This window comes from Centroberyx affinis, unplaced genomic scaffold (genome assembly GCF_046629955.1).
Source record: "Centroberyx affinis isolate AG114_WGS23_722 - 3 ecotype Tasmania unplaced genomic scaffold, CSIRO-AGI_Caff_v1 ptg001724l_1, whole genome shotgun sequence".
Classification (NCBI taxonomy): Eukaryota; Metazoa; Chordata; class Actinopteri; order Beryciformes; family Berycidae; genus Centroberyx; species Centroberyx affinis.
Window position 1 is genome coordinate 305,685 of NW_027280131.1, and position 56,858 is coordinate 362,542.

A 56,858-nucleotide genomic window follows, 5' to 3' on the forward strand; every position below is an offset into this window, starting at 1 on the left:
AACGCCATACTGTAAATATAACACAACATAACAATAAGAGCAATATCTAACCAATTTAGCATCATTTCTGGATACTTTTGCCCTTGGGAACTGTAGCTATAGCACACTTTAAAGGGGTTGGAGGTGTGTGTGTGTGTGTGTGTGTGTGTGTCCCACCTAGACAAAGTGGCACCAGCTGCCACTGCCATGTATCCTACGCAAAACAGACACATAACTCAATTTTCAGTTCCAAACACCCGTGTGGATGTGGAAGTGCGTCAAAGCGCTGACGTGAGTTCGGTCCATTTGGTGGCGTGTCTTATTCGAACGCACCTCTCTGAAATCGCAGTAATAAGGGTCCAGGCTCCGTGCCCCGCTCCGAGAGCCGGGGGCCACAACCTGCCACCGCAGAAATTTGGTCTGATTGGTCACCGGCCAGGAAGCGTTTCAGACCCACGAGTGTGTGTGTTGGCGATTATGCAGCGGGAGAGACGCAGAGCATTGCGTGGCCTGCAGCCGACGGCCTCGGGGCTGGAGGCCGCTCACTCTCACTGGTGCTGAGACTGATCCTCTTACTCTGGATACACATGGAGAGGCAAGACCAAGCTAAAATATATATGTATATATACAGTAGATATATATATATACTGTATAGCTGGGTACAAACTCCTTGCTCACTCAGATTTCCATCCAAGCTACATATTTTTAGATTGTAGTCCACATATTAAAGTCTATTTTCTGTCTATTGACCGTAATGCTAACAATTAATAACTATGTAATGTTTTGTAATGACTTTGTCAGGCATAAGAGCAACTGGTAGCATCTGTAGCTCATCAGCTGATACCACAAAAGGAACCTAATGTTTCTGTTTAGCACCTCGATTGAGCCAATAGATGTTCATAATATTTGTATTCATGCCTCTCACACTTTGATATGATTTTTGATTTGACTCTGCAGAGATGTAAAGGGGGATTCATGCTGATTTCCCTATCCTTTGTTTTCATTCCAACCAACATGACAGTAGTCGTGTTTTTAAGGAGCACGTTTTTGATCAAAGAGTCATGGATCAATTGACGTATTGATCAGTCTGAAGCCGGTGGCACTTGGGTGCGTGAAGGGAGGATTTAGGCAGGCTCAGTCACGGTTCACTTGACTGACCTGGTTATTGAAGCTTGAGCTATTTTTGGCATGGCCCTCAGTGTGGAACTTAAGATTGCGCAGGACCTATCAGTCATTGATGGAGCCAGTCGAGTGTGATTCAGATGTCATCGTCTGTCACACATCTTGGAAGGGTTTAGGTCATGGATCCCTTTCAGATGGTGAAGGCGGTTTCAGATGTACCTTCTTATTTGTGGAATAAACTTATAAACTTAAATAAACTTAGACATAAATCCTAAAATTCTAATAAAAAACAGCACAAAGCTTTTCTGAATAGATTTTTCTTTACATTTGTGGTTGTTTGCCTTATTATAATCACCAACTGGAAGACATAGTTTACACAGTTGAGACATGATCCAGTCAATGATGGCACACTGGGGGGAAATGAAGACTACAATAGAGGCAAGGGGAGCTCACACTCACAAATAAAAGCAAAAAAAATACATATATTAGAGGAAAGAGTCATAGTTTCTCTTACTTTAAATCCTAGAATAAAAGCATAAGCATTCTGTTATTTGCGAAAACCATGATAAACCTTATGACGCAGACCCCGTGTGTATGTGTATGTGTATGTGTGTGTGTGTTTGAGGGGAAAAATCACCAGTAAATAAGGAATAACATGAAACACTAACATGAGATAAGGCGTCCATGTCAGCGGCTGTCTCCATCTCCCGTTGATGTACAGGACATCAGGGAACCACCAGCTGGAAACCAATGACACTGAAGGTCGTCACATTTGGCCCCTATTAGGCTTTCCCTCGACATCTTGGCCCCATCAAATCATCATCATCATCATGTGAAAATGAAGGTAGTCATGGCCAAGAATAGAAAATACACTGAATGTACAAAATATGAGGTAGATCTTCCTGATATTGAGCTGCAGCTCCACATCTCAATTGTCTCAAAGCTGAAAAATCCTCCTCTTCTTCTCTTTATCTACATTTCCTTTGTGATTGGTTTAGATTTAATAAGGGAAATCAATAAGGAATAAAGGCTTTTACCTGGATTCACCTCATCATTGTACTTCATGAAAAGAGTGTCACTAATATTTTGTACATTCAGTGTATAATGGAAATTTGCTTTGTACGCTTCAGCTTTAACACGCATCACATTCACCCCACACAAGAAAAGTAAACAGACAATATCCAGTCTTGCTGCTAAAATGTAACAGTCAACATAAACATACCATAGTTTAACAAGATTGGAAACTTATATATGAGGTTTATTTACTCTTGAAAAATCGTCTTCTAGGATTTCAGTTATTTGGGAATACTAAGGTCACAGAGAGGACATGTGAGTTTTCAGAGCCAGAGGAACAGCTGGATTTTGTAGCAAGTTTGTGTTGAGCATCACTCATAAATGGAGAAGTGCCCTTCCGGCTGGGAAAGTCTGAGCAGGGAAAGTGGATGAGTAACTTCTTCCCCTCCCTCAACAACAACCTCCATGCTGCCCTTGAGCAAGGCACTTAACCCCCAACTGCTGTGCTGCAGCTGCTCAACACCACCAGTAGAAGACTGCAGTAGAATTTGTGTATTTGTATGAAATGTGAAGCAGTGCAGTGTTAGAAAAAAGCAGAATTATGATCACTAATAAATGGTGAATAAATCATTATTTAATGCCTTATAATTATGATTGAATGTTAAGTAACAGCTAATTGATTGCTAGTTAATTTCCTATATTTAGTCAGTTAATTAATAGTCAATAATAGTCAATTAATAGCAAACAGTACAATGTACATTACTTAATCATTAATTACAGTCATGTTAATAAGTCAATTAATTATTTATATGCAGTATTATAACTGTTAAGAAACTTAAATGATTCTTGATGGCCTTGCTTAACAATTTGTTATTATCCAGATTAAACTGTGAAATACTAAGTAATGATTAACAAATTATTTGTAAAATATAAATAAGCATTATGCTGGCTGCTGTTAAAAAGTTGCAGCTGATGTTTACAATGATAACTAAAGAGCGTCCATGTTTGGCGAAACCCTATATAACACCTATATGGAGTCAGATTTTGTTAGGGGACCCTTGGGTGTGAGGTGGTGAGGATGTGTCACTCCCTTCTCCATCGCTTTTCTATTCAATTTGCAAGCCTCAAGCTACATCCCAATATCTACTCATCTTTAGTGCCACGAAGGCCTCAAACTATCATATTAAACTAGATTTAATGTGATTTCAGTGAGATTAAATCTGGCTGCAGACCTTTAGGTAATGCTCATGTAAATGGAGCTGAGAAGGAAAACACTGTCTTTTTCTTCTTTTTTCCCCTGTTGATATCACATGAGGTACAGCATGACAGCCCTTACAGTAATAAGATTCAAGAAACTTTTACACATGCAACCAATTAAAGCGCAGAGCTAAGTGTGCACAGCACTCTGCACAGAGGGTCAGACTGGCTACTGGACATTTTCTCTGAGATGCCTTCAAACCTCATCAGTGTGTACGCTGCTATCTGTCAGGCAGGGAAACACATACTTAAGGCGTGCAAAATGGCTACTATTGCACCCTAGAGACAGAGTGTGTATGTATGTGCGTGTGACAGAGAAAGAGAGAGAGCAAGAGGGGGACAATTAGTGAGAGAGAGAGAGAGAGAGTGAGAGAGAGAGTGAGAGAGAGAGAGAGAGAGAGGGAGATGCTTTGTACAATGAAGGGGTCTGGGTGCTGAATACACAGCAACCCAGACCCTTGATTAACTCACTTACACACGCACACACACACACACACACACAGGCACAGTCATACAAGTGGAACAGATGTTGATTGTTATGTGCAATTTTATTTTATTCATTTGCATTTAGGTGCTCTGGAAATAATACTTATCTAACATCCATGCCTATAAAACACATTGAATTGAGTTGAGATTGAATTGAGAGAGAGGGTGAGAGAGAGAGAGAGAGAGAGAGAGAGAGAGAGAGGGGAGGAGGAGGGGGATCCCTGCTGTTGGAGGGAGGGATGGATGGAGGGAGGGTGGGAGGGGTGGTGCTGAATGAACAGCTCCTCGGCTCATAAAGTAATCAGAGAGCTTCCCCGGGTCGGTAGAGCAGCACAGCCATGAGCCAGCCGAGCTCCCCGTCCTCCAGAACCGCGCAGAAACTTCGGGAGTCCCGCAGCTCGTCGCCCTGACAACCCCACGATGAAGAGGCAAAACGTGCGGACCCTCGCCCTCATCATCTGCACCTTCACGTACCTGATCGTCGGCGCGGCTATTTTCGACGTGCTGGAATCCCAGACGGAGACGACCCAGCGGAAAGAGCTGGACGACAGGCGGCGGGAGCTGCTGAAGACCTACAACTTGTCCACGGACAACTTCGACGAACTGGTAACCGTGGTGCTGCAGCTGAAGCCGCACAAAGCCGGAGTGCAGTGGAAATTCGCCGGGTCGTTTTACTTCGCCATCACTGTGATCACGACCATAGGTAAGAGAGCGGCATGCCTGCGAGGCTCTGAAATATGTTCTTTCTGCGAAAAAAAAAAAAAAAAAAAAAGTTAATATAATGGGTAATGCTATGTCGGTTTGTGTTAAATCTGAGCCTTATGAAAGCATGTAGGCCCATAGTAATTCTATAATACATTTTAGATACCATCCAAATATCATATCAAGACCCTATAGGAATATTATAGGAATATGATAGCGATACCATAGGCTTAGGAGATAAAGAGGATGCCATAAAGTACGATAAAGTCTCCATAAACTCACTACTGAATACCCTAGACCTACTATACATAGACCTACTACAATAATTATAGGAATATTATAGAGATACCATAGAAGGTTAAAAACAAATACCATTAAATGCAATAAGGTCACTATAAGCTCACTACTGAGTGCAACAGGCACACTTTAAGTCTGTAGGATTATTATAAGTATATGATCGTAACACCATAGGCATAGCAGAGAAAGAATTATGCTTTAAAGTGTGGTAATGTCTCCATAAACTCATCATAAAGTACTATAGACCTACTATAAGTCCTTATAGGAATGTTATAGGACTATTATAGTGATACCATAGACGGTAAAAAAAGAAAATTCCATAGAATGCAATAAGGTCACTGTAAGCTCACTATTGAGCACCAAAGACACACTATAACTCCCTATAAGAATATTATAGTGATTTTTCATTAGAGCATGCGTGATTTGTCAAATAGGCCTAGAAATAATCAGCAATCAGTCCAGGAATGGGACTGGAGAAATTACTGTCTTGCCCCAAAACTCATTAATGCTAATCATCCTTATCTTGGCTTTTTGGAGGGCAGTCAGCAGTCATCTAAAAGTTATATTTGTGTGGAATAAGCCTTTACAGTGTGTTATTCCTCTTGGTTTGAGAGAGCAGGATGAGGTGCTGATGGCAGCTTGAAACCTCATTACAGCAACATAAACTCTGTGTGTATAGCTTTCCACAGACTGGGCAGAGGAGAGCGTCTTTTAAATTCAACACAGTGAATGTGGTTTCACAAACAGGTTGTCATTGTAATCCTCTTCACTGGAGCCTTTCTTAAAGTGCAGCATTGAAAAAAGGGCCATCTCAGAGTCAAACCTCACACTTAGCCTGACGAGCCTCTCCACATCTGTGACTCTCCTGCATATACCCAAAGAATGGCATTAGAGGGGAATGCTTCAGGGAGCTACAGCTACAAGCATTTGTCATCTGTTTTGCTCTCTCACGTGTTTCTACACCACGAGGCTCCCAGCCCCTTCACTTTATTACACAGCCTTAAAACTCTGCCTACTTGCTCTAGTAATTGGATTGCAACTGTGCTTTGCATATAACTCTGCTTGCAACTGCAATTACTCCCATCATATGTTTAATTTAGTCTTGCATTTCAAATATTAGAAAAAGAAACCAAAAAGAAAAGGACGAGAGGAAGGCTTTATTTGATATTGTCTTATAATTGATATGAGGCTGTTTTTAATCTTCTGCCTGCTGAATTTAATCAAGCATACTTCTAGGAGTTCGAACAAATGAAACAAGTTTAGATCTTAAACTTAGGTTCCTAAGCCTTCAACACCTTCCTTTCAGCCATTTACACCTCTATCCTTATCACCACCTCCCACCTGAGCCTCCCTCCTGTATTTAGTGACTGGGGCAGTTGTCAGTAGTGACCTGACTTGTAACACTATCACACGCGGACGACTAATTGGACGCTAACCCGAACCCGGGTGTCTGTAACCGCATTCTGTAATTGTGCGCCCAGAGCCTGCTAGCAACACAGTGATTGGCGTTTCACTCTGCCATTAAGTATTAATGACAACACCAGACCCTTGCTGTTCCATTGGCCTCCTGGCACACACTGTTAACACTCTGTATACTGTACTGTACACACTATATCACACAGCCATGACCCACTGTGCACTCTGCATACTGAGACGCAAGACACAGGGCCTGACATTTATTTAGTTTTGTTGTTGTCCATCAGTGGCTTATTTGTCTTCTCCAGCTTTCTGTGATGTATCAGAAGCTAAAACCAGTTTCTACCATCAACTGAAGTATGAATATAGACATAAACTTCATATTTCTTGTCATGTTCTTTGAAATTAGGATGAAATCAAGGGTAAAGTCATTTTAGAAAATAAATATGAAAACACAGTGTTCTCAGTATCATTTTTATTAAAGGTATCAAGACTTTGTAGCAAAAGAATGGGAATGCGTCAATCTGAAGATGACTATTTTGAAATTCGTATTGGTATATATAGAATACACTTTCAGTCCAAGTCTATGATAAAACATAATATCTTGGAAGGTTATGAATTAATACAGGCTTCAGTTCAGTGAATCACACATTCTGATCTATTACTAAAGTGCATAATCTGCACTGCTCATCCAGTGGAAACAGCCTGGACATGACAAGATCTGGCCCCAGCAATGCTCTAATAATTTAACTGGAGTGAAGAAGGGAGGAGAAGCTGCAATCAGTAATCAGTCATCACTTTCCACATACTAAAAGGGAGGGAGGGAGAGAGAGAGATGGGGTGGGGGTGGGAGGGGGGGGGGGGTGGTGGTGATGGGGTCCATTTACTCACCAACTCCAGGGAAAGATCGCAGCGATGCAGGGAGGAACACCACGAGGGGAAAATAAATGAGCTTTGAGCGTGAAGAGTGGCTGGAGATCGGGAGGCTCTTTGCACGGAAACAGTTTTGATAAACTCCAGGGGGAGCTTGAACATTGTACCAATCACAGTCACCCCTGCGTCACCCCCTCCAACACACACACACACACACACACACACACACCTCCTCTAGGGGTGACCGGCTTGTCATTGCCACATCAGTTGTACTCTGCCTGTATTGTGGGTTGAGGGTCATCCAGACTGCGTTAGGGGGACAAACACAGAACACAGATGATACCAAAACACTGCCTTCAAAATAAGACATGGCTCATACCCTCCGTCTGTTACACGCTGCGGTGTGTGACAGCCTGACGAGGCAGAAACGGGGTGATTCCGGGACATGTGAACCATTTTTAGTTGAGTTGTTCTTTGTGGGGCAGCTGGCTTTGTTTATCCATGTAACACAGTGTCTGTGTAACACTCCATATTACAGCCTTGTTTACGCCAGTTCATTTGACTTCTGACGGAGTGTTAACAGCCTTTCTCCCTTTTCAGCAGGTCTGTTTCTTCAGGGAACGGAGAGAATGAATCTTGTGAAAATGAAAAGGAAATACAATTTGACTTCTGACCTTTTGTCTCATATCTAATCTCTGAAGTCATTAACTTACAGAACAAAGCAATTTGTAATACTAAAACACTAAAATCCTCTACAGTTCTTTGCCACACAAACGCCTTCTTCATAATGAGCCATTTAGACTCATAAACCAAACCTTTTCTGAGTATGACTCTATAAATTCAACATATGGTTGAGGTTAGAAAAACATTCATTCAAAATAACACGGTTTGCTGGGAATATTATTATTGTAAATCATCACCTGTTAAATTGTTTTCGTAAATCATCACCTGTTAAATTGTTTTCGTTCAAAGATCATTTGGCTGTTTGCCTGTTGCTGATTCAGTAAAAGGCAAACCAATATGCCGATGGAAGAGCTTATGATGCTACTGTTGATACTTATTCATCATCCATAGTATATGAATCTGTCATCTGTTGAGGAGAAGGGAACTGGATGCAAATGGATTCACAAGATGAAATCAGTAGCCCAAAGGAAAAAGTCCAGTCCTGGTCAAAGTCTGGTCATACATGCTCAGCAAATCCCCTCTGGGAAACTAAACATAACATTTCCATACTGTAAGTCGACTGACAATGCGTACAACAATTGATCATATTCTATTTTCACCGCTGAAGTAAACAGCATGCATGAATCCATTTGCACCAGCCGCATAAGAGGAGGGTTGAATTATTAATGGTAATTACTTGCATTAGTATCATCATTATTATTCAGTTCAGCTTAAGAGGTTAGTGCAGTAAGTGGTTGAGTGGAAGAACGTAACTCTCACCGGCTGGAGTATTCCACATGGGCAACAACACCTCATGTACAAGAGACTTTACCGCCAGACAGAGGGATGGAGCCTTTGTCAATTCTCACTGGGGTGTTTTCAGAATCGAGTAGATAAAAAAAGATGGCAAAACAGAAAAAATATAAAGCAGAAATAAAAAAAAATGTGTAACTGTGGGCAGCTTGCAATATTGACATATCAGTAGTGTTTCAAAGATTAAAGGATAGAGAGTGCTTCTATTGGGTTTTGGTGCTCTTTGGTTTGGGGCTTGTTGCTGAGTGAAAACAAGAAGGAGTTCCAAGGCACTCTTCAGGCAAAACTTTATAGAGCCTTTATTTCATGGCTAGTTCAAAGGAACCTATTAAACACAACTCCAATACGTTTCGATCACGCTGTGGCCTTCACCGGGGAGAAGCACACCAAACTACATGAAGCACCTAACACGTCTAAGAAAGTTCTTCATGCAGTTTGGCGTGCCTCTCCCTGATGAAGGCCACAGCATGACCGAAATCCGTAGGAGTTGTTTTTACTCTGTTCTTTTGAACTAGCCATGAAATAAAGGTTTGAAACTTTTTTGCCTGAAGAGCGCCTTGGAACTCCCTCCCTTTTATATCAGTGGTGTGCGCTCAGCAGGAATCCGTCTCACGGTGCCTTTCCCCCGAATTTGATCACACACAGACATGGCAAAACTCTAGAAGTAAAATGCTGCCATTGACTGAAGAGCAACCGAAAGAAACGGAAAAACCTATTTCATTAAAAAAATGTTTCATACAGCCTATCCTGAATGAATCAATTGAGTGCGAACGCTGTATCATTAACCGTGGAAGAGCAGTTTCACTTTACAGTTTAATTGAATTGGAGGTGAATTGATCCCGGCCCTGCTCAGGAGTTGGTGCTGCGATATGAGTGAATGTGGGGGATAATGTAACTGTAGCCTTGCCTGGCTCTTCTTACATAAAAGGACCCAAAAACACAGCAAATTGCCTTGCATAACCCAGTGTTGTGCTCTGTGCGGTGAGGCGTCCTCCTCGCTCATCATGGAGACACACTCGGATGAAATGTGACATTGCGTGTTTGCAAAAAAAGTCCAATTTTCAGGAAAGTATAAAAGAATGCTTCTATTCTGATTGATGCCAATGTATTTTTGAAATCACGCAATGGGCTTTTCACCGGTTCCAAGGTCCCAAAGGTCATGAAATATAATCTCCAAGTATGAAAACTTCAATTAAGAAAGTGTTTTTTTGTGACAAGAGCATTGTAATCAGCATCTGTGAGTCAGTGCTGCCATGGGGCGATCCGCTGAAAGAGCTGAAAGGATCAGAAAGCTCTCTTTATGCTGTTATAGTAATTTCATTTGTGTAGTGCTATGTCGCTAAGGTTACAAGAAGGTTAAAAGCAGCAAAAACAAAGACATAGCCATAAGTGTGGGGGTGAAACAAACCCTGGCTAGGCTAAGGGGCAGGGGAGGGGGGTAAGATTATACCAACAAACCAACATAGTGGAACAATAGTGGAAAGAGAGACATCATTACATAAAAGCATGTCTGTAAAAAAACAAGAAGTTCAGAAGTTATTTAAAGCTGCACTAGGCAACTTTGCAGGTTGGCGGCTCTAAATGGCAGCAAGAGGTAACTGGATGAAAACTGTTTGAATTTCAGTTCCCAGAAATCCTGTATCATGAAGCCAGTAAACTGCACACAGCATGTTTACCCATCCGGCCAGTCTGTGATGCTTTACACCAAAGGATACCAAAGGGACAAGAGAGGCAAACGATCTAACTTTGGTCCAGCTTTCTTTGGACTGAGCGCTGCTCAGTGTGGTTTAGGAGACAGTTTGGATTTCACTCCTAAAGGACTACTCTGACTTTTTGGGAGTTTGGCAACATTGGTTACCTTACCCAGCATGCGATGAAAAGATTGGGACCATCTCCATCTCTGGTAGACAGCTCTGTCCGGTGTGCATGCTAACACACTTAGCATTCATTCTAATCCTGCCAGGCTTGTTTAGAACATTGGTAAAATAGGCATACATTTCAACAATGGTAGCAGATCTTTCTTCTCGCGAGACTTCAAGCTTAACTTGTTTTGTTTACACACAAAGTGAGCAAAGTTTGGCAGATAGCTAAAGTTTTTGCACTGTTGATTCATACCGGACTTCACTAATGATGAAGATTGAGATTTTGTTTGTTTTCTGAAGTTATGACTCTACAGGCCATAGAATAAAAACCAATACCAACTTTGGATTACTAAACGGTTTATCTTCATACTTTGGATAGTGCTAGTCGCCTACAATTACTTAACATACTGTATGCTAAAGTGTTAGCATGCAGACTGGACCGAACCACATAGCTACTGGAAACACAGAGATGATTTTGGTGCCAATCCTCTCATCACATATTGAGTGAGGTGACCAATGGGTCAAACTCCCAAAAAGTTGGTCTAGTCCTTTAAGTCTTGATTCGTCAGAAAGTGTCTATACCCGACACCAGAATATCATTTGGACAAAGCGAATCTACAGGGTCTCAATTACGGGGGATGGGACGCTCTTTTCCACTTTGTGATTTGAGCCGATACGACAGGTGTATTTTTACATATGAATCTTACCTCATGCAGCTTTGAAAGACAACACTGCTTCGTCTAGCCTGAGCTCCTTGGGAAGGTCATTCAGACGATGGCCGTTTTGTTGATTTGCATGCTGGAAGTCCAGTATGGTTTCTGAATTTGCTGAGTGGGCCTTTAATAAGCTATGGGCCTTAATGGAGCTTAATGGAGTTGAATGTGTTTCTTTTGTTTCTTTTATATGGCGGGACTTAATTACTTTGGAAAGAAATGCGCAACACAGATATAGTTATTATTAATCTTACTTAAAGAGCCATAAGGGGAAGAAATACACACTGGTACCTCAACACCTTCCCCAAGCAAAAGAATCCTTGACTCCTACATGTGGATTTTTGTATGTCACCTTTTCAGCAATAACACCTTACAGTGATGCATACATTTTTAACATCACTGGCGCCAATGGGAGTCAAACCCCTAACTCTGGCAGTGTTGGGTCCATGCTCTAGTCTACCCATTGAACTATACAAGGCTACAGAGAGAAACGATGAAACAACCGTAGCTATTATTGGCTGAGAGAGCTTGTTGATGTACAGGATCTGAGGGAGTAATGTCTGAGAATGTTGATAGAAGTGACGCTCATTCCTGGTCCTGCTCAGTTCACATGACCAGGGAATGTTTACCTATTGTACGTCTGCTTTATGCTCTGCTGCCTCAATGGAAAGTTGAGTGCTTGCCTGACTCACTAAACAAAACACGGCTTTGTATTTATTAGACTTCATAATCCAGGGGGAGCTGATTGGAGCTAAACCAAATAAAATAGTACACAGTAGTGGGCTCTCTGAATCTCTTTCACTTGGTGATGCATGTTGAGTCTATTCCAGGGTATAAATAGACACGGCATGATCTGTACAGTATAAGCTATATAGTCTGGCAGACCAAATCCTAGTTTTCCACTCTGTTAGTTTTATTTGATCAGAAATGAGAACTCTGTCGTCTTTTTTTTTCTCTGAATGAAAGAAAGTCTATAATCTCATGGCCTGGAATATTGAATTATGTGTCTCTCCACAACCCAGAGCTTTAGTGAGGGCCGGACAGGTAGAGCCGTTTGATTAATGTCCTAATCCTTCCAGTGGAAATTTGAGATTAACCAAGTCGTGTCCCAGCTCTCCAGAAATAAGATATGTCTACAACTGCAGCAACAAAACATGTATTGCCTTGGTTTATATGGGACACAATACAGGTTATTATCCCGATATGATTTAGAGAATTCATTTAGCTACCTCATGTTTTATAACCTGTGGACCATAATCATAAAAAAAAGACATCAGTGCCCAGTGATTGAGGCACAGAGGAAAATTAGATATGTAGTGTGAACCTTCCCTGGGGCCAGTTGCATAAAGATAGATCTAGTCTTAGACTTAAATGTGACCTTAAGTCAAACTTGCTATAGACACTTATATTTACCTGTTCATACTACTTCTTGATTGTTGTAGATCTCTAATGTTTCTGTCTCTAAAGACTCTCTCTCTTCTTCAGGCTCTTTCCAAAAAACAGAGATTTGCCATCTTTTATGAAATAGTATTTAAACTTCCCACTCTGACATTTAGGCCGACTTGTTGCCATAGCAACAAAGTTCTTAACTCAAGATTAGCCAGGGGGAAGGTGGCTAACTTTCCTACCTCAAAATAAGTCAGTCTTAATATTTAAGTAACAGACCATCTTAATTAGCCTAGTCCAACCTGAGAAAGACCAGTCTAAGGCTTAGACCAGTCTTAAACTAGCTTTTGCAACTGGATCCTGGTCTGTCTGGAGTAAACTGACTGGTTGTAAAATTGTCTCTTGGACAAGGCTGGGTCACTAGATGAAGTTTCTCCTCCCGTGACCTGAAAAGGAAAGGTATTGGAAACTTGTACAGTGCAGGCAGTTGGGGTATGATTCCAGGAACCCGGTAATGAGGCCGGGGCTACTGTGGCTCAGTGTTATTGCGATGGAGTATGGCTTTACAGGGAAAAGTTCAGGATTTGTAGAAAACCTTTCCTATCGGTCACTAATCAAACCCACTCTTATGACATTCAAGCAGATTTCTTTCCAGAGATTTTTCTCTCCCAGAAATTAACATGAAACTCCTGCTAGCATTTGTTGGCCATGCTGCTGCAACTGTTATGAAAGCATTAGTCTCAAAAATGTATGCGATCCACTATGCACTGTTTGAAAGGACTTGCATTGTGTTTAGCAAATTGTGTAGAGCTGTGGCTGAAGCCGGTGACAAAACACAGTATTAGCATCTGGACATTTTCATCAGCGACACTTTAGAGAGACAATACTCCATCCCACATTGACTTGCAAATTGTGTCTGCTTATTTCAAGAAATGTTAATGGGAAATTTGCTCTGGGAACCTCATGCGAGTGTATGTTTATATGTGTGTGTCCTAGTTGTATGTGTTACTGCGTGTGCGCGCTCGCTCTCCTCCCTCCACTCTCATATGCAACCTGCAGCTAGAGCCATGGAGCTACAATAATGTGACGTAGTATATAATCCCACGACACAACACCCTCCCCCCCTCACAGCTCAGTGCAGCCAGTTAAACCCAACAGTAGAGAGAAAATGATAGAAAATGTAAGTATGAAAAACATGAAAAATAAAATCAGTTGTGTTTAAACCAAGTTTCCTCCAAAACACAAACAATTGCACGCTTTGAATTAGGACTTTCCTCATAATAGGAAGATGAAGTGCGATATAACCAAAACTGGGACCCAAAACCTCCACTGCTATAAAAATGCTACACACTAGCTAGTCACACAATGCCACATCCGCGCTAGAGACATTCCCCCGAGGAATACACAGTGTCATGAAACACGGCTCTCGCGGATTTCTTTTAGTTAGACAGGAGGGGTTTCTGCCAGCCTGCTGAGTGCTGATTATGCGCCCAGAGCGTTGAGCTGTCTCCCCGTCTCTGTGCCCAGAGATGGTGTAGCGGTTCAGACCTCCGCCTCTGTACGTCCTCTCAGCTTTACTACTGTCTCAGTACATGCAAGCGCTAAGGGAAGTGGGCTGTTCCAAAAAAAAAAAAACTCTGTCCACACCCTATCTCCAGTACAGTAGGCCTCTCGGCAGTGTGGGGAGCTTCTAAACACTGAAGTGAGAGGTGAGGAGCTAAATCTGTATGTTTATGGTTCGCCCAAAAAAAATGGATAGCTTTCATGGCTGTCCTTATCATAACAACCTGAAGTGATTTCCTCACAACTCACTGGCGTTTGACGGCTCCGACCAAGTCCAGAAAGGGGGGGTGGTGTTGAATTCTGTTGTATTAGTTTTACATTACTCCAGCTGGCGACAAGCCGTGGAAAGATTTGGTCCGACAGTGCCAACTCTGTAGGTTCGCCTGGCTCATATATTGTCTCCCAGGGGAATTTGTTTTCCAATTTGTTTTCAGCATCTGCTTAATCTCTCAGCGAGCCAACCTGGATGAAGTGGACTGTCACACACTGGGGGCCTAATGATAATAACAATAACAGTGATAGGTGAATCATGTTTACCCCTGAGGCCCGAGATAGGCGCACGAGCTTATGATTGTGCATTCAATATCCATACAAAACAAAAGGGCCCCGCGGTCACCCTGGGCTAAAACGACGGGCCGCTAACCCCTTTTTCCTGTGGAATAATCCTGATATCACAGCTGTCAGAAGTGATGCGTCTGCTCTCCTGAATGTGTGATGGTGAAAAAACGGCACCGGGGTATTTATTGCTCATGGCAATTTGCACGACGGGTAGCCGAGCGAGCTGATTGGTCAGAGGCGCGTTCCAACTGTGCTGATAATTCCAATAATGAAAGTGGTTGCTATGCTAACTGTTGCTGATAACCAGTGGAGCTAGTTGGCAATGGCTCTTGCTTTCTACTGTGGTTTTTTTTATGTAGATTACGTTGAGGAAAAAGCTTTCAGACAGTACTGTAGAGAAGCCAGAATGCCTGAGGGAGCATTCTTAACTGGGATTGTGGGTATTTTGGTGATGCTTCACAGTCATTCCCATCATCGTAGTAAAGAATGCTTCCTTGGGTACTATTGTTAGTGTAGGGCACAGACCTGGGTCAGATGGCATTTGCAAATCCTTATTATGGTTGTTATAGCCCATATAGGTGCACTTGCCACATAAGAAATAACACAAAGTATAGACAGTCACAAACACAAGAAGTCAACTGAGTATTCCTTCCTGACACTGCATACTGGGTCGTCGTTATAAATAACACCTTCTTATGAATTGACCTGCTGGGTAAATAAAAGGTAAATAAATCTCTGGTGCTGATGCAGTAAACCCCAGCCATCTAGCTCTCTAAGTAGGTTAAAGCAAATGCTCAAGATGTATTTGCAAATACTGTTTGACCCAGGTCTGGTAAGGCGGAGGTGGAGCTGATGCTGTGTCTGTCCCCTCTGCTCCCTGTCTGTCTCCTCCTGCCATATGGACAGCCTGAGGCGGCGGCTACCTCACCAAGGTGACAAGGAGACTTCATGCACAGTTAAAACTGCAGGACCATACAGGGATAGTTTGTACGAATTTAGGAACACTCATGTAAGAGATTAGGAATATTTCTTACATGTATGCATTTCACATAGGAGGAGCCAGATAGGAGCTCAGTGCATTGCTCAAGGACACTTTGACAGGGATGGACACACTTTGACATTGATCCATAGCAAGAAGGTGGTGTTAGGCACATCCAAAATCCTGACCAGGTGCTTGGTACAAAAGGCATGATGAAGATCAGTTGAGGTTGAAACTGAATAAACCTCTAAGGGAGCATTAAGCATTTCATTGAGATTGCGCTGTCAATCATGAATCAGGCTACTGAAAACAAATATTGCCACAGATAAACAAGAAATAACACCTTGTACATCACAGTATAGGAGAGCCAGGAGGGGCAACAAGGCAGGCAGTGCAGTCTGGGGGTCATATAACACCTTAGTAAGATCCATTACCTGATTTAATTGCATCTGAAGCCAGTGGTCATTATGCCAGGTGCCGGCATCAGTCCTATGCGTCACGTGATATGACATGTGATAGCTTTACAATGTGGCACAAAGCCCAGTCAGACAGTTCAGACAGTGTGCTGATGGGTATCCATGCCTCCAGTATAAAGACAAACACCTACACACACTCTCGCGTGTGCCTGTGTGCGTGTGTGTGTGTGTGTGTGTGAGCGTGCAAAACACCCACACATTCTCTCATATGGGTTTGTGTTTGTGTGTGTGGGTCAGATCTTGCTAAAATTGTATTTGAAAATAACTCCTGGTATTTGTTTTACCCTGCTTGGAACGCTACATGGATGGTTTTTAGACTGTTTACAAGTCAGTTTAATATAGGCCTACCTTTCTGTAATTTAATTTCTGTAATTTATCTGACACTATCTGAACTGTCCTAATGCTAACCCCACCCACCAGGTGCTAAACGGTAGAAGGTTAAAACAAAAGCTAAAAATATTCTGCTGTATAACACTATTTGATCCAGGTCTTGCATGTAGGCATGTGTGAGAGAGGGGTGAAGTAGAGGTGGCAGATTCCTTTTTCCACCTGTGGCTGGTTTCACAAAACAGCTTTTCTGATAAGGATTTCACTTAAGGCTTAACTTCCTTAAGTTCAGGAAATTAGCTAAGAGAGTGGCAACAAACATTGCAACAACCTATTCTTTTTGTAAGAAAAGCTTACCCTTACAAAAAAGTAGTAAACTTGAATTGTATTTTATAAAGTATACTTAAGCGTAAGAAGTGTGCTAACTCTGGTAAACTATTACCTTACTTTTCAGTGTACTATTTTGTTACTTGTTGGTAATAAATTGTCCCAGTTTTTTAGTTTATAAAAGTGTACTTGAAGGTATAGGCCTACTTTAAGTTAACTTTAAGTTTATATCTGTATACTTTTAGTATACTTGAGGTTGACTCACACAAATACTAAAAGTTAACAAAGGTAGGTTATACTTGAACTTCTTATGACTTAATTGGACCACCTTTACTTTATTCAAGTATAGTTGTAATATATCAAATAAGTACAAGTAAGCCTATAAATATACTATTCTTAGTACCTATTGCAAAAGTGGAAAAGTATTCAACAAGTCTATGTAGCATTAAAAAAGTACAAGCCTAAGTAAACTATTCTCAAGTGTTGCTTACCTTGTAAATGTACAAAAAAAGTAAAATGAAAGTTATTTAGAAGTTTTAAGAAGTATACTAACAGTGTACTAAAATAAACTTTTTATAAATATGGTATGAATATTCCACAGTTGCCAAAGTAAGACCTAAAAGATTCTTCTGTAGGTAAAGCTAACGCTGTTAGCTAGCTAACCATGTTATAAACACTACAGCTAGCAAGCCACAACTAATAATGTTGCTCCAAGTCCTGTGCAAGTTTGCCAGCTAAAAAACAGACTGACTGCCAGTCAAATCATTAATCTCGCAGCAACTGCTCATCAGTTAGTGTGTCCTTTGGGTTATTCTTGTCACCCAACACCTTCTTGGCACAAATTCATTCTCCTTGATGAAGACAAGTCAGTTAAAGTTAAGCTGCTAACTCTTTGTTGCTAAGTATAATTGTGCAATGCCTAGCTGATTTTAAGGAATTACTTAGCATAAAAAACAGTATGAAACCGTATGTATTTAACAACTTTAATCAAGATGCCTCATGCAACCGGGCACTGATGCTTATCATTGTGCCAATGTCGTTCTCTCTCCCTCCATTTAATCCGGGGTTGCTCTGTACTGCGATCCTTTTCGCCGTGTAAACCGATCTGTGCGTATCTGCCAGACTACAGTGTGCCTCCCCTCACTGCGCGGAGCAGATGTCAGTTTAGGCCGGCATCTGCTTCCTGAAAGCCACTCACCAGCTGAACCGGGGCCAGAGCGTGTATGCATGTATCAGTGGATTCAGGTGGCAGAGGCAGATGACTGTGGTGCGCAGGCTGCAATGAAGCAAGGGGGAATACATCTCTTTGAATTAGAGAGCTGGGGACAGACAGAGGGAGTGAGAAAGAGAGAGGAGAGAGGAGGAAGGAGAGAGTCAGGTTTGTAAAGGGGGGGAATGAGTGTCAATGTTGGAGAAATAGTCAGAGGGACAAGACAGGCAGCAGCTATTTTTAAAAAGAGCATTCAACTGAATAAAACATTAACCTGCTGCAGTACAAATTACTAGAAATCACAAGGCAGGCAGAGAATACCCATGTCAAATTGTAGCAGGCTTGTCATGAATCACCACTACATGTTTTTATTTTGTTTTTGTTTTTCCTGGACAGTGCACTGCATTATTTTCACATGCGATTTCTCATACGCGGGACTTGCATCTGATCCAATGTGTCAGGATGAATGGCCATAAAATATGTTGTTTATGCTCTACAGCATTAGCTGCCTTTCGCCATCAACTGTGGCAAAAACAAAAAAGACGTTTTGAGCCAAAATGGATCAAAGGCAGCTAATAGTGTGTGTGAGCTTTAGCAGTCTTCTCCCGATTCACACTTGCCCCAGTTCCTAGCCTAGATGTAAGTGTGTCTCTGCTCTTTATATATTCCACAGTGATGCACAGAATTATGCTCATCATCATCATCATCATCATTATCATCCTCATCGTCATCATCATCATCATTTAGCCATGTGTGTCAACAGTAATATACATAACTCTAATTATGCATACTGTTGTGTAGGCTCATCAAGAATGCAGTATAATATTGGTGTTATCATTCATGTCATTAGATATCCATGCTTGTTTTGATTTAATGTATTATATTGATCAATGCAGTAATAGGCGGATGTGTTTACATTCTGCGCTTCTGCCAGCTCTTCATCACAGGGAAGAAGCATTTAATCCCCAAAGCAAGAAAAAGCATTCCAAATTTCAGCATCCCACCACACATATGTATCTTTCTCTTCACTTTTTCTCTCAATCCTCCCCACACAGGCACACTTCTACAGCGGAGAGCACAAATGGAGCACTTGAAACAGATCCGTCTGTTATTTGAGTTGACCTCCTAAAAGCCTGCAACGAAATCCCAACTCAGAGTTCCTACATTAGCAATGACTACAAATTAAAGACTTCCTACCCTCTAGATTAAGGTTTAAATCTTTAAATATCTCTTGCTTTCCTGGTCTATAGAAGGAAAAGTTTTTGTGTTTTATTCATGACAAATGTATTCAAAAATATATTCCTGCATTCCCTCTCAGCGTTGTTTCTTTTCCTCTCATCTGCTCACTTCATTTCCCTTCATCTCTCCTCTCCTCTTCTACCCTTCCCTCCTCCCCCTCATGTCGCTGTGTACCTGGACCCCATTTTAGCCCAGCTGTGTTGTGAGTATTAAAACATGTCCCTATCAACTGTGTATCAGGTACATAAATCACGTGATTTATTTTAATTAGCCAACCCTCCCAGGGATCTCACACTCTGTTTGGAATGCCTCGCTCACTGACCTCATGGAAAACTGCGTCCTGCCAAGGTTTCCTCTCATATCCCCTAAAAAGGAACCTAAGGAGTAAGTTTGGAAATAGACTCTGATAGGGATTTTTTTTTTTTTTTTTTTTTAAACCAAAACAGACGAGGATGGACGAACACACAGAGACCCGAGTGTTGCTTTCGACAGGGATCTTAGTCGGGGTTTTCGTGAACTTATACTGACAGCGCACGCGCGTGTGTGTGTGTGTGTGTGTGTACATTCAGTTGGTTTTGGTTCAAGTGCGTGTGCAGCGACAGCGTCTGTGTCTATGTGTTATATAGTGATGAAAGAGGTGTATTGTGCATGCGGAGGGGGACTGCCGGCCAAGTCACGACTCTATGATCTAACCCCTGGTTGCTTTGGTCTTTAGGCTTGTGATGCATTTGTGCCGGGGCCTCAGCTGCGAGCTGGAGGAGAGCACATGCTCCCAGGCCCGATTTGGAGCCCACAGAGGGGTAACCGAGTTAAACTGAACCCAGACAGACGCTTTGCCAATGCGCTGTCTCCTCTGGCATTACATCAGATTGCTTGTGATAAATGCATCCCGTATCTCTCTCTCTCTCTCTCTCTCTCTCTCTCTCTCTCGCTCTGGTTGGACAGAGTCGGGCCATAATATGAGAGTTTGGTCACACGGGCAATCTAGCTTCTCTAGTAGTCTCTCTTTAAGCTGTTAAGCATTACCAAGTGATTTATTCCGGCCATTTTACAGTCTGCTGACAGCAAAAGCGGACAATTATGTGGAAGCTGACGTAGCTCACATCATTACAAGCATTCAGCACTACAAAATAAAACTTTTCCTTGCAAATATTTTGAGGTTGAATAGATTTTGATGCTGCTATCTGCATCGTTTTGTGACCCAAATATCTTTTTGATATCAGTTCAAAAGCTGTTTTAATACTGTGCCATATTATCATATTGTGAAAATGTTGTGTTCTTTTTTGTTTTGATGTGGAACCTGCAGGGCATAAGGGGTTGGACTTGGCCTCCTCCTGCATGTCGCTGTCTGTCAAATGCTGGCTGGCTTTCATTTGGTTCAATCTAAAAATACCTGGTTTGGAATGTATGAACATCTTCACCTCTCTGTGTATGTATACAGTTGGCTTAGCTATAGTTATTCTGACAGCACGGCATTTATCTTTGCTTTGTTTTTTCTGCTGTGATGATTTAACAGTCATATGATCCCTTCTGTTGTTTTTAGATTGAACATGAAAAAAGAGCCAAGTATGTTTTTGTTTTTTTGCAAATTTTGCACCCATGAATAATGGCATCAAAATTTCAGTCTCTACTCATGTGTACCTACCAGCTGCAGCACTGCCCTAAATTAAAATTATATCAAATCATCAAAACAGCAGCTTTGTTCCCATTCAGTAACTCATGCAAAATGAATGAAGCAAACACATCTTTTTTTCTAGATAGATGATTGCACTCATTGACGTTTAGTATTGACGCGCTGTTCCAATAAAAAGTATTCCTAGAATTCTTTGCTTTCACACACATGGACATTACAAAGAGGTTTGTAGCAGCTGTCAGCGAGGCCTTATGGGTCAAAAGCTGTACGGGCTAATGGAGGGAGGTGGGAGGGCCAGAGCCGTGTTTGAGTGCCTGAGTAAACAATCGCGGGGTCGTCTGGAGTTTGAGGTGTCCGTGACTAAAAATTGATGGGGGTCTGCGGGTCCACGCTTCAGATGGAGATGGGACATTAGGCGTGGGAAACGCCACGGTCGACTTTTAACATCTTTGGGTGTGATCCATGGAAAGGCTCGAGGCGATGGAGCGGACAAGACTTACAGTGTGCTGGGTCGCGTACTGATAGCTTTGGCCAGACACAGCTGGAGATGAGAGAGAACTGGAGAATGCATGCTGGGAAGGAGAGAGTGGGCTGCTGCTCCGAGACCGGCTGTACCAAACCGATGACATGGGTGCTGTTTATTTGTACAGCGGTATTGAACATTCCCCTTTCTGCGTGTGGTATTTTAGAGATGGCGTCAAAGCAGATGAAAGTGACGTCACACTGGGGCTGCGGTGGCCACCTGTAAGTTGAAAACTAGGCTAGCCATGTAGGGATGAATATTGTGACACTGGAACACCTGTGAGCACGCTCCTCGCCTTGCAGATGGAATTTGTTTAGCCACCTTACATAATACCATGTCATGTCCTCTAACTAATTACAACTATCCCAGTCAGCTTCAGTAGATGGTTTTAGTAAGCTGCTTTATGAGTACTTTCAAAAGTCTGTACTTTTACTGAGGTTTTGCTTACTTGGGTACATCATTTACAATAAAACACCATTCTACAGAAATTGATAGTAGCTTTGTTGATATGATTAAGTATTAAACTATTAAAACAAGTCTCTAGCTTCTGAGCTACACTAAGGATGTGTCATTTAACACATATGTGTGTCTTATATAACATGCATTTGTGTTACTTTTCAATGCAAGATATGTTAAAAACAACATATGTTGTGTTAAAATGTATAGTCATCTGTTGTGTTGTAAAGTAACACAAATGTGCATTGTACCCAAGAAGACAAAAAAATGTGTTAAAAAAGTGTATGGTGGCCTGTAACTGACACAAACTATAAAGTACATTTTCATAATATAGCTGAGCAAGCTAGCTAATTAGTGTGAGTGTCTTGAAATGGCAATGGGTGGGAGATTTTGTTCCAAAACAGAGTACAGAAGGTAAACTCTGAAAGCCAGCAATAATCAATGAATGATTTGTATTGTTCAGCAACCCTATCAACCTCGCATAGATATATTAAGAGTCATCTTACAAACCTGACTTATTGCCCCTTTAAAAAAGGACCATATGTAAACTTTGGACTGACAATGACCGACCAAGTTACGCCAGCCAGTCAGGATATTTTTTAGGTTTTGACAGTTTTGGAACATGCATAAACATTTGATTATTTTAGCTTGACAGTAAACCTTTAGGTAAGCTTTTACATTTACTTCAGTCATTTCGTAAAAAAAAAAAAAAAAGTCAAATTTAAAAGTGACTTGAGTAAAATGTAACCTAAGGAACAGCTGCCAACTTTTTTAAGTCAAATTTCCAGTAGCCTTTTCACCTTTGCCTGTCAGTCTGGAGCGGAGGGCGACACCACACGCAGACTGTGAGTTTGACCCAGCCCCGGTTCCTCTGCCTGGTAGATGAGTGGAGCATCCAGCCTGGCACTGCCTGGTCTCCGGGGCGCCAGATGTCTGAGGACATATCAGTCAGCGCCGAAGCCCGCAGTCCGCAGCCCTGCCACCGGCTCTTCTGCTATCGAGGCCATCTCCTCGGCTGCTCCTCTAGAGACTCTGTGCTGTGGTGCCTTTCCATCTTGTTGGATATAAGTATGCAACATGTCAGGTTTCATAACATACGCTTTGTTATCCCACCGGTGTCCACATGCACAGTAATTATTTGCATTTTATTTCAGCTCATTGGCATCTGAAAACACCTATTTTCTCTTTGTGTTTCATGCTATGCTGTGGACATGTGACCTTTGTTATTTTTAGCTGTTGTCACATATGGGTTTGAACAGCGTAGCCTTTTCACAAATTCCTGCTAAATTAGCCTTTGATAGATTCGCCACCCCTTTGAGAATCCTGCCCCATTATGTGAGGTGATGTGCTTCCCAGAGTTGATAAACGGGTTGTGCTCCTCATCTTGTTGGCGAGAACAAATTGTGCCTGGTAATCAATGAAAATTTAATAGAGTGACAGAGAACTGGAGCCCTAACAGGCACATTATGCCATTCTTTGATGTATTTTCAAAGCCTCTTTTTATCCCTACCTAATTAATCAGTATAATGAAGACTTTTAGATGCAGTGGGTGATGTTTTAGAGACAGACATCACAGGGAAGGGACTGTACACTGAGCTCTTCATCTTCAGAGAGGAACTAGCAATCACAGGACCAAAAGGCGAAAAGTCACACAACGCCAAATAAAATCATTTGCATTGCTGCAGCTGAGTAGTGTTGGAAGATATCAGAAATTTAATTTCGAAAATCTGAGTGAAGGTTAATATGGCCCAGCAAATGAATAAAGCTGTGCGCCCATCTGCTAAAGTGAACATGGGGGGGATTAAAAATTGTGAAATGAATTAGAGGACAAAAGGGAAAAAGGTGTCATGGGCCTAGACTTGAAATTAAAACTCAAATTACAAAATGTTGGAAGTCTTTTGGAGTGGCAGAGATACTAAAAGGATTTTTTTTCTCTTTGTAGAATGGTTTGTTTTAAAGGATTTAAGTTATGGCTGGCCTGTTGCTACAGGCATTAGCTTAAATGATTGGCTGTAAATTATGATCCAGTAATGAGAGGCAGCAGTGAGGAGGGAATGAGAGTTCAGAGTACGCTGCACCTGTGTTCTGATGACATTTATCAAGCATTCTCTCCTCGTTAGTTTTGCCTAATATGTCTTTTGAAGGCTCTTATCACTTTTCAAATGTTATGCAATTTTCCTTGCGGCGAAGTCTTTGATGCCCCTTTTATATGTTGCAACAATCCTTACACAAATTGAGAAATTGAGTTCATTTTAGAGGGACTTGATGTTTCCTTAGAAGAAAACCTGATAGCCTGTAATTTCCCAGATGTCGCCTCCCTGTTTTTGCACGTCTATCCATGAAATATGCATAAATATTTACAACCATTCCTTCATAATGACACTGCTATTTTAAAACACAAAGTATTGAGTATTTGTGCAGTCACACACATGAGTTTCCAACAGCCGGACCAAGAATCAGAAGTCCTCCAGATATCAGTCACTGGCCAGTTGCCTTTTCGCCGTCCAGAGAGGTGAGGCAGCACTTCTACTCTGCCAGTGGCGATGACTGTAATCCATTTTAACAGAGTGAGCGGCCCGGGTGGCTTTCCTCCCAAGCCGCGGAGACGTCCTGTCTCGTGGTAACTTTGTCATCGTTGGGAGAGCGGGACAGGAGGTGTGGGGGCGGGTTGAAAGGGGGGAAGAGGAGAGGGTGAGCTTGTCATACGGGCCTCTTCACTCTCACACAACTGGACTACTGGCCTTGTCGCCTCCAGCTCCTGCGTCTGTTGTTGATGAGCGCCGCTGTCACTGCGGCCGTCCCCTCGTCCCGCTGAGCCGCTCCCTGGTCCTGACAGCTCCTGACAGCGCTGCAGCCCAGGCAGCGGCTCCCTGCTCACCTGAACCCACTGTCTCTCTGACACCAAGGACACATTCCCCCGACTTACTAGTCAGTAGTGCGTACCCTCTGAACCTACAAGGGTGGACATAGTAATGTTACCAAAATACCCTACTCATGTGGAAGTGCTGTGACTTTACTGAAATTTTACTTAAGTAGAAGTAAAGAAAATATATTTTTTGCACACCTAAAAGTCTTTTAGTGACAGGTGTGTAGGACAAAAACCAAAAAGGTACATACTGGGAAAGAAATCAACTGTTTCCCTGATGAAGGTCCTATGACCAAAACTTTGCAATAAAACATTATGCAAGTGTAGACAGTGTGCGGAATTATATTTCTTTCTCAGTACTTAAGTTGAAGTAAACTTAGTAAAAATTTCCAGAATGCTTTCCAGAAAGATTTGACCAACTTTTGACCAAGGAACCTTAAAAAATCTTTTTAAAATTCCTTTCTTTGGACACAACAGGCATCCCAGACCTGCGTCAAATATAGCTATAACACACTGAAAAGATTCATTATCTTTCTCATCGGTTTTTTACCCTTTCAAGTAGAAGAAAGCATGCTACTTTTCTTAAGAAAATCATATTTCTCATATATATATATATTCATGATGGAGCGATAGTGCACATTAACATTCATAGACCGGAGCTGAAAGATGGAGGAACGGACAGAGCTTGTCCATATAGACTGCTGCATTTTGGATAAGCAGTAGGGGCAAAAGGAACCTGATTGGTTGGTGCTGTGAGAATTGAACATGTACTACAGATACTAAGGTTGTGCTTAAGGTCATCAATTGGCTAGTGAATCTGTTGATGAATCCTTACCATCACCCCCTTGGTAAAATGGACTGAATGTAATGGATAGACTTCTCATCAGAGCAGAGTATCCGTCATCTCCCAGTCTTCAGAAAATGGGATGATGATTTCTGTGTGAGGATGGGACTAAAAATAGCCAATGGCATTGAGAGGCACAGTGTCTTTTCACCTCTGAAAAGGTGCTCAGACCACGGGCCATTTTTTCCCCTCCAAGTGGAGATACATCAATTGTAATGGCTCTCACTTTGGCAGCACAACTGGGAAAGCTTTAAACAGATTCGGCACCAGACAGACAGATGGCTTAACCACACAGGTCGGCGTGACAATAAAACCAGAGCCCCAAGAATTAAATCAACCCCCAGAGTAATTACATTCAAACTATTGGTCAGCCTTTTCCATTTGCTGATCCCATTGTTATCAAGGACACATCTCTTGGCCCCTGCATGCAACAGGTCCACATGTGGGAAATGTGTTTCAATCACCGATGATGTTGCGTACGAGGGCCCCATGTCACATGTGGTGATCGGGGTGAGGAGATGACATTATAAGCCAAAGGTTGACACTTAACCTGAAATGAGCAAGGACGAATATCACATCCTTTGTGAAGTTCACGAGCTCTGTCTTGTCCAACAGTGTTAGTGCATACAGAATGAGTCAGCCAGTATCTGAAAGACAGCATGAGTCACACCATGTCTGAAATTGGCAGGTGGTGAACAATCCCTAATGTACTCAAAGTGGCTATTTCAGTAACTGCACAGATCACTGATGATATGTTTATTTGCGGTTTCTCAGCTGTTCTCAGTTTTAAGGTAAGTGAATGAACGGAAAATTCCTCCTCTGAACTTAGACATCACAGTGTACCACTCCACAGTGTTGGGCTCTTTGCTTAATTAAGCCTGTGTGTTTTGTGGGGAACCTTTAGTCTTTTTTTGGGCTGTGACACTGTTCAGATGGCCCAGGGGAACCCACACAAAACCACACTGCTGATTTTTCCATTATGCTGTGAGGTGTCCAAAGATAATCCGAAGATTCAAAGCACTGCAGTGAAACCGATCCATGAAAAGAATGATTTTCTTACATCGACAAAATAAGCGCCGACATTTGCAGCAACCGACCCTATGGTGTCCTGTTTTATTTGGATAGGAAAAACGTGGAGGACTAATTAGGTGCAAATGTCCTCACTAGCACAAGCCACTCCACAGAGACCAATTGTCAATGAATTATTCAAGCTCTCTCTCCCATACACGACATCAATACTTGGCCATCCCCACCACGCTACTGTGCATTCACATCTCCACTTGCATTCTGCCACTGTGAAATGAGGGGAGTCTGAATATATCAGAAGTGCTGCTCTAAGAATACAAATCATTTGTTTCCGTCTGCTCTAGCCTTGACTATCTTCCCAGCCTCCAGCCATTTCTTTCTCAGACCCCTGTCCTCGGCACTGTAGATTTAATTAGTTCTGCCCCAGTAACCCTGTGCCTTTCTGTCTGTCTCCCTTAGGATACGGCCATGCAGCCCCCAGCACAGATGGAGGGAAGGTGTTCTGCATTCTCTACGCCCTCCTGGGCATCCCTCTCACTCTGGTCATGTTCCAGAGCCTGGGCGAGCGTATCAACACCTTCGTCAGGTACCTGCTCCACCGCCTGAAGAAGTGCCTTGGCATGCGGCACACTGAGGTCTCCATGGTCAACATGGTGACCATTGGCTTCATATCCTGCATGAGCACACTGTGCGTGGGGGCGCTGGCCTTCTCCCACTTTGAGGGCTGGAGCTTCTTTCATGCCTACTACTACTGCTTCATCACGCTCACCACCATCGGCTTTGGGGACTATGTGGCGCTGCAGAACGAGGAAGCGTTGCAGAACAAGTCCGAGTACGTGGCCTTCTGCTTCATCTACATCCTGACGGGCCTGACTGTGATCGGGGCCTTCCTCAACCTGGTGGTGCTGCGCTTCATGACCATGAACGCCGAAGACGAGAAGAGGGACGCCGAGCAGCGGGCCCTCCTCGCGCGCAACGGCCAGGCGGGCAGGCACCTCCACTACGCCGTGGACCCGGCCTCGTCCTCCTCCACGCCTTCCGGGTGCATCGGAGGCGACACGGCGGGAGGCGGCGCGGTGGGAGGAGGCGGCGGGGGAGGAGCGGCGAGCCGAGGTCTGCGTAACGTTTACGCCGAGGTTCTCCACTTCCAGTCCATGTGCTCCTGCCTGTGGTACAAGAGCAGGGAGAAGCTGCAATACTCCATACCCATGATTATCCCGCGAGACCTCTCCACCTCGGACGCCTACATGGAGCAGGGAGAGGCGTTTTCCAACCCCCTCCACTCCAACGGCTGCGTGTGCAGTCTGCAGCGCCACTCGGGCATCAGCTCGGTGTCCACCGGCCTGCACAGCATCAACACCTACAGAGGACTCACGAAACGCCGCAGCTCCATCTAGAGACCGGGAGGACTTAATGCTTTAAATCAAGTCCCACTTCTGTCTATCATGTGGGGAGGACTTTGCTACTGTGGTACTAGATTAGCTATGTCAGGGGAGCACAACTCCAGTCCTAAAGAGACCCAGTCCTCCTGGTGTCGGCTTTTTTCTGGTACTGAACAGCCTGGTGCCTGCCTCTGTGTGCTGCACTCTGCTCTAGTCTTCAGACTCTAGCCATATACTGAACTTCCATTAGCCTGTAAGCACAAACCATTTAGGACTAAGGTAGTTACTGATGTCATTGGTAAAATAATGCTAATGGTTGTTTAAGAAGTATGTGCATTCATTACTCAAAGTCTGAATCTGTTACTGTTAAAAGGCAGGGAAAAAAAATAACATGTGAGGCTCTCTTGGACCAAAGTTCTGCACCTCTGAATTCATAATATTGAATTCAATGTTTTCAGCATTCACTGACCCTTTTGCCGTGAGATTGACTTAAATCTTGTTCCAATATGACAAAGGACATTTTACACTGTGAGAGATATTTTTATGAGGGACCGAGGGAGTATGAACTGTATATAATGATCCCCTGAGAAAAAAAACAGAACTTTATTTTATTGGAGAGTTTGAAAGTCCGCTTTTTCCACAAAGACTTAAAGGAATCTTCAGCTGTAAGTATTATACTCACTGCAACGAAATGAAAAATGTGTATATATTTGGACACTTCATTACTGTAGTTGTTAATGAGGGAAAGCCTATTTTTTCAGTGAAAGTTTTCAAGAGCAACTCAGTCTATTCTTCTGTGTGTCTCTAACTGCAGTTCAGGTTCAAGCCAAACTTTTGATCTACGTCCGTTTTCCTTTCAAGAGAAAACTTACATTTCAGGCATTTAACTGACACTTTTGTCTAGAATGACTTACAATGAGTGAGCAGGTAGGGCTTCAAGGACACTTTGACGGGACACATGACCGTTGCAGGGGTCGAACCTGTGACATCGCGGACGCAGGACGGTCTCTCTAACCACTAGGCGACCCTGCCACCCCTTTCAGACCTCACAGTTGTATTTTGTACAAATCACTCTGAATTTCTTTTTAATTGTTTCTTCCCGTGTATCAACCTGTTTTATGTACTTGTCTGTTTGTCATATATGTTTTCATATAGCACAACTATATTCTGATAGTTTAACTTAGAGCATGTAAGCTCACTTTGTGCATAGTAGACAGTCTTATCTTATTCACTGCTGCACTTTAGAAGATTGTTGTATATGCTTTAGGGCACTGGAACTCAGTGCACAATATTGATTTTTTTTTTTTTTTTTTTTAATGGAATCACATTATGTTTTGTTATGTAAATGATATGCCCTAATTAATTATTTCTTGTGTTATCAGTCTGAAATGTTTGACTAAATACATTACTGATGATTGAGAATAGTTATGGGTAGTGCACCTCACGAATAAAGGGCCTCAAAGTTTGCACCTCATGCACTTAGGGGGTCTCTGCTCCAGCCCCACCTAACACACTTGATTCAGCCAATTGAGGTCTTTATGCAGTGTTAACTTTTGGTTTTTGTTTTAGCTTTTTGACTGAAATGTTTATCAGTTTTAGTCAAGGGTTAGTTATGTAATCCATTTTTGTTTAGGTTCTAGTTCAAAATGTCTCAATATTTTAGTCTTGTCACCTTCATTTCAGTCATTGTTTCCATCCTATTTTTCTACTGAAACATTCATATTGGCTGCAACATGCCCATTAACAGTCTTCAGAATCTCTCAGTGCTCTATGGAGGGACTTGCACTATGTGTGTGAGAGCTGGGGTGGGGCAACAGGGTGAGAGGTGGAGAACATACATGTACGCTCTTTCTTCAATCGTGATCTAACAGAATTTAACACAAAACGATATCAATTTGAATGTCCATTGGTCAAATAATTTCGGTCCCGTCACATCATTGTTGACGAAAAATGCACATTGTTTGGAGTTAATAGTGTTAACTTGCTGCCGAGGCTTAGATGTGCAAAATATGGCTGTTGCGTAATCCCTCTAGTAATCATTTTTGTCAACAAAATTTACTGAGTGCTGGAATGGAGCCAAGGCCTGCAGTACTGGGGATAACTACACCTAAAATGTGGGGACATCAAAACAATTCACTGGATTGACTATTTGGGATTATGTCATTTCACATTCATTTAAAGACTGTAACACGCTATTTCTATATGAGTTGAAATAATTTATCATTCTGTCATTTGTTAATCAAATTTTCTAAATAAAAATATAAATTGATTATCGGTTGCATAATGCCTGCCTGCTTGTTTTATTTCAAGGACAACAAAGAGATTGACAAGGAATCCCAAACTTGATTCACTTATCAAAATCTGCAGGTGACTGGCGTGTTTGAATAATAAGATTCACAGCGTTCTTCAGCTGTCTCAAGGGGAGCGGACTGATGCAGCACAAGGCGCTCCATTAACTCTCCTGTGGCTTCAGCATCTGCTGTGATACATCTTCCGTCCGTCTGCACACACACGCTCTGACATCGCTCCTGGAAAAACTAGAACTCAACTGAAGTTGGAACAACAAGACGGCCTCTGTCAGACAATGGAGTTGACTTTGTTTTATTTACCTTGGCTTTACCAGAATCTCCATTGCTTTCACAGAAGATACTGACACACTGGGTTCAATGATGGACAGTGGGTTATATACATTATATCCATATATATACTGTACATTCAACACTCAATATTCTCTAGCTCAGTACGATCAGGCAGTGTAGTACAGTGTGGTATAAAGAGATAGGTGAAGTGTGTGATCTGCAGTGCATTGGCCCTCTGTACCATGAAGATATTAATACTGAAAAGAATGAGTTGCATTAAACAATCATAATGATTGAAGAACCCACGCTCCTGAGAATGAAAATTGCAGGTCCTGAGAAATTCACACACTGCTGAATAATGGATAATAATGTTCCACAAAGGCGTAGAAAAAATAGATTTTCTTTTGTTTTTCATTTCAGATGCTACAGATTAAAAGTGCGTATTGCTTGGGTGCAGGAGCGCTGCATTAAAACTTATGTGAAACATTTCGATTACATCTTCCTCAGTGACACAGTATCACAGGCAAACCAATCACAGTATATATAGAATACACTAGGGATGGGGATGGGACGATATGCTTATCTCATGTTATGATTCAATACATGATATGGGGTTCACGATTCCATAGAACCACAATACGATGGAATAAATAAAAGTTCAATGACAACAAAGTCTGACTGTGCAGAATTATGATTATTTCTGAGCCACAAAGTAACGGCATTGGCTTGCTAGAATGTAAACAACAATTTAAAAATGTCATTACGAAGTGCAAATAATAGAATCTGGATGGAGAGCTTGTGAAATTGTGATGGGCAAGCCGTCTCATTTGTGATTACTACAGCAGAATAAAATGCAGCTAATATCACGATTAATTTTTCTGCCCCCACGATACATATTGTCACATTTTTATATTGAATTTCGATATATCGTCCCAGCTGAATTCATCGAAATTTACATTACCGACCATCACTATTGCTCTCATCATGGTTAACCTTGTAGGGAATGCAATGTTACATAACCATGGCCAGGCCAGGGTCACCCTAAGTGTACTCACCCCTGTTATGATACTTATTATGTAACTTCATCACAGCATCACAGTCCTACCTTTATTGCTGCAAACCACATAGCCTCTCTTCCGCTCTACTTCTGAAGTGAACTCGCCCCGCCATTCAGCTGAGCTCTTGCTGCGCCCCGTGCCATTACCTTGCATCACTCACCCGGCTTGACTTGACCCGTAACAACGCTCTCCAACTCAGCAGCTATACGGTGTTCCTCCACAAAGTCACTGAGGCTGCTTGTTCCAAATCACCTACCGCTCTAGACCAGCAGTGTCCAACCATGAGCCATCAGGGCCTGAGAGTCTGCAGGTTTTCATCCCAACCAAAGACTATACCAACTGATTTACTGATTAGCTTCAACCAGAGAAAAGGAAGAAGTAATCAATTAAATCATTTGGTGTACTAATTGGAATGAAAATTGGACACTTCTGGTGTCGACGCTTACATGCAAACCCCGGAAAATTGTCTGAAAGAAGGTTTTTTAACACTTATTTTACATTACTTTGCTGATCATGCATGTTCTTTTCCAGCACTGCTCCCCCTCCGCTGCCAAAATCTCTAACCTGGCAGCATGACAGGTCACCAAAACTCTGTCCAATAAACAAGCTACTTGTGAGTCCATGTGACTTTTGTTTACAAGCCCTGACTCACTTGTAATTGGGCAGTGTGAACCTAAACAAAACACATACCAAAATGCAACAGAGTCAACTTTTCCACTATGATTCAGCGCAAAGAAAACAAACCGTAGGTGTGATCGCACCCTCGCACACATTTTGACAAGTGGCGGTTCAGTCCCAGTCCTGTCCCGCTGCCACTGGAGGAGCAGGGGATTAAGCTCCTTGCTCAAAGATGTCTTAACGGCGGTTGTTGAAGGAGAGGAGAGCATTACTCATTCACTTTCCCCTCCCAGATTTCCCCAGCCATGCAGCAACCTTCCAGTCACACCAGTCTTTATTTTAAAAGTGCATTAACAATAGCATAAAAAACGATATAAAAGAGTGCAATACAGTATATACTCCACTGCTAACTGTAAGACACTGATCACAAGGTGTACTGATTTCTTGCCTCAGTTACTGGCTAATTTTCCGGCCTACTTTCTAATTTTAGCTTCTTCCTCACTTCAGATAAAGAAAAAATTCCTAGAAGTGAAATATATATGAGAAATAATATTCTAGGCCATTTGGGTCAAATTGCAGAAGACAGTCAGTGTTTTCCGGTGTAATGAGACAGTGGTTATATGGAGCATTTCTGTGCTACAGTAGGCCTATATTGGTGATGGAAGCTTTTTCTATCACCAAGACGCCAGCTGGAAAGGGTCATCTTTACCTCTCGTCTTGTTCAATTGTAAAAAAAAAAATTCATATGGGACTGAGAAATCACTGCACTGTCAAATCAGGACATTGATTTTGAGAGACAGAGAAGTGGCTGTAAGTTAACCAGAAGGAAAAGCAATCAAAAGGGGAGGTGGGAGAAGTAATATGTCCCTCCTAACCAGAGCAAAACAGAATATACAGTTATTTTTTCATTTTCTGTGGTATTTGTGGCTCAAACTGTGAATTCTCACTGTTTAGTTTTCTCTTTTTTGCTTCTTAAATGTACAACCAGCATTTACTAACGCACAACGCCTCATTTTCACCTCTCCCTCCGTCTCCCTCGCCCTTTCCCTCGCACTCCTTTGTCCGCCGAGATTGGCAACTTTGAGAATACGCTGTTATTATTCCACAGAATAATCTCTGGATGAGTCCTTTTGAGAGGTAGCAAAGCATATTCATTGGAATAAATGAAAGTGGAGAGGGTGACGGTGGTTCAGCTTAGCGGGTGCCGGGCTATTATTCCTTGCCTTGCTCCATTTTAATCTTTCCAGAGCCTCCACCTCTGCCGGTCCAGTGTTCAGTTCCTCTTACATCTCAGTTCCATGCATTAAGCCAACTCATTTTCCACAGGAGACAGAAAATATGTCCGTCTGCCAGGACCTTTATCTGACTAGCAGGGAATGCCATTAATGGCCCGCTCCGCTCCGCTCTCCACGCTGCTGTTAATCACAGGGAGAGGAAACGTCCTTTCGTGTGCTACAAACCATCTCTCCTGAAGAATGGGACAGGATGCTGTCTATTAACCTGCCATGTCAACATTACAAGTTGCCCGCTTTCACTCCAGTCCCATGTTTTCTTGTCAGTCACTGTGTGGTATTTGATCTCTCAAGCACCGGCCGCTTGATTTGCTTTCTTGACACGAACGGGGAAGGGACACTTAAAAATGTCGCACTAATTCTTGCAGCTTACAAAAAACATCTACAAGATGTCAGCTTTTAAACAGACAGAGCTGCACACGCATTTGAAATTACGATTTCTCTCTCTCTCTCTCTCTCTCTCTCTCTGTCCCCAGCTGGACAGGGTCAATGTTGACTGTTGAGATTGGCCCTCCAGAAACTAGCTTCACTAGTAGTCTCTCTTTATGCTGTTTAGCATTACTGACTTATTTATTCTTACCACAGTTATGTGGAAGTTGACACAGCCAACATTGTTACAGGCTATCAAAGCTACAAAGTAAATGATTCCCAGCAAACATTTTGACATTGAATGGATGTGGATAATGACAGCCTGCACCAATGTGCAAAACCTGTGTAAATAAAATATGGCGGCAAAATGAAAGTTAGTTAGATGCTAATGCATTGTTCTGTGAAATCAGAACCTAAATATCATTCTGATATCAGTTCAAATGTTTCCAAAGCTGCTTTAATGTGATTTTTTTTAACCTCTCTTGCTCTCCTTCACCACAGCAAAGTGGCTGCAGGCATTATAATGGTACTGAATGTTTGGTTTCTCAAGACAAAGAGATGAAGCCCAAAAGCCTCTTAACCATGTCTCTGTCTCTGCCTCTGTCTCTGTTTCTCTCCCTCTCTCTCTCTCTCTCTCTCATCCCTGATTTCCTGCTGGTGCCTTTGTGTGTTGAGGACCATTTGGCCCAAGTGTGGAAAGCAATCACACGAGGAACCCACTTGGTAATGCAGATGCTTCGCGCGTACTGTAGGACCGAGTGTATGGGTCAGAGATACAGGGTGAAGGTTATCTTAGACAGTGATAGATAGGATTTAATGGCACACTTTCCAATAACATTCCCAGTGAAGTCAGAACACATTGACCCGATTCCAACTTGTGCAGCACTACTGTTCACTCTAATTTCACACCTGAATCCACTGGACACGCTGGTTCAGAGCGGTTGAGCTTCGATGTTTCAGATCAGCTGCACTGCGATTATTTTAACTGATGCAGAGAGAAAATGGCATCCAGCAACACGGATCCTGGGGAGGGTCTCATCTTATGCGATGGTCTGACATTAGTGGCGTTACATAACCGCGACCTCCGGCTCTGCTGCCGCCTGACTCTGGTACAGCTACACAACCCACCCCAACCCCCCACTCCCCGACCCCCCCGCCCCGCCTCGCCTCACAATCATTCTGCTTGCGTGGCTTCAGACACGAGCCAAGCTTTGTGACCAAACAAGCTTTTGGCACTTGCTGAGATGTTCTTCTGATCAGTTGATGCGGTCAGCTGAGATGGACTAGCAAGCCAGTGCAGAATGAGAGGGCAATGTTAGTGTTTTCACCACAACTAGTGACACAGCGGTAAATAAAAATGTGGGTAAACTATCGCCTCCAGTCAGTGATCAACATAAGGCAAAGAACCACCATTAGAAAGAAAAATCAACTGTAGTTTCAGAAAAGCATTATTTTTTTTCCTTATAACTCACATCAGTTTGATACTACTTACTATGATGTGTCATATGAATTTACCATAAATGTCAACCCTGTAAAGGCTGAAATTCTGGTAAACTGAGTTTCTGTGGATTTATCTTCTGCTACATCTCTGACCACAACCCAGTTGAAATTTCAGTAATGCTTGCAGCTAGTGGTGCTGCGGTAAATAAAAAGTTGGCTCATAAGGTGAACAGCCAGCAATATAAATTTAAAGAAAAGAGAATCAGTCTGAAGCAACTAACTGTGAGGTATACTATAAATCCATATGCTAAAGATTTAATTCAGCTCATAAATGCAAGTAAACTCTATTTCAAAACTAAACTCACTCAAAGTGAGTTTAGGTTTGTTTACCTCCACATGTATCCAAGGGCCCCCAACAGGTGGGTGCCTGACTCACCTGTCAAGCATCAAGTGGTCCATACTGAAATACAAAACTGCCCCTCAGCAGTCTGACCTGTAAAGCCTTGAAGAACGCAAAATCAATGCAGTTGCGAATGAAGAATATGTCTTCAAAGATTGAAATTGTGTACTCACCAGGGAACAAGCAATTAAACTGTCAAGGGAGTGTGTGTGCACACTGCTGTTTCGCCTCTCTCTCTGTCCGTCTCTGTCCGTCTCTCTCTCTCTTTCCTCCTTGTTGGATAATCTTTTATTTATTGTAAAATGTGTTTGTTGTTGCTGTGTCTGTAACTAAATGTGCTGCTGCTGTCTTCGGCAAGTCAGCTTTGAATAAGAGATCTTTGATCTCAACAGAGCTAACCTGGTGAAAGTTAAATAGGTGGAAAAAACTTGTACTTATGTCAGACTTTACTGGTTAAAGCATCTGGTGTTGGATCATCAGTGAGTCTGTGCGTAGACCAAATCCATGGGTAACAGGGAGGCTTGCCAGGTTGATTTGATAGAGCAGCACTGCAGAGTGATAATCAAAAGAGATCTTGACAGCCATCACACATCTGAAACCACTTAGCTCCTGCATTAGAAAGGACACCACTCTCAATTCAGAATAAGTGGGGTTCTACTGCAAAAGGCTGTAGATTAATTTTAGGAAAGCAATCCTTACCTGAAGCTTATTCATTCTCATTCTGTATCTCCATTCAATATACAAGATCCAGGCTGTAAAATTGATTCACTATCTTTTAGAGCATATCAAATTTCATTTAATTCTTTTGCTGTCAATCATTTTGAGGGAGTGGATGTTTTGTAAATGCTGGATATAGTGCTGTTATTAGTAAATCAGCTTTTGTGAATGTAATCAAGCGAAAAGCTTACCTATTCCTCCTGAGACTTTGCTCCTCTCAGTGTATATCATGGTGCACTGAGTTCAAAAGTGAAAAAAGCAGCACCCTCTCTTTCACCAGAGTAGACAGAGCTTCAGGGAGCTTCTGTCATTGTCAACCTTGGAAACTCAACTCTGCTCTGACAGCTAAATAAAGGTTCATTGTTTTTTATGTCCCTGGCATATGTCTAGCCGATCTGATGCGAGTCTCAGAAGTGAAAAAATAGGTTTAAATCAGAATGGGAATCAATATGTGTTTGTCATGGAGATGTATTGACAGCGTACATTGTAACGCAGCACATGCTGACACGTCCTACAAGGACAACAGGACCTCACATTTAGTGTCAGACAGTGCAGCACACGCCAAAACCGATTTGCTGCTGTATGCTTCGGGTGCAGACCGGCACAGCAGGGAACAGCCTTACCGCAGATGCTGCTGCATTTCAAAGCATGACAAGAAATCACTCGGATGCATACAGTCCCATTTGCTTCTTGCTCTGGTGTGTGTAAATGAGTGAAATAGCTCTCGCAACCTTGATGGCACCGTTGCAATTGTGCCCCCTTGTTTTTTTTTTCTAGAAAGAACCGCTGAGAGCCTCGGAAATGTTTCTGACTTCAGCATGGATTAGCGTCAAATCTGCAGTGCTGCTCCTGTGTCACTTGTGATTAGGTGTCCTCCTCGAAGATCTGGAGGAAAATTCGCCAAGCACCCCTCACAACCCCACACACCCAACACACCCCGGTCATGTCGCGGAGCTCCTCGCCGGTTAGATAACCGGCCTAGATAGGAGCTGGAGTGATTGTTGTGAGATCCATACGCAGCGCTTGTGTAAGATCAGCATGCAACAACTAGGAGTGTGTTCTGGACAGTGAGATGACACGTCAGAGAGGCAAAGATAATGCTAATGCTAATACAAGGGATGGGACGATATATCAAAATTCAATATATTACAATGTAAAAACGAATGAGCTCCATTTTATTCTGCTGTAGTAATCACAAAAGAGACGCTTCACATCACAATTTCTCAAGCTCCCCATCCAAATTATATTATTTGCACTTTGTAATGACAATTTTAAATTGTTGTATGTTATTTGCATTCTAGCTAATTCCATTGCTAGAAAGATTCATAGCTCAGAAATAAACATAATTCCGCACAGTCAGATTTTGTTGTCATTGAACTTCTATTTATTACATCGTATCGTGGTTGTATCGAATCGTGAACCCCATATTGCGTATCAAATCGTATTGTGAGATAAGTATATTGTCCCATCCTTAACTAATACTAATGCTAATGCTAATGCTAATCATCATCATCATGTAATTGTAGTTGGCATCATAATAATCATATATGTAAACCGCTTTTCATAAAAGAAAAAGAACAAAACACAAACAAAACCACTATAACCATAATAGAGGGAAGTCTTGTAGGGTAGCCATAGAACAATAAAGGTTTCATTTAACTTAAAAAAAAAAAGGCCTTGTCTTCCTTTTTTCAAGCATTCTTTTACCTTTAACTTCAATGAGCACCTTTTGTTGCAAACAGAAGCATAAAGCAAGAACACACTCTGGTATCACGACAGGACCTGTTGTGCCACAAAACAGCTATTATGCAATCAAATTTCTTCTAATCGAACACACTTACACTTACAAACTTCACATATAAATGCTACACACCTGAAGTGTTTCACAAGAGAGAGCTCCATGTGCTTAAGAGGGGCAAAAATAAAAAATAACAAGGCAGCGGAGGCGGTCAGACAGCGGCCCTTGTTTTCTGTCCCAGGATTATTTTACATCTCATTGTTCCTTCACTGAAATCTCTCCGGGGGACGAGCCGCTCCATGGTTTCTCATGAGCCAATTCAGCGGTCTCTTCCGGCCACGCAGGGACTTAAGAGAGGAGCCACTTCCAGCCACTGGCACACCGAGCACCGCTGGAGAGAGATTGCATAACTAATGGCAGCCTTCTGCGGCCGAGGCTTTATCACAGCAACTGTCTTGGTCTGATGCTGATACAGTAGGCCGAGTAGAGAGAGAGAGAGAGAGAGAGAGAGAGGAGGTTAGAGAGAATCAGAGTGGATGGGGATGACAGCGGGTCACAGGTCAGGGGTTCTTGCCTCAAAGACATTTTGTCACTTTTTTTTAACGACACGGAATATCAAAGCGTTTTAGTAAAATTCTGCAAAGCCAACAGTAGTGTTGCTTTGCAGGATAAAGGGTCATGTCCCGCGGTAGTTAATTGTGTCACGGATGGAAGAACATCTGATTATACAATATTTTGTGGCTTGTATTACTTTTCTGTTGCTGTCAAAGAAACTGAATGTAATGCCATGTCTGTAATGATTTCTAAGGCAAATTATATGGTCAAATATCAGGGAAATAAAAGTCTTCCTGGCAATTATATCCGTCTTTGTATTTGGAATAATGCAGTGTACATTTATGTATGTAAATACATCACAAACAGGTTCTTGCTTAGGGTTTGGTATATTTAAGAAGCTGTTGTCCATTAAAATCTAACCAGTCCTGAGCTTTAAGGTCACCAAGTATCTGCTATGGCAGATTTACAGTCCAGACAAATGAGGTGATCTCACCCTCAGACAAGGAGGAATCTGTCCCTGTATTATCGTGGCCAAATATGGGCTTGGGCTCCTGACCTCTCTTGTGTGCCTGTAAGTCCAAAACACTATCTTGTGAAGATGATTGCTCTATCATGGAAGAGCAACAAAGATTATCTCATTTCGATTTCAAACGCACTCAAAAAAGTGAGGTTTCTATATATATTTTGGCTGGACATGTGCAGCCTTCGTCCCTTGTTTATAATCGTTCCATCTGCTAAATTTGAGCTTCCGCTAACAAATAAGCTTTCCAAATTTTTTTTCCCAATGGTATGGCTCTTCCTGGAAGTGTTTGTCTAAAGAGCTCATGCTTAGCTGCTGCATACTCTCAGGTCTTGTATAAAAAGTTTCAGTCCAATAAATCACTATGTAAACAATGCCACTAGTAGGGAGACAGTGTTTCAATAGAGAGCACCATACTGCAGCTACAGATTGGGCCTGTACATCTGAAACTGATGAGACTAATATGACAACTACTACAACTACTACTGCTAATAATGATAATAACAACAACAACACTTTCTAGACTCGTCTAGCCTCTACTGACAGTTGCCTCATTTACATTTTTGGATCAGGGAGAGAGATGCAGAGCTTTGCCCTTTAGACAAAAAGTGCCTCATAATAACCTTTACATGAGTTTAAAGCAGAAAGCACCGGTTTCATTACATTGTGCCACTGTCGCCACTCGCTGTATGTCAACAAGCACCTGAGCTTGGGAGCGTTAGCGGTGACAGAGTTCCATCCAGTCTGAGTCCCTCTTCAATTTGAACGCATAAAGTCCAGCGAAAGGGCATCCAGGAATATGTTGGTTGGCTCGCCTGTGAGCTGGAAGAAACCGTTATTACAATGATTCGGAGTGATTGTTGACATATTCTCCAAAAGGTTAGGAAGGGCTGTCACTGCCATTACATGCTGCACGTTTCCAGCCGGCAGGAAAGGATTGTACCCAGAGATGCGCGCACATGTGTGTGTGTGTGTGTGTGTGTGCTTGTGCTTATACGTTTACGCATGTGGGCTTCGCTTATAGGCCGTGAGAGACGACTATAGGAGCTGCGGCACTCGCTCATCCCACCGGTGATGAGAGGCTTGAAGCAGCAGGTCTGCGCTCTCATGGGATGACGGCAATGGAAAACTCCCATCAGAGACTGTTTTTCTCCACTTTTCCAGTACTACTGTTTGATTGCTTAAAGGGGCGATAGGTAGCGATCATAAGATTTCTGGCTTTCAAGTGAGTGAGCGATCGGCATATTTCAACACAACACATTTCATTCTCAAGCCAAAAAAAAAGCAAACGACAAAGCGGTATGATTATTCCAGTATTGTGCATGGGGATATACTGTATTTTCTCTTCACTGGACATTTCTGTTGGATCTCTGCTCTAATTAGCTAGCTTACTCGTCTCTAATGTGACTTTATTGCTTATGGCAATTACAAGCTACAGTAGCTGAAGGGGATGGGGAGGGGTGGGGGGGGGGGGTGGAGGGGACTGTGCCAGAGAGCAATCAGTGTTGTTGCAATTCCTACTGGTCGCCACTAGAGGTCGATAGAAGTCATAGATTACTTAATGCCCCTTTAACCCAGTTCTGAAGCTATGATGTCATCATGAACCAAAGTTTAGTCGGCATGGTGCTATTACCGTAATTGCAATCCTTTGTAATTAGGTTTTGTGGTGTTACCCAGGTAGACAACAGAATAGAATAGAATAGAATAGAATAGAATAGAATAGAATAGAATAGAAGTAAAAAAGAAATAATAGACATCAAGACCAGTGTAATTATTGAATTTTAAATTTGATCCTATACATATACCATTAGTGATAGTAGTGAACATTTTCAATATGTTGTTGTCATGGAAGTCTCTGCTTTTCAGTGAGCAATGGAGGGAAAAGAATACAAGTAAAAAAAAAAGAAGAAGAAGAAAGCAATTACATTGATTAGAGAGGCTGGGAAAGTCATCAAACAGGTCTTGGAAGATGGAGCTTAGCAGCAGACTTGATTAGGTTAAGGCCACTATTTCCTAACTGCCATCTGCTTTTAACCCTTATTTAACCAGCCATGCTCACTATAAGACCAGTGTGTTTTAGTAAAGGCCTGAGGAAACTGTGGGCTTATGATTTGATGTCTGGATGTGTTTTTGCACTGAAACCATGTTCAGTTTCACCATCATAGTATATTCTTTATAAGCCAATTAGGCCACTGCTGCTCAAGTATGCCACCACAGGCTCGTTTAGAGACTCAGTGCAATTAAGATAAGGTTTTGGCATTTAGTTGAAATCAAAAGCCTGCATGGAGCCATTTAACAGCTATGACGGGCAAAAACAAGTTATTCATCTCTGGATTCAAACCAAGTCTTCAAACACAAGTCTTGTATAATTCATCCACAAGCTGATGATCAGTTTCATAAATAACCTTGCTGACGTGTAACTGGTATAATCATAATCTGATTACAGAAATTACAGATGCTGTTAAAAATATTAAAAATGTGAGTCTGATTACTCAAATTTGAAAGATATTTAAAGGGGGAACAAATCAAATTACACAATTTGGTAGAATAAATTGTTCATTCTAGGTATTGATTGCTAAGTCATCCACAAGTAACTAAAGGTAATCAGATTACCATAGAGAATTTGAGTATTCCAGTAGGTTTGTTCTGCAACATGTTATATAACAGCGTGCAGCCATACGCTCACTGTTGATATCTATGTAAAGTATGCATAGGTGAGCATTGCTGAGCAGTGATCATGAATAATTCTCTGGTCAGTTCAGCGTGCAGAAAAGTTAACAAATTACCCATGAACCTTTTAATAAACGCTGACCCGGGTCGATCTGCTCGGCTGACCTTTCAGTGGCCTCGCACGAGCTTTCTGCACCGATCCTCCACCACCTCTCCCTCCCTCAGGCCCGACCTCACACCACTGGAGGTTAGCTGTCAATCAAATGTTTCCGGGCCATCCGGCGTGAACGCTTCTGGCCGCTCATATTTCTTTCATGGCCGTCGCAGACGTTGTGGCTCTTGAGGGGCGCGTTTGAAGAAGAACAGGTTCACTGCGGTGGATGTTTGTCAGAAAGCCTACAGTATATACATTTGGTGCAGTGTAATGTAATCAAAGAGATAAAATGTTGCACATCTCTGCCTTCTTTAAACATGTTTGCATTTTTAGAGATGTTCTACTCTGCAAATGTAATCGCTGGCACTTGCTCTTCTGCTCTAACATCATCCAACAAGACTCTTCCGAGGTATCTTAGTTAAAGACATTTCCTACAATTAATTCTATAAGACAGGGACACAGAAATATCTATTCATGGGAGGGTGAGGTTAGTCCTAATTTTGAATCATGTTATAGAGCAGAATAATAAGTGTAAAGTGTTTAGTGGTGAGAGCAATGAGTTGTACTGCTGCCTGTGAAGAATAGAGAGATGAGCTATGAACTATCTGGGAAGTTGCCAGAATCCGGTTTAGGACTCTGTTGCACCAGAGGAGTGAAACAAGGAGGAGAGGTCACAACAAGTAGCCAAATAATATATCTTTGATCATCAAGCCAGAAAGAAAAACAAACACAGCAGTTCATTTCAATATCTTTTTCAGTGGTAGTTTTTAGCTGAATAGCACCTATGGATAAATTTGTAAAACACCTCCCTAACTGTATTCAAAATCAGGTACGTTGATTGGATGGACCAAAACTTTTTTATTGCAGGTTTTGAACCAGATTGTCCTAGTAAGATATCACACAAGGGACAGTGACAGACAGTGTCCCTATGAAAAAAATGAATGCATGTTCCTATTTTCAGCAAGTGAGGCCACTCTGAGGGGGAACTACTGCGGTTCAGCTTTCAAATCCAACATGGTCTGTTTGGTCTTTGACGCCCCCTACTGTTCATTAAAATTCTGTGATTGCCAATGACGACCATATTGCTGCCTTCAATGTCCCCTCGTAAACTTCTGATTTCGAGATCTGAGGTCATAAATCAGACATGTAATTGATGTATCAATTCAAGAGGCATTAAGTAACCTATGGCCTTTATCGACCATTGATAGAGTCATTCTGGCAACTGGGTTGGATAGAAAATGTATAGTAAAATGAAAAAAAAAAAAAAAAAAAAAAACTCAACAAAAATAGATAGAATTTGTAATAGATGTAAGACACTAAAAAGAACCGAGATTTACAGGTGGAATATCCTACTTCACATGTAAGGCTGCTATCTTGGACATCTGCTAACTTGGAGTCAGGTAGAGGCCAAAGGCAATATGCTGAATCCTTTTGGGCCTGGTTATTAATTCATTGATTTGTTTGTTTATTTATTTACTTATTTATTACAGTGTGATTAGTCTATCATACTGGATGATTTAACTACCTAAATAATGATTTAACTGCCTAAATTTCACAAATAGTAAACTGACTATTTTGTTAGCTTCGATAAACATTTATCAAAGTTACAAAAACATACAGCTACTGGATAGTAATTGTATTAGCAAGTACACTCAAACTCGCTGTCTTTTTAAGTCTATCATAACTTAAACTCACCGCTCATTCTCCTTCTATCATCTTGTAATAGGTCGGTTTCTCTTCTGCGCATGTGTCAGGTAGAGGGGCCTGAGTGGTGTTGGTTGGTGCGGAGTCCTTTGTTGGGTCGTACAAGTGCGCTGAACTCGATATTTCCGACGGCACCTGAAGGCGACATGTGGTCAGACGCTCGTAGTTGTTTCGCTGAAGGCGCAGCCGCCCGGTCAGCTGACTCAACATTGTCATGTGGTGTTTGCAGGCAAGGAGATCCCAGAGAGAGTAAATAACAACCTGGGGTCCCTAACAAAATACGCCTTGGTAGTTGTCTGTTCCTGGTTTATCACATTCACGCGTCCAGCATGGCGTGGACAAAGTACCAGCTCTTCCTGGCGGGACTTATGCTCACAACTGGCTCTATAAACACATTATCGGCAAAGTAAGTAGAGGCTAATATGAGGTATCTTTGTCGTGTGTTTGTAAAGTCATTTTCACTTTCTGCTGTTGGAGAACTAGCTAGACAATAAACATAGTGTTGTAAAACGGAGCTGGGATAACGTTTGTGCTTAAAATCTATATTTTCATTAACAAGAGAGCTTGTCAGCTAAATAACCAAATTATGGTAGCGTATTGCACTGTTACAAGGTGTTATTAACAGAGAATCCATTCGTAGTTCAGCTAACTTTATCTAGGTGTTAACATGTAGCTAGTTAACAATAAGCTAGTGACCCTTACACAGCCTGTGCTGACCGAGCTAGCTAGCTTTACAGAGCCGTCTGATATCAGGCTATATACTGCTGGTGGATAGGCGTTTTTATCAAACTGAAAGTGGAATGATCAGCTATGTGTATTATCTCTGTTTAGAAGCTAATCTGTGAGTAAAGACAGACATTTCTGCCTTGTTTACAGACTTGATAAGATTACTGCCTGGAAGCAACTGTTGTTGGATTGACAGACTTGTAAAATTGCCTTATCTAGGGTCAAAATGCTGCAGCACCCACATGAGATTCCCAAAGTTAGCTAAGGTTAGCTCCTCAAATGGACAATGCCATGATCATGAGCTATCAATATTAGAAATTCACTTTAATGGGCCGTGGCTCAGGTGTTCACGCCCAGTCAGAGGTAAGTAATGGACTGTCAGTCTTGTTTTTTGTTAGGCAATAGCTCCCGTGACAAATGAGTCACCATATATTTAAGTCTTCCCTCACTAATGTCACGACAGGGAGAGGTGGGAGGGCAACTTGCCATTTCAGCAAAACCTTTGTAAAAGTTAAGCTTTTTTACTTCTCCTATAACCTGTGATGTCAGCTCTCTACCGCCTGCCACGCAAACGTTCAGTCTAGTTGTACTTCTGCTACTCTTTGCCTTAGTATGGATTTTGTCAGCAGAACAGTAGCTATGAATAAAGCCTTAAGTACATCCTGTGCTGTTTATGTTAGTTTAAACTGCGTCATGTTTCTCACAGCAGAACAGAGAGTGTAGCAGTAGAAAGATCAGGTTTCACTACAGTCACGTAAAAGCAACCACTTCACTGTGCTGCTTCACTGGCTATAACGCCCTAAAACTGCGATCGGTTACATCACGTCGGCCTGTGCAGGCTGATAGGCTTGGTAGCAGTTCCCTCTTTCCCTCCATGCAAGATGATTATAACAAACCAACAAGCGCCATATAAACCTACTCTAATCCAAATCACAAACACAATTACCACAAATGACTGTTATCAACCAGCAAGCCCCCTTTAGTTTAGTATCAATGGGTCCCAAAGCTGTTGTATGTGAAGGAAGGGCTGTGTCATCACTTTTAAGGAGCACATCCCCTTGTCTTGCATATTGACCCAGACGGGACGCTCACATGCCAGTCATGCTTCTTCTGATTGTCTGGCTATAAAAGTCAATGGATTACACAGGCACTCACTAACCTGTCTGACTGCACAGTGTTTTACATGAGGGCAAAATGAAACCAGTGTGTTTGATTGTGCAGAACATCCATAATGAAATCTTCATAATGTCTTCTTGTCTGGCAGATGGGCGGACATGTTCACGGCTAGGGGCTGCCGCGATGACCCTGAACACACTTTCTCTCACCCATTTGTACAGGTAATGCTCTCTCCTGAAAAAATGTTGCATTTGACAGTGTTCTGTATCATGTGTATCATCATTATTATTATTATTCTTTCACTGAGCACCACATTGGAAATATGGGTTAGCATCTGGGACATGCACGTGTTTGGATTTTCTATACGTATTTCTGCCCAAAGAAAATCAAATCAAATCAAATCAAAGTTTGGATCTGTTTTCCCTCTCTGTCTGTCCCTCTCTGTGTCTTCCCCCCATGCTCCCTGCCCAGGCGGTGGGGATGTTCCTGGGCGAGTTCAGCTGTCTAGCGGTCTTCTACATCTTGCTCTGCCACGACAGACGTAGGCCAGAGCCCAGGATGAACGCAGGCCAGAGCTTCAACCCACTCCTCTTCCTCCCCCCTGCCATGTGTGACATGACCGGGACCTCCATCATGTATGTTGGTAAGTGACCATTGCAGGTATCTATTGCTTTGTTTTTTCATTGTGAGCTAAACCTAAGAAAAATAGTTTTATCCTGGATGTAGAAAACTGCCCACTGTGTATGTGTCCAATGAAACTCTTTGCTGTTTCCAGCTCTCAGCATGACGAGCGCCTCCAGCTTCCAGATGCTGCGAGGAGCCGTCATCGTCTTCACCGGTCTGCTGTCTGTGGCTTTCCTGGGCCGCCGCCTGGTGGCCAGCCAGTGGCTCGGCATCCTGATCACCATCATGGGCCTGGTGGTGGTGGGCCTGGCTGACTTCCTCAGCGGGTACAAGAACACGCACAAGCTCAGCGACATCATCACTGGTATGGGAGTGGATTTCCATTCAGATCTGCGACAGTAGTCTGACTTTGGATAGGACTAATTTGGAGAAAAAGACATGATTTTCCTCTAAAACAAAATAAAGTGTAGTCCTAATGTTGGTTAATGCTTTGATTAGGATAAAATATCTTTTTTAACCCAAGCAAACCTGTACTTGAACCATCATGACCAAAACAGAATGGATAATGAGATGAAAAAATAAATTACCTCCAAGCACCACTGCAACATGAAACTTTACAGCAAATACTGTATGACAAAGTCCAATTTTTTTTCTCTTCTAAAGCATGTAGTATTGCATTAGCAGCTAAGTATGCACCACTACTCTGTTTTGCCCTGCAGGAGACCTTCTGATCATCTTGGCTCAGATCATTGTTGCTGTGCAGATGGTCCTGGAGGAAAAGTTCGTCTACAAACATGATGTTCATCCTCTTCGGGCCGTGGGCACTGAAGGTACGGTGAACGTTCATTTGCAATTACATTTAACATTTAACATTTCAGGCATTTAGCTGACACTTTTAACTAGAGCAACTTAAACTAAAGGAAAAATCCACCCTATAAGACTTCAACACTGTTATAAAGTCTAATGTAATAATGTAATGTAATCTGATCTAATCTAATCTAACATTGTTGAAAACAAAGCAATGTACTTTGCATTCCTGCGTCCATTTTGTTGTTTGGAGGTGTATTCTGATTCCCGTGATAACTGGCCAAATGTAGATGACATGATGTGATGCTGAGATATTTCCAGCGCAACTTTTCTGAAGAAAATGTTTCAGCGATCTAAAACATCGGTGGTAAACGTCAGGTTTTGGTGTCAGTCTCTCAGAATCAAAGAGCGAGGGCTTCTTTCTAGAGCCACCATTTTGCACCAAGAGACGTTCAACAATCACAGAGGGAGGGATCCATTGTAGAAGAGGAAGAGATACCAGTTTCTCCACCGGCAGTAGCTTCAATAGATCAGAATGCAATGCAGCATGGACATTTTGTGTTTTGAGTAAAGGGCACAACGCTTTTTTTCCTTGACTGGAAAAACTCCCACTCTTGTGTTCTTACTATCACTATCACTATTGTAGTCTCCACCTACAAGTTTTCCTATAAGTATAAAAGTAAAATTCCTGAACTGCCAATGTTACAAGAAGCCGATAATGAAGAGTTCAAAGGTCAAAACAACTCTGTCTAGAAAACAGAGTCAATCAATATGTGTCCCTTGAATCTTCATGTGCAATTTACAAGTGCTAGGAAAAGAAATAAGAGCCATGTTGATTTTTTTTTAGAATCCTTTGTTCTTGGTAATACAGCCTGTATATCAACTGTGTTACTGGAGCAATGGTGTTTGTGCAATTGTACAGTGAAGCAAATACTTTATTACCACCTTGGCATTTTGAAAAGTAGTTGGTTATTTTTCTCCACCAGATACTTTGTGTGTGCCAAGTTGTGAGTGGGAAAATTACCCTAAAATGGAAGGTTTTTAAATACTTTTCCTCTAAGTACAGTTTAGAATTGTGAAAATGACAGTCTATACCAGTGATTGCTAGGGTTGCAAAATTCCGGGAATTTTCAAAGTTGGAAACTTTCCATGGGAATTAACGGGAATTTATGGGAATTAACGGGAATTAACGGGAATTTATGGGAATAAACGGGAATAAACCAGGAATTTACTAAATTGAAGGTATGCTCTTAATAGGGAACTTAAATATAGTTGGGGAAAATATATTTTAGCATAATCCTGACTAAAACAACCAGATATCATGCAAGTACAGTTGAATATCTATGCTATTCCTCAATCACATGCACACATAGCACACTGCTTACTGCAGGGCTATTGAGACCATGCCCCCTACATGCAACTCAACATTCATGTTTTTGTTCTTCAATGAAAGAATTGATTGTTCAATAAAATATTTAACACTTAATAAAGTTCTACTTACAAATACATCTGTTTTAATTGTATTATTTTGGATGGATGTCTGCTTATAACAAAACAGATATTTATGCTTGGATATGATACCTTTCCATTAAATTACCCTCAATTCCCAGTTAATTCCCATAAATTCCCGTTAATTCCCATAAATTCCCATTAATTCCCATAATTCCCATGGAAAGTTTCCAATTTGGAATATTTCCAAAATTCCCCAGCTTAACTTCCCATGGAAATTTACCGGAAACTTTCCGGAAATTTACCGGAAATTTTCCACCCCTTTGCAACCCTAGTGATTGCCAACCTTTTTAAGACCCCTAATTTAGTCCACACAGACCCCCATTTGATGAGATTTTGTCTCTCAGACCCAAATCTGAGAATATTTCTATTGTTAGATATGATTTTGTCCAGAATTCCCATACTATCTGTATTGTAGGTAGAGAGATAACAGTGAAACTATGATCAAAACAGTCATTCTCCTACCTTCTCTAATTGTGTTAACTTCTTGTAAATTAAATAATGAAGTTTAACAATTCATCAATTTGCTGGGGACCCCCCTGGAATTCCCTCAAGGACCCCTGGTGGTCCCCGGAACCCACGTTGAGAACCACTGGTCTATACAAAGTATTTACAGAATGGGCTTTGTAGGGGCAAATATAGAAAGAGTCTGAAGAAGTAAAATAAACAGCTGAAAACCAAAATGTTAAGGCGGCCCTGTAAGAGTGACATTAACATTCTAAACAGAAACTTCTCATATATGTTTGTTAATCCAGATAGATCATCGATCAGTGTCGTCTTTTAAATAATTTTGTAAAACAGAGTTACAGACTGACTTTTTAATCATTTGTTTTATGTGATATTTACCCATTTTATTTGTGTGACCTTGTACCTTACTGTATGTGAAGCACTGTTTTAAAGAAGTGCTGTTCAGATGAAGCTTACCGCTCTCGCTCTCTGTTCCCAGGGTTCTTTGGTTTCTTCGTCCTGTCGCTGCTGCTCATCCCCATGTTCTTCATCCCCGTGGGCAGCTTCGGCGGCAACCCCCGGCAGGTCCTGGAGGACGCGCTGGACGCCTTCTGCCAGATCGGCCACCAGCCCCTCATCCTGCTGGCGCTGCTGGGCAACACCGTCAGCATCGCCTTCTTCAACTTCGCCGGCATCAGCGTCACCAAGGAGATCAGCGCCACCACCCGCATGGTGCTGGACAGCCTGCGCACGCTGGTCATCTGGGCGGTGAGCCTGGCGCTGGGCTGGGAGACGTTCCACGGCCTGCAGGTGCTGGGCTTCGTCGTGCTGCTGGTGGGCACGGCGCTCTACAACGGACTGCACCGCCCCCTGCTGGCCAGGATGCCTTGCTGCGCGGGGATGGTGGGCGCGGAGGAGGGGGAGAGCGAGGCGGCGGAACGGGAGCGGCTGCTGGCCGACGGCAGGGTCCAGGCCGACGACGAGAGCTAGACTCGGCTCCAAACGTAAAACTTGACGGCCATGACGGCGTATCGGAGCGTCTGTCGGAGACACGGCACCTTTCCCGCAACGCTGTCAGTGACAATCTCTTTTTAAATTGTTGTGTTCACGCCTCAGATTTTAACTGACTCGCAGCCTTCGCACCTTGTGGGAATATGTGGGAGTGCGCAGGCTTTCGTAAACAAACAGACGGTAGGGAGGGTGGTGTGAAGGCGTTGTATCACATACGGGTTTCCTAAGGTTTAGTTGATTCTACAGATCGACTGTTTTATTACATCCTTCTGAAACAAAGCGGAAGTAGTTTTTAGCCAGTGTCAGCAGCTGCTCCTTGACCCTTTTAGCTGTTTTTTATTGGAAGAAAAGGCTTGGACACTTTTCAGTGTTATCTATAGAGCTCAATCCACCATAGAAACCAGCACAGGTTTGTGAAAGTTATTGCCACAAAAGTTAAAAATTAATGTCAAAATCAGGTTTTGTACAGATTGGCTTACATGTGCAATAGGTGGATAATTGTCATGTTTTAGATAGTGATTTTAATATCTGTGGTACTGTATGCAATTTTTATGTGATCTCTTTTAGGTTTTAGGTTTCTTTTTTAAAATGTTGCGAACTATGATTTTGCCAAAATGGCTGGCAATGTGTAAATCATGCATTGAATGCCAATCCACTGCCTTGTGAAGGCCCTACAGACATGTGTTTTCTTCTATTCAACATTTCCTTTGTCATCTTTATTTGGAAGAAGTGCAAGGGCATTTTCTTAATTTCACTTTGGTTGAATTGTTTTGAAAAAATACTTCTGTATATTTGCTCTCAGGCATTGCTGATATTGTTGGTTTATGTTTACAGGTCAACATGTACCAAGAAGTCTGAGCTCAAAAGTATTGATAATACACTAAGTGATCTGCACTTGATATTGTAAATCTTGCTTCTCCCACCACACTCAGTTGTCTAGCTAAGAGGTTTGCTGTAACATATAATAAGAAAAAAGGGAACTGTCGTTAAATCACACATGTTGAAATGTATGTTTTTTTATTTAGACCTATACATTGAATGATGTGCTGTGAACAACATTGAATGGATGTAAGGAACAGATGAAGAGAGACGTTTTTCAAAAATACATTTCTGAAACTATCCATAAAGTCTCAAAACATTTTTGCGTTTCATCATTGAACAGACGAAGTAGACATTCATGAATTCGGGGCTGGTTGTCCTGCTGTTTTTCTTCATCCAAAGAGCCTTTGTTAACCGTAGCCCATAGACTCTGTTCCACTGCTCAACAGGTTCCCACTTTCTGCCTTTTGCAAATTGCTATATCTTCAAAAATATATGAACACATTTTCAAATATCAAATAGGACCCAACCAAAGTAGTTTATTTTTAGCAAGATTTTCAACACTGTAAAAACTCATAGTGCAATTTAGTGAAATCAATGCATCTTTATCCATTAACACAATGTATATAGATGTGTTTGTCAATTTCAACTTAAAAGTGCTAGTTATGAGCTTCATGACTTAAAATCATGAGTTCACATCTTGTGACTTAAAATTACAAGTTGAAAGAACGCCTTATAAAGCATTCACTAAACTCAACACTGTTAGTTTATTAGCAGACTTCCCAGTATGCATTGCATACGGTTTAACTCTCCAGAAACTCTTCCTTCTTCTGGTTTAAATGAATTTACAGGATAGAGACTTGATATGTATGTATGTTTGGTGAATCATAGGTCAATTTCTGATAAAAAAAACAACAAAACATGATAAAATCTACTATCTATCTTATCTATGTATCTGGGAATTCACAATAAGTAAGTTTCTCTCTGATGCACATGGCAAATACAATCCACTACAAGTAAGTGTATTGCAGCTGCATACTATATGTTGAACTGTGTATTAATCATGTGATACAAGAGGAACTTGAACTTAACTTCAACTTGGAAACATGAATCAGCATGACTAGACATTTGTTGATTGAACTTATTGTTTTAAATTCACTCAGTTAGCTTTTCTACATTAGAACAACTAACTAATGACCTTTGACCTAACTATTCAGTACTACTCTTGTCAACTCACAATTTTAAGGCAGCAAGGAAACTTATGTTTTTAAGTTGAACTGCCTTAATATTTTTTGCAGTGCAGAAACTAAGAAAAAATACATAAAAACAGCACTCAACCAGTATTAGTATTTCTGGATTATGTCATTTGGTTTATACTAAATAGCTGGTGTGGTATTCGGTACTTGAAATTTCCACCTTTATATAGGCCTGTAGGGTTAAATTTGTTTACAGGCCCTAACAGTTGCTTCTCAATGCAATATAAAGGAGTTTTTTTCTGTCCAAATTGAATAAGAGGATAAATGTTCACTTCTGACCAAAGTAAGCTGTTGAAAAGAGATAAAACGGTATAAATGCTCTTCAGACTGGTTATCTGCCCCTTTCAGCTTATAGGTGCAGGTGATCAGTGTTAGTGTCAGTGTTAGTCATGCCTGTTTGGAAACTCTATCTCTGTGTTTGAATCTGAAAAGGGCACCAGTTTGTATTTTAAAAACAACAAAAAAATTGTAAATGTTAAAAAATCAAATTACATACGGCATGAATGATTGGGGGCAAATGTAAACTAGACATAGACAGAAGTAAACGGCGAAAATGATGACGAAGATTGTGATGAAGTTATGACGTGAAGTCCTGTCTTTGCAGCTGGACCAGCAAGCAGCAGCCAGTGAAGTGAACAGCCAGTGCAAGTGTCCCTTGTCAGCCGTCCCGACACAGGCAGCTGACACCTGTCTGCACTTCCTGCCCCGACCCAACATCCTCCCTAATGACCGGGCCTCTGCTTTAATGGAGGTCAAAGGTTAAGCCCGAGCCTTATGCCATCCCCAGAGATCTGTACACACTGGCTGGTACAGCTACCGACTAGATGGAGGAAACTGGGTTCATTAGCCAAATATGCACAGATTGTTTTTGATTGAATTAGAATCAAATTAATTAGCATCACAGTTTTATTTATTTTATTTTATTTAAACTATTGATTGTTTACTTGGAAACAAAATCATTAATTGTCAGCTGTCTTGTGGAATTGTCATTTGATAGACCTATGTGTATAGTACCTTGTATTTGCCATTCAATATTCACACAAGGATATTATTAAAAAATATATAATTATTTAAAAAATATATATAATGAGTTATTTGCCTTATAGGACTGTTGGACTACCATATTCCCATATTCCTACCATATTGACTACAATATTCCTATACACCCATTGTGCCACAGAGCAGGGGAAGTCACAGGGACCTTAAATCAAGTGTGAAATATGTTTTAAAGTTGTGTCGACTATATAGTATAGTTTATACTTCTTATAGACTGTGTAATTCCAATCATTTATGAGAAAAACACTGTGCAAAACATATGTCCAAAAGCCAATGGATCCACATATTTCAGAGCCCTTCTCTTTTTTCTATTGGTTTTATATAACAAATGGCCACTAGATGGCAGCGTTTTGCTAAAAGTTGAAAAAAGAAGCTCCTTTTTTATGTGCGGCTTTGATAATGGGCTGCTACCTTGCTGATGTACTGAGGAATGAAGTATTAAATTATATTGTCCACAGTAACATTTAGTTAATATAGTGGGATGGATTCATTGCAAATAAACTCCACTTGAAATTGTAATAAAAATGAATAAATACACAAAAAAAAGAAAAAGATAGGCCTACACAACCCCTTGTGAAAAAGAATTACTGCAATCCTAAATATTTTTTTAAAATGTACTACACAATCTCACTGCATAGCTATAAACTATATAGGTGTAATATCCTAGTTAACTTATAGTAGATTATAGGAATATTATAGTGATGGCATAGGAGATAGAAAATACCACCAAGAACGATAAGGTCTCTGTAAACTCACTATTGAAACACTATAAAGCCACATTAATTGTATAGGAATATTATAGTGATTTTTCGTTAGGGACAGTTTGACTAAATTTAAGCGAGTGTTTGTTTTTTTTAAACAAAATCAAATAGTTTATGCAACAATTTGGGGTAAAAAAATATATATAATTCACGTGGACTTTCCTACACAAAGTCTCTGTATAAGAAACGTGATGCTGCTGCTAGTGCAGCTACAGCTTGCCTAAGCCCACAGTATAGGCGGTGACGTAAAAAAAAACCTGTTATGAAATTCAGTTTACATTAAAACGAAAAATGACATGCAAGGCGCTCCTGGGACGGGCTGGAAAAACTATTTCGGTAGCGTGTTTTCCTCGACAAAGCTGTCCCGGGAGGAACGGCCCGGCCTCCCGTGAGAGAAACCCACCGAGTGAAAGTGAAGGAGGCAAACTGTGCTGCTGTTTACTCATGAAACCCCACAGCAAAAATAGCTCCGCACGTAACTAAAATAATATCAAGAAATCTGGTTTATTAATATTCTAGAATACACTCAGAAACCCAAGATTTCTGCAGACTATATCACCAAAATGAAGATAAATAAAAAAAAAAAATAGTAAATAAATGTATATATGTGAGAGTTGTGGATTGAGAAATTATCATAGACTAGTGGCATTAAGAAAATATTACTCTGACAAATATCAGATGATTTCAAAACACTTTGATATCAATCATCTTTTCATTGTTATTGTTAATTCTAGAAAAAGTCCCATTTTTTGCTCTAATTCAATTCCTTTTTATTCAAGGCTCAAATATTAAACAGAACTTTTATATGGAGGCAGGTTATTGAATTCGATACAGAATAATTATGTTCCCCTTGCTCGATTAAAAATGTCAAAATTTGATATAATCTAACCATCTTGGCGTCTTTGATGCTGTGTAATTTTATATCTGTGCTCGATTCATCAGTCAAGTTTAAGTTTGTCACATTAAATCTCCGCTTTGCACCTCCAGACCTGCTGGTGTTTGGAGTCCTCCGCTGATGAATCGTGTCCTCCTGCGCATTTTTTCCACCGTTGTGTTAATACAGCGGCGAATTGACTGGGCCGAGTATAAATAATAACTGAAGCTTCAATGTGAGGCGCTCTGCTCTGCCTCATGCTGCTCCAAACAAGCACACACTTGATCTCTCTCAATACCACCGGCCTGTCTGCAGCCGTGTATTTCCTCGGGTTGTCATTATGTGAAATATACAGTAGAAGTTATTAGAAGTCACTTTAAGCCTGTAAGTCTGAGCTCTAACTGGACTTGCGCTTCACTCTCGATATGGAGATGTTTTAACCAGGTTTGAGCACTGCAAAAATATTCAACTAAATGGTTTAACGCGCCATTTAGCCTAATATAATATTGAGTCTGAAAATCTCATTTTTTTCTCAGAGCAGGTGGAAAAATCGGCCAGTGGAGTGACGTTCCCAATGCAGAGCGGCTTGTTTCACTATTTTGTGATGATTCAAGTGTCATTTTCTCGATGCAAGTGCCTTCAAATTCCTGAATCAATTGAAATTACATATGGAACACGTGGAGCTTTAAGGCTGAATATGACAGTAAAGGACTTGGGTATTTTTTTTTTTTTGCAGTGCGGTCACCTTTACGCACAGCGCCGCTCCTCGTGGCAGCTCGCCACGGCCCTGGAGGAGAAGCAGTAGGCCTAATGGTTTGTTATTATGACCTTTTGTGTTTCCATTAGTCTCGTCTCCTATTTAGCACGGCGCGCCCGGCACTGCTTACGCGATTTATCCGTGTGTACATTTGCGCATCGGAGCTGTAGAGGGCCTTGAACCGCCTCACAAGAGGCGCGCGGAAGGGCGACTTTAATCTGTTTTAATGTAAACAGACGGGTTTGCTCATAGGTACCGAGTCACCGTCATATTTAAAAGCTTCCATGAAAGCGGCCCTCAGGTTGTTTAGAGCAGAGGGCAGGCCGGGGTGAGTGTGATTAGTCTACCACTCCACTGTCCAGCTAATGACCACTTAATGTTTTAGCCTGTCTGTGCACTGCAACGCGTAAAACCTATTACCACAAAAGGAAAAATAGTCCTTATGCTGCTATATTCACTCATTCTGCTACACAGGATATTGTTAAGGCAACTATAATCTATGTCGAGTGGATTCATTTCACATATGGCCTCCATCCCTATGAGTCGAAACACCAGTTTGCTATCAAAAGTAAAATAAAAATATAATGTCTTTTCGGTTATTAATCCGTTGAGACAAGTTTTACAATCATCCCACAAATCCTGCAAAATCGTCAGTGTTAATTGAACTAACTGAACTGTAAAAATCAACATGATGCCAGTAGGCCTATTTATGTAAGTTATGAATGGACAAACAACTCTCCAATCGGCACTAGCAAACTCAAAATAATTGTCACTGAAAAATTAAATGTAGGCTATTTATTAAATACACTGTGCAGAAATCATTTTGTAGAAAGCCTGTTCCGAAACAGTCACGCTTAACAGCTTTGATTAACTGCATGGGATGAACTTTAATGTGTGTTGGAAATCTATGAATCTCCATATTTCCCCATGATCAGAATTATGAAATCTGAATTGATGTTTGTGATGATCTCTGTCTCCACTGATGGACAGCTGCTATAACAATCAAACAGCTCCAGGGATTCATGATGTTACCATCAGGAATGGAGGAAACTTGTTTTCAGATTTACAAAATTAAAGACTGCCTGTCTGTCTGTCTCTGTACTTATTCCTACATTATATGGTCGCTGCACAACAGATACTCTATCTACCTATCTATCTATCTTTTTTATTTGTAAATGTTTATTTTTATATTTATTTTGTTGCTTAGACAAATCAGAATGAAAACTACATTTAAAATAAATAAATAAATCAATAAAATAGAGAACAAGAAGCGGATTGGTCACTGGGGG

General features: G+C 41.6%; 2 protein-coding genes across 2 annotated transcripts; both read left to right on the plus strand.

Moving 5' to 3' along the window:
- The first annotated feature begins 4,278 nt into the window (after positions 1-4,278).
- kcnk3a (potassium channel, subfamily K, member 3a) lies at positions 4,279-28,007 on the plus strand. Its single transcript, XM_071528777.1, has 2 exons — positions 4,279-4,561; positions 27,070-28,007. Exons 1-2 carry the CDS (start codon positions 4,279-4,281, stop codon positions 28,005-28,007), a joined length of 1,221 nt encoding a protein of 406 aa, XP_071384878.1.
- Positions 28,008-44,076: 16,069 nt separating this feature from the next.
- LOC139651887 (solute carrier family 35 member F6-like) lies at positions 44,077-51,164 on the plus strand. Its single transcript, XM_071528776.1, has 6 exons — positions 44,077-44,212; positions 45,797-45,869; positions 46,120-46,291; positions 46,424-46,636; positions 46,992-47,102; positions 49,535-51,164. The coding sequence occupies exons 1-6, from the start codon at positions 44,136-44,138 to the stop codon at positions 50,023-50,025; spliced, it is 1,137 nt and encodes a 378-aa protein (XP_071384877.1). The 5' UTR covers positions 44,077-44,135; the 3' UTR covers positions 50,026-51,164.
- Positions 51,165-56,858: the final 5,694 nt, after the last annotated feature.

Bases quoted from the DNA above. Each gene is read 5' to 3' on its own strand.
- kcnk3a (XM_071528777.1), top strand. From the start codon at position 4,279: ATGAAGAGGCAAAACGTGCGGACCCTCGCCCTCATCATCTGCACCTTC. The intron at 4,562-27,069 runs GTAAGAGAGCGG...TGTCTCCCTTAG, and splicing joins CACTGTGATCACGACCATAG to GATACGGCCATGCAGCCCCC.
- LOC139651887 (XM_071528776.1), top strand. From the start codon at position 44,136: ATGGCGTGGACAAAGTACCAGCTCTTCCTGGCGGGACTTATGCTCACA. The intron at 44,213-45,796 runs GTAAGTAGAGGC...CTTGTCTGGCAG, and splicing joins ATAAACACATTATCGGCAAA to ATGGGCGGACATGTTCACGG. The intron at 45,870-46,119 runs GTAATGCTCTCT...CTCCCTGCCCAG, and splicing joins TCTCTCACCCATTTGTACAG to GCGGTGGGGATGTTCCTGGG.